This window comes from Mya arenaria, chromosome 13 (assembly GCF_026914265.1).
Source record: "Mya arenaria isolate MELC-2E11 chromosome 13, ASM2691426v1".
NCBI lineage: Eukaryota > Metazoa > Mollusca > Bivalvia > Myida > Myidae > Mya > Mya arenaria.
In genome coordinates this window covers 46,496,820-46,549,659 of record NC_069134.1, presented here as the reverse complement: position 1 = coordinate 46,549,659, position 52,840 = coordinate 46,496,820, and the positions used below count along the sequence as shown (strand labels likewise).

At 36.3% G+C, this 52,840-nt stretch overlaps 1 pseudogene; it reads right to left on the bottom strand.

Moving 5' to 3' along the window:
- Positions 1–10,188: 10,188 nt before the first annotated feature.
- Positions 10,189–39,667, bottom strand: LOC128215313 (uncharacterized; annotated as a pseudogene).
- Positions 39,668–52,840: the final 13,173 nt, after the last annotated feature.

The window sequence follows — 52,840 nt, the reverse complement described above, 5'->3', positions numbered from 1 at the left end:
ACTAGTATCACGGTACTGTACATTGGTGTATACTTGTATCACGGTACTGTACATTGGTGTACACTAGTATCACGGTACTGTACATTGGTGTACACTAGTATCTCGGTACAGTACATAAGTGTACACTAGTATCACGGTACTGTACATTGGTGTACACTAGTATCTCAGTACAGTACATTAGTGTACACTAGTATCACGGTACTGTACATTGGTGTACACTAGTATCACGGTACTGTACATTGGTGTACACTAGTATCTCAGTACAGTACATAAGTGTACATTTATTTCACGGTACTGTACATTTTTGTACACTAGTCTCACGGTACTGCACATTGGTGTACACTAGTATCACGGTGCTGCTCATTGGTGTACACTAGTTAACGGTACTCATTGGTGTACACTAGTATCACGGTACTGTACATTGGTGTACACTAGTATCACGGTACTGTACATTGGTGTATACTTGTATCACGGTACTGTACATTGGTGTACACTAGTCTCACGGTACTGTACATTGGTGTACACTAGTATCACGGTACTGTACAATGGTGTACACTAGTCTCACGGTACTGTACATTGGTGTACACTAGTCTCACGGTACTGTACATTGGTGTACACTAGTATCACGGTACTGTACATTGGTGTACACTAGTCTCACGGTACTGTACATTGGTGTACACTAGTCTCACGGTACTGTACATTGGTGTACACTAGTCTCACGGTACTGTACATTGGTGTACACTAGTCTCACGGTACTGTACATTGGTGTATACTTGCATCACGGTACTGCACATTGGTGTACACTAGTCTCACGGTACTGTACACTGGTGTACACAAGTCTCACGGTACTGTACATTGGTGTATACTTGTATCACGGTACTGCACATTGGTGTACACTAGTCTCACGGTACTGTACATTGGTGTACACTAGTATCACGGTACTGTACATTGGTGTACATTAGTATCACGGTACTGTACATTGGTGTATACTTGTATCACGGTACTGTACATTGGTGTACACTAGTCTCACGGTACTGCACATTGGTGTACACAAGTCTCACGGTACTGTACATTGGTGTACACTAGTCTCACGGTACTGTACATTGGTGTACACTAGTATCACGGTACTGTACATTGGTGTACACAAGTCTCACGGTACTGTACATTGGTGTACACTAGTCTCACGGTACTGAACATTGGTGTATACTAGTATCACGGTACTGTACATTGGTGTACACTAGTCTCACGATACTGTACATTGGTGTACCCTAGTCTCACGGTACTGTACATTGGTGTACACTAGTCTCACGGTACTGTACATTGGTGTACACTAGTCTCACGGTACTGTACATTGGTGTACACTAGTATCACGGTACTGTACATTGGTGTACACAAGTCTCACGGTACTGCACATTGGTGTACACAAGTCTCACGGTACTGTACATTGGTGTACACTAGTATCACGGTACTGTACATTGGTGTACACTAGTATCACGGTACTGTACATTGGTGTACACTAGTATCACGGTACTGTACATTGGTGTACACAAGTCTCACGGTACTGTACATTGGTGTACACAAGTCTCACGGTACTGTACATTGGTGTACACAAGTCTCACGGTACTGCACATTGGTGTACACAAGTCTCACGGTACTGTACATTGGTGTACACTAGTCTCACGGTACTGTACATTGGTGTACACTAGTATCACGGTACTGTACATTGGTGTACACAAGTCTCACGGTACTGCACATTGGTGTACACTAGTATCACGGTACTGTACATTGGTGTAGACAGTTAACGGTACTGTTCATTGGAGTACACTAGTATCGGGGTACTGTACAAAGTCTTCATTATTATCAATCTTCTGAATTAAAGAAACAATCAAAGAAACAATTATAGAAACAATCTTCGAAGCTTATAATGATATTGACATGCCGACTGATGTATTACCGAATGATAGTATCAATTTATTTCCACGAAATACGCTTTTTGTCACCAAGGCTTATATATAACGGTCACGTTGACGTCGAAATTACAAAAACTTACATCTCTGTGTAAAACTATTTGCATCGAGTCAGTTCTTTAAATGCATACACTTCCCATATGAGGCATAACGTGGCTAATTTGTCTGTCTGCTTGTGAAGAAATATCCTTTCATATCTGCCTCGAGAAGAACTCCTGACAGTATGATGGATGGTGTTTCGCGTCATCTACGAGATAGCATTGGGAGTACTTGATTAAAGCTCTGTCAAATATTGAATGCAGCAACCTTCATGCACACTGGATTAGCAAGGCCAATACAAGTGTTGTGGTTCTGGTTCCCCTGCCTGCCTTAGTCTATCTTGGTGTTTTTTACCCAAATTAATAAAATTGATCAGCTTTAGACCAAGGGTAAAACAAGAGCATTGATTTTCCCGCTTTTCATAATTAAGTATATAAATAAACGAATTAAATACACCAGAAATATGACGTTCAGGAATGGGTACTTCGTGGGATGAAGGTGGCGGAAAGGTCCTAAGTGCCATTAAGTAAAGAAGGAGATAGAACTGTTGATTAAAATTTACCCATTGACGTAAACTTTTAATGGTTCCAATTGAATGTGTTTTCTTTACCCGTTTCCATATACATGTGTACCTCATTTGCTTGGAGATGTTTACCCCTTTAGACATACATACCCTTACGTTTGGATGTATTTACATAAAAAAAACTGGATATGTTCTTGGCCTAGCAGATAGATCAAAGAACCATCAATTACAGATGCATCCTCGCGGATTTAAGAGTTTTCCTTTTTCTAATGAGAGTAGAATTAAACCTTACTGTAGAACCACTGGAGTCCATTGTCATAATTATAGTCGTTCATACTTGTCGTTAAAATTAGACGACGACAACTGCATGTTTAACGATGCAGCTACATCTTTTGCCTTAGGTAATGACTACATCGACAATGCTGGCTACGATTAAGAAGTTTCAAGCTCATCATGACTCAGTCATACAGGACCCGACCTAACAAAATAAACCATTCACTGTGCGATTTTCAAATGTCCAAAAGGCATGCAAAATATAGTTTCTTAACAAAATCGTTTGAATACTTCTTCTGTTATATTTTCAAAATAGAATCGAAGAATGAACACTAATGAAATGCTGTTTGTAAGGAGACAACATTTAAGTGGTGTGAGTCTACTACGATGCAAAGAAAACTTTAAAAGTCATTAACTTTAGTGAACGTTTATAATATCATGTTAGTACTTGAAATGTTAATTCTGATCCCGGCAACACCATTAGGTGAAAATGACAATACCCAGACTTGAGGTTAATTTAACATAGACATGGACTGGCTAAAAAGCACATAACCCTGTGATACATTCATGGTATCCACATGCTAGATTTGCCGACAAATCACCAAATCACGATTAGTCAGTGCTCGTCGTGCGCCTACATATTTTTTTATACACCTGCTTTCATTAGTTACTTGCTGACTTCATTGCAATTATGATATCTTTTGAGTGAATTTTTACCATAATCAGGCTGATCTGCTTTGTTTTCCATGTTTAATGCCCTTACGTCCATGGTTCTGGTACGTGTGCCGATTTATAATTGATTTACAGGATTTCTAACTGATCTCTATTGCCATGAAAATGATAATCCTAGCAGGATTTATACTATCGACAAGACTTACGCGGATATTTATGATCACATTTGGAAGAGATCAGTCAAACATTTTACACAAACTGTAGCAGATGCAGAAACATAAAAAACTACGCATGTTAATGGATTATGCTGAAAGACTGTGCTGAAAGACTGCTGAAAGACTGGGTCTACACAATCAGCAAACAAAAGCACTGGATTTAAGTTGTTTATGTCAGTGGCTAATTGTTGTTTTTTACTGATATGTTTTTGTTCCGAACGCAACAAATCTACGTAAAACACCAGCCATCATCTAGAATGATGCCAAAAACATCGTATTTTCTCCTGTTTGGTGATTAAGTTCAATTTATGTGACATTGACACCCTTAGGCTTATTGGCTTATCAGTTATTTGATAACGACGTTGAAATTCGTGCAGATAACAATGGTTTCTGGTAGTAATATTATCAAGCGTTCAGCTAATGAAGTATTGTGTATGGCAATGCCAGAACGAATCCGGGCTATATGCAATAGTTATCATTAATAGCGTGCAAATAAACTAGACAGAATGAATTAATTCGAATTAGGGTAATCATTTATGACTTGGTCGATTAGATAAAAAAATTATCCCAGTAGACTCCTAAAAAGTGTATCTTTTTATGTGTTTATTTATGAATTAAGACGCAAGAACTCAAGAATAAAAATGATTGTGATATACTCCAAGAGATACGGCCAAATAAATACTGAATAATCTAAAACAGAAATATTGCTTTCTCGTTGTTGTTTTAATTTAGAGCAAACTATATATAACCAGATATAGATTTCGTCACCTCAGTTGTGTAAACATGTAAAACTTTTCGTTTGGACATATCTTAAAATGTTAACACCGTTAAAAAATATATTCACGTAAAATTGTGAACATACTCATGGTACTAATGACAATTTATATGCGCATGTGTAGCAAACCCATACCTTAAGTTAGCATATTTTGTCCGAAAAGTATATAAAGCTGATCAGTGTAGTCAGCTATTCACATGAAGCTAATATCGGTGGCTTAAATAATAGCTGAGAATTCCATACATAATTTATTTCCTATATTGTATTTCGGCCTTCTTTAGTGTTTTTAAATCGGAATTAAACGAAATGCATTGAAATTTTATATGCGAAGTGCAATACAGACACAGGAAAAGAAACATGTCATCGAAGAAAGGTACATCAAACATTATTTGAATAAAAATTCCATAATATTCGTTTTTTATATCGATATACGATTACGTTACAATAGTGTTGCTTTATATTAAAAACAAAAACAAACCAACATCGAAAAAATATATTGAAAGTTGCATTCAGTGCCAAGATCAAACATAACTAAATAGTAATGGATAGAACCACCATATAAATTATGCCACACATTAAACATAATATATTCTTACAGCTGTGTGAAGTAAGCTAAACATACGACATTGGACATTGGACATTCAAAATTGAATGTTGTGCTGGCACGACATTGGACATTGGACATTCAAAATCGAATGTTGTGCTGGCATGACATTGGACATTGGACATTCAAAAGTGAAAGTCGTGCTAGCACGACATTGGACATTGGACATTCAAAAGTGAAACTCGTGCTAGCACGACATTGGACATTGGACATTCAAAATCGAATGTTGTGCTGGCACGACATTGGACATTGGACATTCAAAATCGAATGTTTTGCTGGCACGACATTGGACATTCAAAAGTGAAAGTCGTGCTAGCACGACATTGGACATTGGACATTCAAAATCGAATGTTGTGCTAGCACGACATTGGACATTGGACATTCATAATCGAATGTTGTGCTGGCACGACATTGGACATTGGACATTCAAAAGTGAAAGTCGTGCTAGCACGACATTGGACATTGGACATTCAAAATCGAATGTTGTGCTGGCACGACATTGGACATTGGACATTCAAAAGTGAAAGTCGTGCTAGCACGACATTGGACATTGGACATTCAAATCGAATGTTGTGCTGGCACGACATTGGACATTGGACATTCAAAACCGAATGTTGTGCTGGCACGACATTGGACATTGGACATTCAAAAGTGAAAGTCGTGCTAGCACGACATTGGACATTGGACATTCAAAATCGAATGTTGTGCTGGCACGATATTGGACATTGGACATTCAAAAGTGAAAGTCGTGCTGGCACGACATTGGACATTGGACACTCAAAATCGAATGTTGTGCTGGCACGACATTGGACATTGGACATTCAATATCGAATGTTGTGCTGGCACGACATTGGACATTGGACATTCAAAAGTGAAAGTCGTGCTAGCACGACATTGGACATAGGACATTCAAAATCGAATGTATTGCTGGCACGACATTGGACATTGGACATTCAAAAACGATTGTCGTTCCGGCACGATATTGGACATTGGACATTCATAACCGAACGTTGTGCTGGCACGACATTGGACATTGGACACTCAAAAGTGAAAGTCGTGCTAGCACGACATTATACATTGGACATTCAAAATCGAATGTTGTGCTGGCACGACATTGGACATTGGACATTCAAAAATGAAAGTCGTGTATCAACTTGCAGGAGTCACGATGCACAGAGAGACGCACTATTGTGCAGTACTTCAATCAGAAACCTTTGGAAACGTGTGGCATGACGGGCTGGTCGGACAGCTAGGTCCATTACCACACGACCTGCACACTTGGACACCTTCTCACGCTATTTTTTGTCAAGTGTAGAAGCATTCAAGTTTATTTATTTTCTCAAGAATCACATTATGTAGCCTATTAGTATCTTCCATGGCCGAGAGTGTAAGATGGGTTCAGCCCAACCCGAGCGTAGGGTCTTTTGCGGAAACGAGGTTTACCTGTTTCCGCAAAACACCCTATGCGAGGGTTGGTATGAACCTATCTTACACGAGCGACTATGGTAGATGTTTTTCTCTCTCACCGCAGTTAAACAAAATAATGTAAAAATGTATTTTATCGCTGGAACTTTTTGTGCGTAGTGAAAATAATGTGCGCATAGATATATGACAATTCCTGGTTGTCATAGATATTCGCGCAGTGATTCAGATTATGTTAATAGTCAAATCGTTCTTTAAATAGTTCTGGATGCAGCAAAGTGAAGGCAATAAAAAAGAGTTCCATACGGGTACTTGTTTATCTTTGCCCGTTGGGAAGATAAGAATTTCACGCATGGACGAATGTTTGAATCTACTGTTCTGAGGTGGCAGAAATATATATATATCCGAAATCTTGGACTGGTGATAAGGCTGCAATTCTAATTTGTCCATTCAAATTATTGTGTTAAATAACGACATTCAACTTGGCTTTTATTTTTTAAAATATGGTTTATAATAACGTATATCTGTCTATTCATAGTGACCAAATATTATTTAGGCATCCATTGGAAGTGGTAAATATTAAGAGAAAAAATATAATGAAACGACAACCAGTATACAAATAATAATTGTTGGACATAGGTCATTTTTACTCATTAATTATCTGTCAGGAGTACCCTTTAAAATAATACCAAAATTATATGGGATCCCCATGCATTAAAATGTAGCATTATCGCCAATGGTTTATGCATTGACAAGTTTAGCTGTGTGTATGTTACCTTAAGTCACATCCATTGTTATTGAGAGTTGAATTAAAACAATCCTTTCGATTGATATACATACATATTCCCATGTAAATGCAGACACATTCATTAATGTAATATAATTATTCTAAAGCTCTGTAGATAAACACATACTGAAGTGCACATTTGTTGGGTTTATATAATTATTTGCGCTTTGTTTCCTTTCAACCCTTTAACCATTGTCAGTTCTGCCCAAGATGCCATTTCCAATGGCTCTGGTGTCACATTTTACATGTATAAATTGTATATTCTGTAAAACATATAAGAACTTATGTTGTATGTGATGAAGACGTCATTTTGAATTCTTTAATGTCGATGCGATTGATTATAAAACGCTTTGTGTAATTCTGTCGACTTATAAATATCAAAAAGGTTTATCGAACACAATTATTTCATATAAACTTTACCAAATGAAGACGACGTAGCATGTTCGACTAACTGAGTCGATAAAAAAACAAGTCGACAGGCAGGAATAGGTTACTTTATCGACTCATTGACAATATTTTTTTGTGTTTACGTAAAACCAGATAAAAAAGATGTACGGACGATTACATTTATACTTGAAGGAATCATCAATGCATGTCTATATTTTCCATATGTCATTATATACTGTGGATATAATTATCTTCACTTCCTTTATAAATGGTACTAGATGTGTAGCAGTGGTGTGTAAACAATTAAGCTTATTAAAAATATGCCATTTTGAAAGCATTATCACTGTTTGTCTACATATAATCCACGACCATTCATAAGTATATTCATTTGAATCTTTCTCTGCATATGTGACATCTTATATATCTGAATCATGCTTAAGTTTCAAATATTTCGATGGAATCGTCATGACAATGCTCTCTTGGTGCTAATAAATTTTATAATGGTTCATTGCTTTGTGATCTCTGACCCTTTTCAAATAATTTCAAGACAATATCTCAAACAAACAAAAAATCCGAATATTGCATACCATCAAAACTAATTTAAAGTCGGTAAAAAAACATTCATTCATAAAACATGTCATACATTGATTTGAATGTGCTAACTGCTAGCACGACTTTCACTTTTGAATGTCCAATGTCCAATGTCGTGCCAGCACAACATTCGATTTTGAATGTCCAATGTCCAATGTCGTGCTAGCACGAGTTTTACTTTTGAATGTCCAATATCCAATGTCGTGCCAGCACAACATTCGATTTTGAATGTCCAATGTCGTGCTAGCACGACTTTCACTTTTGAATGTCCAATGTCCAATGTCGTGCCAGCAGAACATTCACTTTTGAATGTCCAATGTCCAATGTCGTGCCAGCACAACATTCGATTATGAATGTCCAATGTCGTGCTAGCACGACTTTCACTTTTGAATGTCCAATGTCCAATGTCGTGCCAGCACAACATTCGATTTTGAATGTCCAATGTCCAATGTCGTGCTAGCACGACTTTCACTTTTGAATGTCCAATGTCGTACCAGCACAACATTCGATTTTGAATGTCCAATGTCGTGCTAGCACGACTTGCACGACTTTCACTTTTGAATGTCCAATGTCCAATGTCGTGCTAGCACAACATTCACTTTTGAATGTCCAATGTCCAATGTCGTGCTAGCACGACTTTCACTTTTGAATGTCCAATGTCCAATGTCGTGCTAGCACAACATTCACTTTTGAATGTCCAATGTCGTGCCAGCACAACATTCGATTTTGAATGTCCAATGTCGTGCCAGCACGACTTTCACTTTTGAATGTCCAATGTCCAATGTCGTGCCAGCACAACATTCGATTTTGAATGTCCAATGTCCAATGTCGTATGTTTAGCTAACTTCACACAGCTTATTCTTACTCAGAACACGGCGGGCAGATACGTTATATGTCAACAGTTCGATACACATTACTGCCAATTCTGTATCCTTGTTTTCCTTCTGTCGGAATCTTTACGATTTCATAAATTTGAATACCTTCTTCCCATGTTGCTTTAATATTTAAAGCTGCATTTTGCCCTCTTGAATTTTGATATCACTTTATATTGCTTACACTTGTATAAACTAATCATAAAATTATAGTATTTATTTGGCAATGCTGTGTAACGCCGCATAACAGCATCGCCGCATAAACGAAATCGACCACGTTATGCGATGATTTTCAACGCATAAACAGGAGGCAAAAAGGCATACTTTCGCCGCATAAAAAACAATTAAAACACATAATTATACTAGTACAATAGTGGTGGTGTGTTCCCACTTTGCCAACCGATAATTTTTCCTATAGAAATTGTTTGTTGTGTTGGGGGATGTATTGTTTGTGGTAACAATAGAGTTGCTAAGTGCTAATTGGTGAACATGCTAGACTGGCCCCATGTTTTATTTAAAAGTTTTAAAACAGTTTAGCCATAATAGCCGCAATAGCATTTTTAAATCAGAATGCATAATAAATGAGTTTAAATCAACATGTCACAACGAGTGTTCATTTTTTATTTTTAAATAAACATTGCTCAATACATCAATACAATGGACAATTTTACATTAGTATATTATTTTATTGGTATCATTATATAAGCACATAGCACATATTGAATATTTCATTCATTAAACATTTTAATTCTTATTCTATTTTAAACATTCTGAAAAACATCACAATAATAAAACAACAGTATATATACGTATATATGTACATGTCAGTAAGGAACATATTGTCCAAGGAATTATTACTAATAGTTATGTATACTAATCCATCATCACAGTGTCTGGCGACAGGGGTATGTTATTCTCAGAAGCAAAGTCCTTGATGAGGTTGAAGAACCTGTGTATGTTCTTTCTTGTTTGTTTGGTAGGAGTCCATACACCAAGAGACACATGTACCCGTCGACCTTCGCGTGGATGCTGTAGAGCTGGCAGAAGTATGACGGTGTTGATTAGAAGGTACAGTCCATGTACCAGGTGTCTGTAGTAGATAGGAGGCGTAGGTTGTCTGTTGTGGTGAAGACGAGGATTCTCTCCACATCACCATCATTGGCCATGAGGAATGGCTCTCCAGCCGGCGTCTCGGTCCATTTTCCTTCCAAGTTGACGTCTGCCCTTTTCTTTGGTAGAACTGGCCTAGTCTTGGACCGCTGTCTGAAAACAGAAAATGCACATGCATAAGAGAGTGAATATTGTCTGCATATAGAGCAGAAATAAATATGTACTTTTAAAGAAAGTGCATTATTATTTATTTGGTTATTACTTATTTTATGGATAGTTACCTGTATAGGCTAGATTTTGACTCGTAGAATGTTGGTAGTTTAGCCATAAATTCCTGGGTGGAATCATCCCACTCCATGGATCGTGTGTCTACCAACATATCATTGAAGATAGAGGCAACAGGTTGTGCTGACCCCCTGACTTGCTTTCGGACACCACGCATGATGTCCGCAGCAACAATGGCACTGTCATCTCTGGGATGATTGTGTTCTCTAGATACTTTGGTAGGAATATAATTCCTAGTGTTTATCTTAGCGTTACAGACTCTGTCTAAACAGCGCCAATAGCTAGTCTCATTTTTCCTGGTTTTCAGCCTGTACATAAAACCATTTAAGATTAGAGTTCGACCTCCTCTGCTATTCTCAATGAACTTCACATTTACTAATGCGTTTGCCATTTTTGGCATGCCTGCTTAGGTGAAACTCCTTCTTATATATCATGTTAAACAATGACTTACAGCTAGTGAACTGTTTGTCTTAGTTTTCATGCGTAAATTATCAGGAATGTATTTATTAATTTTAATAGGGCTGATTAGTGTTGTTTGCATTGTTTTATGTTAATTAACATAACTAAACTCAATGCTATGGAATGGTAATTGTTAATTATAAACATTCCAAGTTTAAAGTGGATAATTATACAAGCTTATTAATTAAAGTTGTTGATTAATTTAGATTGATTAATGATAAAGATCATTTGGTTTATTGTATGATATTACTGTTACAATGAACAAGTCAAAATCAACATTGTTTTTTGTTGAAACTAACTTTTAAGTTTTAATACTAAAACATTTTATTATCTGATAAGGAAGGATTAGAAGTTAATTTCAACTACAAATAAATTTGGGTGCCAGTCTAATGGTGAAAATACAGATAAGTTGGAGGTGCGAGGACAAAATTGGTAGTTACTTTAATTGGAGGCAATAAACGGTTGGCAAAGTGGGAACAAACCATAGTGGTTGATAAAGTTTCATCAAGATCGGACTTAGTTTTTTGTGTCCACTTAACCAAGCTTTGAACTAGACTTTTTGAGACGTAAATTCTGACAAAGATTTATTAAGATCGGTTTAAATGTGAACCAAACCAATTGATCTTTCTGCGCAAGCGTTTGAAATGACGTTTGGCCCGACTAATGGCGGGAATATATGTTACGACAACGCACAACACCGTCATTCGGGACAATCAGAAAATTGAATCGTCGTATGGCGTAACATATTATATTCTCGCCTTTTTGTCAGACTGACTGGCATGTACACTTGACAATGCGCACTTTTAACGCCATTTCGAACGTTTCTAGAAAAGTCAATTGTTAACGACGGACAAACAACAGAAATCCAACAATCCTCACAGCTGTGCTTAGATGAGCTAAGAATTATTTCAATGTCAAGAACCACTGGTTATTGTACGATTGTGAAATTTATTCACGTCTAGGTCATCAGCGTATATTTCTGGTTACCAGGGCAACGAAAGGAAAACTTTTGAATATGATATTGTTACCAAAAATTTCAACACAACATTAGTTTTGGGCACTTGAACAAGAAGACTCAGATGACTGATATAGGGTCATGATGGACGTCTTTCTTTCATTGATTATGTTTTTATGCACTAGTCATTTGTAACCAAGAAAATGTAGATATGAACACTCCAAGGGGAGTAATAATTTATTTTCAATTTTGGCTCAACTTTAAAATATTACCTTAAATTCGACCAATTTGCCTGCCTACTTTTCCCGTATTTTCTTCAAAATGACAGTAATATGTAATCAACAACATCATCACAACCACCACCACCACCATCATCATCACCACAATCACAACCACCACCACCATCATCATCATCATCATCATCATCATCATCATCATCATGGTTTAGTTAATCCTCTTTATGTGGCAGAAAAGGCACAGTTGCACCCCATATAAGCAAATTCTGCTTTATGCGTTAAGCGTCGCCGCATAAACGTGGTTGCCCTGTTTATGCGTTGAAAATCACCGCATAAACGAAAAAAAAAAACACGTTTATGCGGCGATGCTGCTATGCGGCGTTACAGCGCTGCTTATCTTTAATTCATAATACTTAATTTCACTTGCGTTGATTTACTTATAAGTACCTTAATTTTGGAATCTATTTCAATATTGCGCGTAGGTTCGTTTGTTGAAAGCTTCTTAACACATGTATAATTCGATGTTTGCGAAAATAAATATATAAATCCATAAAAAAAATTTCAGTGCTATCAGTGATTTCTATATGCCACCCAGTTTATTCCAATTTTACAAATTTTATAAATTATTTATAATAATTTACGTTCTGGACAATCGCCACTTCAGCGCTTTCAGTGCTTTGATCGCAATATTTTTCGTTTTCCCAAATACAGAGAAGAGAACAATGGAGGTCATTGAATAGATTGGTCTTAAAACGAGAATGGTTTGTGTCACAATAATTTGAATAAATGAGAATCTGCCTGTTTATCATGTTTATAGCGGTATAGTAATTTTATGTCTGACAATCGCTCGTTAATGGGCACCCGTGATAAAGATATTGCCAATACGCCGCATGTAAATGTGTTTTTATGCCTCATCATAGTACGGTCTTGTTCCGAGGTTTTTAACTGTCTGTACACTTGGTTTCCTCTTAATATTACTGTCTGTACATGCTTCGCGGTGTATTCGACATTCTCTCTTTATGTTGATGGCTGTACATGTTTGGCGATGTATTCGACATTCTCAATTCATATTAATCTCTGTACATGTTTGGCGGTGTATTCGACATTTTATCTTCCTACTTACTCTCTGTACATATTTGGCGGTGTATTCGTCATTCACTCTTCATATTACTCTCTGTACATGTTTGGCGGAGTATTCGACACGCTCTTTTCATCTTACTCTCTGTACATGTATTGCGGTGTATTCGACATTCTCTTTTCATGTTACTCTCTGTACATGTATTGCGGTGTATTCGGCATTCTCTCATCATATTACTCTCTGTACAAGTTCGGCGAGGTATTCGACATTATCTCTTCATGTGACTCTCTGTACATGTTTGGCGTTGTATTCGACATTCTCTCTTCATGCTACTCTCTGTACATGTTTGGCGGTGTATTCGACATTCTTCATATAACTCTCTGTACATGTTTTGCGGTTATTCGGCATTCTCTCATCATATCACTCTCTGTACATGTTTAGCGGTGTATTCGACATTCTCTCTTCATTTGCCTCTCTGTGCATGTTTGGCGATGTATTCGACATTCTCTCTTCATGTTACTCTCTGTACATGTTTGGCGGTGTGTTTAGCGGTGTATTCGACATTCTCTCTTCAAATTACTCTCTGTACATGTTTGGCGGTGTATTCGACATTCTCTCATCATGTAACTGTCTGAATATGTTTGGCGGTGTATTCGACATTCTCTCTTCATGTTACTCTCTGAACATGTTTGGCTGTGTGTTTGACGGTGTATTCGACATTCTCTCTTCATATTACTGTCTGTACATGTTTGGCGGTGTATTCGGCATTCTCTCATCATATTACTCTCTGTACATGTTTGGCGTTGTATTCGACATTCTCTCTTCAAGTTATTCTCTGTACATGTTTGGCGGTGTATTCGACATTCTTCATATTACTGTCTGTACATGTTTGGCGGTGTATTTGGCATTCTCTCATCATATTTCTCTCGGTACATGTTGGGCGGTGTATTCGACATTCTCTCTTCAAGTTATTGTCTGTACATGTTTGGCGGTGTATTCGACATTCTTCATATTACTGTCTGTACATGTTTTGCGGTGTATTTGGCATTCTCTCTTCATATGACTCTCTGTACATGTTTGGCGGTGTATTCGACATTCTTCATATTACTGTCTGTACATGTTTGGCGGTGTATTTGACATTCTCTCATCATATTACTCTCTGTACATGTTTGGTGGTGTATTCGACATTCTCTCTTCATATGACTCTCTGTGCATGTTTGGCGGTGTATTCGACATTCTCTCATCATGTTACTCTCTGTACATGTTTGACGGTGTATTTGACATTCTCTCTTCATGTTACTCTCTGTACATGTTTGGCGGTGTATTCGACATTCTCTCATCATGTTACTATCTGTACATGTTTGGCGGTGTATTCCACATTCTCTCTTCATATCACTCTCTGTGCATGTTTGGCGCTGTATTCGACATTCTCTCTTCATGTTACTATCTGTACATGTTTGGCGATGTATTCGACATTCTCTCATCATATTACTCTCTGTACATGTTTGGCGGTGTGTTTGGCGGTGTATTCGACATTATCTCTTCATATTACTGCCTTTACATGTTTGGCGGTGTATTCGACATTCTCTCATCATGTTACTCTCTGTACATGTTTGGCGGTGTATTCGACATTCACTTTTTATGTTACTCTCTGTACATGTTTGGCGGTGTATTTGACATTCACTCATCATGTTACTGTCTGTACATGTTTGGCGGTGTATTCGACATTCTCTCTTTATGTTACCCTCTGTACATGTTTGGCGGTGTATTTGACATTCTCTCATCATATTACTCTCTGTACATGTTTCGCGGTGCATTCGACATTCTCTCTTCATATGACTCTATGTGCATGTTTGGCGGTGTATTTGACATTCTCTCATCATGTTTCTCTCTGTACATGTTTGGCGGTGTATTCGACAATCTCTCTTCATGTTACTCTCTGTACATGTTTGGCGGTGTATTCGATATTCTCTCTTTATATTACTCTCTGTACATGTTTGGCGGTGTATTCGGCATTCTCTCATCATATTACTCTCTGTACATGTTTGGCGGTGTATTCGACACTCTCTTTTCATGTTACTCTTTGTACATGTTTGGCGGTGTATTCGACATTCTCTCTTCATGTTACTCTCTGTACATGTTTGGCGGTGTATTCGGCATTCTCTCATCATATTACTCTCTGTACATGTTTAGCGGTGCATTCGACATTCTCTTTTCATGTTACTCTCTGTACATGTTTGGCAGTGTGTTTGGCGGTGTATTCGGCATTCTATTTTTATTACTCTCTGTTCATGTTTGGCGGTGTATTCGACATTCTCTCATCATTTTACTCTCTATACATGTTTGGCGGTGTATTCGACATTCTCTAATCATGTTACTCTTTGTACATGTTTTGCGGTGTATTCGACATTCTCTCTTTATGTTACTCTCTGTACATGTTTGGCTGTGTGTTCGGAATTCTCTCATCATATTACTCTCTGTACATGTTTGACGGTGTATTCGACATTCTCTCTTCATATGACTCTCTGTGCATGTTTGGCGGTGTATTCGACATTCTCTCATCATAATACTGTATGTACATGTTTGCCGGTGTATTCGACTTTCTCTCTTCATGTTACTCTCTGTACATGTTTGGCAATGTATTTGACATTCTCTCATCATGTTACTGTCTGTACATGTCTGGCGGTGTATTCGACATTCTCTCTTCATATAAATCTCTGTACATGGTTGGCGGTGTATTTGATATTCTTCATGTTACTGTCTGTACATGTTTGGCGGTGTATTCGACATTCTCTCATCATATTACTCTCTGTACATGTTTGGCGGTGTATTCGACCTTCTCTCTATATATGACTCTCTGTACATGTTTGGCGGTGTATTCGACATTCTCTCTTCATGTTACTCTCTGTACATGTTTGGCGATGTATTCGACATTCTCTCTTCATATGATTCTCTGTGCATGTTTGGCGCTGTATTCGACATTTTCTCTTCATGTTACTCTCTGTACATGTTTGGCGGTGAATTCGACATTCCCTCTTCATGTTACTCTCTGTACATGTTTGGCGGTGTGTTTGGCGGTGTATTCGACACTATCTCTTCAAATTACTATCTGTACCTATTTACCGGTGTATTCGACATTATCTCATCATGTTACTGTCTGTACATGTTTGGCGGTGTATTCGACATTCTTTATATTACTCTCTGTTCATGTTTGGCGGTGTATTCGGCATTCTCTCATCATCTTAATTTCTTTACATGTTAGGCGGTGCATTCGACATTCTCATTTCATGTTACTCTCTGTACATGTTTGGCGGTGTGTTTGGCGGTGTATTCGATATTATCTCTTCATATTACTGTCTGTACATGTTTGGCGGTGTATTAGACATTCTCTCATCATGTTACTGTCTGTACATGTTTGATGGTGTGTTTGGCGGTGTATTCGGCATTCTCTCATCATGTTACTCTCTGTACATGTTTGATGGTGTGTTTGGTGGTGTATTCGGCATTATCTATATTACTCTCTGTGCATGTTTGGCGGTGTATTCGACATTCTCTCTTCATATGACTCTCTGTACATTTTTGACGGTGTATTCGACATTCTCTCTTCATTTGACTCTCTGTGCATATTTGGCGATGTATTCGACATTCTCTCTTCATGTTACTCTCTGTACATGTTTGGCGGTGTGTTTAGCGGTGTATTCGACATTCTCTCTTTATGTTACTCTCTGTAAATGTTTGGCGGTGTATTCGACATTCTCTCATCATATTACTCTCTGTACATGTTTGGCGGTGTATTCGACATTCTCTCTTTATGTTTCCCTCTGTACATGTTTGGCGGTGTTTTCGGCATTCTCTCATCATATAACTGTCTGTACATGTTTGGCGGGGTATATGTTTTGCGGTGTATTCGACATTCTCTCTTCATATGACTCTCTGTACATGTTTGGCGGTGTATTCGACATTCTCTCTTCATGCTACTCTCTGTTCATTTTTGGCGGTGTATTCGACATTCTTCATATTACTCTCAGTTCATGTTTGGCGGTGTATTCGGCATTCTCTCATCATATTACTCTCTGTACATGTTTGGCGGTGCATTCGATATTCTTTCTTCATATGACTCTATGTGCATGTTTGGCGGTGTATTTGACATTCTCTCATCATGTTACTCTCTGTATATGTTTGGCGGTGTATTTGACACTATCTCTTCATGTTACTCTCTGTACATGTTTGGCGGTGTATTCGACATTCTCTCTTCATATTACTCTCTGTACATGTTTGGCGGTGTATTCGGCATTCTCTCATCATATTACTCTCTGTACATGTTTTGCGGTGCATTCGACATTCTCTTTTCATGTTACTCTCTGTACATGTTTGGCGGTGTGTTTGGCGGTGTATTCGGCATTCTCTCTTCTTATGACTCTCTGTACATGTTTGGTGGTATATTCGACATTCTCTTATCATTTTACTCTCTGTACATGATTGGCGGTGTATTCGACATTCTCTCTTTATGTTACTCTGTACATGTTTGGCTGTGTATTCGACATTCTTCATATTACTCTCTGTACATGTTTGGCTGTGTGTTCGGAATTCTCTCATCATATTACTCTCTGTACATGTTTGGCGGTGTATTCGACATTCTCTCTCTGTGTTACTCTCTTTACATGTTTTGCGGGGTATTCGACATTCTCTCTTCATGTTACTCTCTTTATATCTTTGGCGCTGTATTCGACATTCTCTCTTCATGTTACTCTCTGTACATGTTTGGGGGTGTATTCGACATTCTCTCATCATGTTACTCTCTGTACATGTTTGGCGGTGTATTCGACATTCTCTCTTCGTGTTTCTCTCTGTACATGTTTGGCGGTGTATTCGAAATAATCTCATCATCTTACTCTATGTACATGTTTGGTGGTGTATTCGACATTCTCTCTTCGTGTTACTCTCTGTAAATGTTTGGTGGTGAATTCGACATTCTCTCATCATATTTCTCTCTGTACATGTTTGGCGGTGTATTCGACATTCTCTTTTCAAGTTACTCTCTGTACATGTTTGGCGGTGTGTTTGGCGGTGTATTCGGCATACTCTTCGGATTTCTCTCTGTACATGTTTGGCGGTGTATTCGGCATTCTCTCATCATATTACTCTCTGAACATGTTTGGCGGTGCATTCGACATTCTCTTTTCATGTTGCTCTCTGTACATGTTTGGCGGTGTATTCGGCATTCTCTTCATATTACTCTCTGTACATGTTTGACGGTGTTTTCGACATTCTCTCTTCATATGACTCTCTGTGCATGTTTGGCGGTGTATTCGGCATTCTCTCATCATATTACTCTCTGTACATGTTTGGCGGTGCATTCGACATTCTTTCTTCATATGACTCTATGTGCATGTTTAGCGGTGTATTTGACATTCTCTCATCATGTTACTCTCTGTACATGTTTGGCGGTGTATTCGACACTATCTCTTCATGTTACTCTCTGTACATGTTTGGCGGTGTATTCGACATTCTCTCTTCATATTACTCTCTGTACATGTTTTGCGGTGTATTCGGCATTCTCTCATGATATTACTCTCTGCACATGTTTTGCGGTGCATTCGACATTCTCTTTTCATGTTACTCTCTGTACATGTTTGACGGTGTGTTTGGCGGTGTATTCGGCATTCTCCTCTTATTACTCTCTGTACATGTTTAGCGGTGTATTCGACATTCTCTCATCAATTTACTCTCTGTACATGTTTAGATGTGTGTTTGGCGGTAAATTCGACATTCTCTTATCATTTTACTCTCTGTACATGATTGGCGGTGTATTCGACATTCTCTCTTTATGTTACTCTGTACATGTTTGGCTGTGTATTCGACATTCTTCATATTACTCTCTGTACATGTGTGGCTGTGTGTTCGGAATTCTCTCATCATATTACTCTCTGTACATGTTTGGCGGTGTATTCGACATTCTCTCTTCATGTTACTCTTTGTACATGTTTGGCGGTGTATTTGACATTCACTCATCATTTTACTGTCTGTACATGTTTGGCGGTGTATTCGACCTTCTCTCTTTATGTTACTCTCTGTACATGTTTGGCGGTGTATTTGACATTTTTTCATATTACTGTCTATACATGTTTTGCGGTGTATTCGGCATTCTCTCATCATATGACTCTCTGTACATGTTTGGCGTTGTATTCGACATTCTCTCTTCATGTTACTCTCTGTACATGTTTGGCGGTGTATTCGACATTCCTTCTTCATTTTACTCTCTGTACATGTTTGACGATGTATTCAATATACTCTCTTCATGTTACTCCTGTACATGTTTGGCGGTGTGTTTGGCGGTGTATTCGACATTCTTCTTATTACTCTCTGTACTGGTTTGGCGGTGTATTCGAAATAATCTGATCATCTTACTATGTGTACATGTTTGGTGGTGTATTCGACATTCTCTCTTTGTGTTACTCTCTGTACATGTTTTGCGGGGTATTCATTCGACATTCTCTCTTCATGTTACTCTCTGTACATGTTTGGCGTTGTATTCGACATTCTTCTTATTACTATCTGTACTTGTTTGGCGGTGTATTCGACATTTTTTATATTACTCTCTGTTCATGTTTGGCGGTGTATTCGACATTCTCTCATTATGTTACTTTCTGTACATGTTTGGCGGTGTATTCGAAATTCTCTCTTCATATGATTCTCTGTGCATGTTTGGCGCTGTATTCGACAATCTCTCTTCATGTTACTCTCTGTACATGTTTGGCGCTGTATTCGACATTCCCTCTTCATATTACTCTCTGTACATGTTTGGCGATGTATTCAACATTCTCTCTTCATGTTACTCTCTGTACATGTTTGGCGGTGTGTTTGGCGGTGTATTCGACATTCTTCATATTACTCTCTGTACTTGTTTGGCGGTGTATTCGAAATAATCTCATCATATTACTCTATGTACATGTTTGGCGGTGTATTCGACATTCTCTCTTTGTGTTACTCTCTGTACATGTTTTGCAAGGTATTCGACATTCTCTCTCCATGTTACTCTCTTTATATGTTTGGCGGTGTATTCGACATTCTCTCTTCATGTTACTCTCTGTACATGTTTGGCGGTGTATTCGACATTCTCTCATCATGTTACTCTCTGTACATGTTTGGCGGTGTATTCCACATTTTCTCATCATATTTCTCTCTGTACATGTTGGTGGTGTATTCGACATTCTCTTTTCATGTTACTCTCGGTACATGTTTGCGGTGTGTTTGGCGGTGTATTCGGCATTCTCTCTTCATATTACTCTCTGTACATGTTTGGCGGTGTATTCGACATTCTCTCTGCATGACTCTCTGTACATGTTTTGCGGTGTATTCGACATTCTCTCATTATGTTACTCTCTGTACTTGTTTGGTGGTGTAATCCACATTCTCTCTTCGTGTTACTCTCTGTACATGTTTGGCGGTGTATTCGACATTCTCTCTTCATGTTACTCTCTGTACATGTTTGGCGGTGTATTCGACATTCTCTTATCATGTGCTTTGCCCGTTTCATGTGTTTCAAACAGTGTTTTTGTGTTTCCGACGCCAACGACGACACCTTATTTTATTTAAAAATGAGGCGAGCTGAAATAAGATAAGAGTGTTATTGTCTAACTCCGTACACATAAAGGTTTGATCTGTACCCACTCACAGCCGCCGTCAATATACCAAAATGACTGCTTTCTCTAAGACAGTTGTCAGTTAATAACAACCATCACAAATCTGAACTAGTTTCTAGCGCTTTATGACATGTTTGACAAACTATAATTAGTACACTCGTTTCGTCTCCAGTCGTCAACGTACAGCGTATTGATTTGGAAGGACACTGTCCACTTACGGCAGATAATTTCAATGCTCAGGAAGCATCCGAAGAAACCTTACTAATTGTGATATTGAGCACGAGATCAGTTGTTTTTTTATTTGGAAGCACTGCTCCGAGAAAATGATAGATGCCTTAATGGAGACTGAGCATTTACGGCATACCGTTCGTTTTTGTATAGCAACAGCAAACGATAATACTATATTTACTTATACACCACAGTTTCTTAAGGAATGAATGTTTGCTTGGCAATATTTAACCGACAAAGCCGAACTCGTATTGAAAGCAATCTCAAAATAAACCTTTGGGCCCTGCTGTTGTTGCTTTCTTAACTGTTTGTGAGATTTCCTTGTTTTAATTAGTAAAAGAAAATCAGAATTAACATCAACATTCATTCATGTTGGTGAAGTTTTACTTGCACCACTGATTTTACACCTAAGTTAATAGAGTTATTTATTACTGACGATAGTAACATATGCCTTGCTCAACTAGATGATTAATTATTTGCAATTTAACTGGTAAAAAGGTGTAGTTTTTGTAAGCCTGGGAAAGATATTGAAACTTCCATGCAGTGCAATGATCAGAGAAATACGAATTACCAGACGCTTTTATAATTAGTATAAATTGTGTTTCATGTTTAAGACATTTAAGGCATGAGCACTTGTTAAACTCCTGAATGTGGTTGCAGTTGTCAAACAACAATAAACTATGGTCGTCTTTATTTGGCAATTAGAACAGGTGTATCTTTAAATGCTCGCGTTTATAAACCTTTATATTTGCATATCACAAACAACGCTGGCATTTTAACAGGATTGTCCATATCTGGGTTTCGTGTCGTTTCTTTCTTCAGAGACACGTCGATAGAACGTAGGAGAAAATGAAAGCACTGGCTTTGTTCCTCCGCCAGGACGTTTGTTAGAACACCTCTGATGCGTTGCTTTAGTCGTGGCCTCGTTGAATTTTGCCATCTTAAATTGTGCGAGCCTTTTGTCTAGCTTTCTCCTTCCAGTACTCCTGGAATGGAATTCTTCGGAGTCCTTACTTTTGTCGCAGTACCAGAGAACTTTGTCATCTTGAATTTTGCATGTTTTTTGTCGGCGCCTCTTCCCCCTCTCTCCTCTTTTGAGTATTCTCCAACCGTCGAAACATCTGTTAACTTTGCTAGAGCACGTTCATCCTCAACAACAACATTTATCTCGCCGCTCCGTTGTTTGTCATCGTTTACGTCTTCCACTTTAGATATTTCAGCCTAAGTATCCACTTCTTTCTCTTCCCAGCTAATCACCCATTCACTTTTAATAGCGTTTTCTTTCAAATTATCGAGAATTGCTAGAGTCCATTGCATTAACCTTTCTCTGATCAAATATACACGGCGGATCACTCTCGCATTGGACGGGATGATGCCATCGCCGACACCAACGTTTTAAAGGTCGAACACAGTAGAAGATCCTCTCTCGAATTCAATGATATGGTCGTCAACACCGAGCGTCTTTTCCATGACAACTCCAGTTTTAGATGTTGTTTTAAGCACAATCGATTACACATAACCCATTAATTTCAAGGTCAACATTCTGCATATATGTTCTGCATTTGGTTGTTGCTTGAAATATAATTAGTGTACTAGTTCCTCTACTAGGCATATGATGTACTAAATAAAATTAAATGAATTTTCATCGATATGTTTTCTGAAAAAACGGTATGAAAAATGATTAAAGCCATATTGGAACGACAGCTTGAAATCAGAGCATAAATACATGAGATCCGTGCGTGTTGTTTGGTGTTTGCGGAGATTGACGCGAATGCTTTCTGTAAACTTGTGAATCGAAACGTGGGCAACATGGGGCGAGCATTTACTTCGATGAATCCGTTATCCGGGATCCAGTTGGCATTACTCGTTATTGGCGCCGCACTGAAGTGCGCGCCTATTATGGAATGGGAATTTATTTTAGTTAGTGGTAGGAGCGGTTTTTAAGTTGGTTGACAGTTGGGTTTTACTGTTATTTTACAATGATTAAAAAATGCAAATGGGTGGCGATTGCATGGGTGTTAAAATGCTTTTTGTGGTTGAATAGATAGTCTTCAATTTATCTTCAAAACATTATTTCGGAAGAACGAAAAATAAGTTTAATAACTGTTCCCGATTCGTTTACGTTTACCGATTGGTTACTTGAAATATCTGAAATATCATGTGCCGGAAATGTAAAATGTGTGGACCGGTAATTATGTGAATGGGAATAAGTATGTTTTATGTTGTTTTGTTATGTTTACTGCATTGATAAACCATGACGTAATCTTTTTTCTTTAATCTAATCGATATTGGAATTAAATGTTCACCTAACTTTTTTTGTTAATGTGTTGAAGGTGACATTGAAAATTTTATTACGATTGTCCCCGAGTTGTAACACATACCGGATGTTGCTATTTTTAGAACCAGAAGGTATTTCCCCGCTATTCATAGGTCAATAATGGGATTTCTACATCGTAGTAGTTCGAAACTCGGGTGATGATTTCATAATGAATATACGTTTAAAATAAGTAAACACTTAAAGTGCACACTGACAGTTGATTACGATACACCTAACAATTTGAGTCATTACAGTAAAACATGGATTATAAGTGAATTATACGCGTGAGAAAAGATTTTCTGTTGAAAAAACGAATGTCAACAATCGGCATGGAACTGGGATATTCGTATCAAAGGGCTATGTATGTAAGTATCTTTGAGTAGTTTTGTACGTTGATGTGTTCAAAAATGTTTGTTTTTCAATTTATCTTTGGAATTCTTAAATCATTTTTATTTGCTAAATGTTAAGACAGCGTGTTAATATTTTTACATACATGTACTATAATTATATATTATTATAAATATAAATGTTACACAGATCTACTTATGCACCAGTCAATTGTAACCACGCCCCCCCCACAGGTCGGGGGTATACCGGGGGGAAAGGACCGTGTTTTTACCTTCGAGGTGTCCGCGGTGTGTCGGGTGAATGCGGTGGTGGGGCGTGGTTACAATTGACTGGTCAATTGTAACCACGCCCCCCCCCCCCCCAGGTCAGGGGAATAGCCGGGACTTTGACTTTCGGTCCAGCCAACCCAAGGTAAAATCCTCGTCCTGCGAGGACGAACTGATGGTCAAATTCCTGCCATATGCCCCCGCACCCAATGAGAGCCTAGGGGCATATTCCCCGCTATATTTTGCTCGAAGACAAAACCACCGCATTCACCCGGCACTGCAGGGCCACCTGAAAGGTAAAAACACAGCCCGTTTCCACGGCTATCCCCGGCATAACCCCGGACCTGGGGGGCCATGGTTACAATTGACTGGTGCATTATGTCCATGTTTCATATTTTTAAATGTACTTATGCACATTATTTATGTATATGATATGAGTATGTATTCTTTTATTTGATTGTTTTATCTTAGAAAAATATTAGACTTAGAATTTTGTTTAAAAAATGATGTGTTTTGGTATGTGACCTATTTTTAACATACCATAATACATGAACATACCCATTATTTGTTTACAAACTGCATATTTTCAAAATAAACCTGTGAGAAAAGACGTACATGGTTTCGGGCTTGAAGCCACGACAGCTTTGACACTAGCGACATTCATTTGCTTGGTGTAGGTCTCGTTAAAACCCCGTACTGTTGTGAATTATTATCAACCATATGCACAACAACTACACATTTGTGCTTACCAACTTACTCTTGGCTAAAACGGATATTAGTGCAGAATGTATAATTGATACATGTGCTTTTGTCTTTCACAGTTGTAGTTTCTGCCGGTTGATAATCAGAAGTCTAATTTCTTTCAGGTAGGAAAATGACTGAATATTACTAAGTCAACAAATTGGGGTTATGAAGAATTCTAGCCTGCATTAAATACTATGTTGGATCATTGAGACAGATTTGACATCCATGTCATCCACAAGGCAGTCACATCTGATAGAGATGATGTGAGTATTTCATATAAAACATATTTGAGTTGGTGTTTGTTGTTTTATAAACTCACTGTATTCAATAATCAAGTGGTTGTGGTGGTTGTGGTGGTGGTGATGATGATGATGATGATGATGATGTTGATGATGAATTTTATTGATAAATTTAGTATTTTTCTATATATATATATATATATATATATATATATATATATATATATATATATATTATCTACATGTATGTATCAGCTAGTTTTTTTTTTTAAATAATGTCGAAAAATATTAAACTGGTTATATTTTATTTTGTATATGTACTGTATGGCAGTATTATTATCTACACTAATTAGTTGGAAAGGCTTTTAAAGTACATTTTTTTTCCTTTACAGCACTAAACATTCTAGATGGGTAAAGAACCTAAAGGGGCATGAAAACCAAATCAGCATTGACTCAGCATTGAGTAATTGTCATCTGTGCACACACTACAAGTACAAACGCATGGGAACAGACCAAACTTCAAATGTTGAAAAGTGAAGACTTCTTGTGAAAAATTCTAAATGTAAGAATACCATTGACAAAATAAAACAAATAGACATTGATTACCTACAGAGACTGTTTACATGTTATAATCATAAAAAGACAAATTAGTTGAGAACTTTCACTATGATATTTTTGGAGGGGCATTACAGCCTACATGTACATAGTGTTCGTGTTTCTTCACATATTTTAATTTGAAAGTACATTCATTGTTTTTAAATCTGAATTCTGAGTTATTATCATACGAAAATTCATTTATTTGAATGATTACATTTTATGAATAAGTCCAATAAAGCTTTATCAATTTTTACAAGAAAAGGGTTGATTTTTAAGCATTTTATTAGCTATAAAAATGTATGGTTACATGACATTATGTATATTTTCTTCAAAATTGAACGGTAAACTATCATAAATTGTCTTTTAAATTGTTCATTAGACATCATAGAAAATATTTAAAATGATTTCAGCAGGTTGTCTTATTGTTAATTATTTTTTATGAATTTATAAAACTGCTTTATATTTTCAAACATCAAAATACTGCTCTGTTCAGAAGACTCACAAGATCAATCAAAATAATTTTCAGTCAATTTGATGTGTGTTATAAATACAATTATATGCAGGGCTTCCATAAAAGGAAGTTTGGAAGTATATTACTCCTTAGAAATGGGTTAAAACTTTCAAAATTGATTTCTAGGAAGTACAAAAACTTCCATAATTTTGAAGAAAACCACCAAAGTAGAAAGCTTGGAAGTTCAAAATATTCAAACCTTGTGTCAATATTACTTTTATGGTCACAATTTCAATCAGTCTTAAGATAAAATGATTTATTATAATATAAGTCTTTGAATTTGGCAAGTGAAAGTTACAAATTACTTGATTTTTAACATTCTAATTGAAAAATAGTGGAAAAAGATATTATATTCGGGAGATTTTAACTTCCACATTTCAGTGTAAAACTTCCAAAATTGATGGACAGGAAGTTGATACTTCCAGTTTCAAATTCTTAATGGAAGCCCTGTTATATGTATTGATTTCAAATAAGAGTTTCACTTTAAAGATGCTCATTTAAAGATAATGAACAGACACACAAAAACTAGACACATATGATACTAATTGTATGAATGATTATTGTTTAGGTGACCTCTGATTTGTTTGGGAGATATTCATAAATGGGTGTTATTCTTTGTTGTCTTCAGTTTCTTATACATTCAAGGATTTTTATAATTGCTTTTCTGGTATATATTAATTTAATGCAAGTGAAAACACACTTTAAAGTAGACACATTTGATACTAATTATATAAATGATTATTGTTTACATGTACTCTGATTTGTTATGAAGATATTCATAAAGGGGTGTTCGTCATGTTTTTATACATTTTGGACTTGATTTAGTATTGCTTTTCTGGTATATATTCATTTAATGCACAAAGAAATTATTTTAAGTGTTCAGTATCACTTTCACACATTGTTTACCATTATTTTGTGCATATTTGGCCTATTTATGCTTATATGTCCATTGTTGTATTTCAAAACCTTGGTGAAAAATAGAAACAGTATTATTTCTTTCATGCATAGTCTGATACATATTCAGTTTGTATGCATTACTTTTATCATATTTGAAAAATTTGCCATAGTCCTATAAGACACATGCTATTTTTGTGTTAATTTCATTATCAACTAAAAACATCCATTTTCAACTCTTCTTTACCATGTAAATGGAGAAGTTAACATTATAACTCCATTGACCAGTTTTTTTATGCAATTTGTCCAATTTCATACATTTTAGTATTATTAAACAGCTAAAAACAAGGCATGTTATGTTATAAATGCATTTCATCTAGTAAACAATGTTATCTTTTTATATAACAGTTCAATAAGTATGTTCTATTTATGTTTGTAACTTTCATATGAAATGATAATGTTTATTAAAGTACTACAAAAATTGTTATTTCATGTCACTTCTTCATGATGAATTCCCCATATAATCAGGAAACTTATTCTTCCCTTTAAGTTGTCATTCCAGCATGGTGACTTTGCCCCCTCCCCCTAAATGATTAGAACTGCAGTGTACAAGAACAATAACTTTATTTCAGCGAATTGCAAGAGTTATTCCCTTTGTTCCTTTTCCTGTCCGTAGCATAACAAGAAAACTACTTTTTGGAATTTCATTAAACATTATTCAATGGTAAAGTATAACAAGAGGAAGTGCAGTGCACAATGACTATAGCTGTATTTCAGCTAATTACAGAATTATTGCCCTTTGCCTCTTTTTCTTGACCAGAGCATTACTTTCAAAATACTCATGGTATTGAAATAAAACTTGGTATATGGATAGGTGGCAATGACAAAAAGTACAGTGCACAAGCACCCTAATTCTGTCGTGTTCATTAATGTACCACACCCCTAATGAAATGTTCAACTTGAAACTCTTCAATTTCAATGCCTTAGCCTATGTTGTTAAGCAGAATACTACAAATATTTTGAGAATTTCATGGATGCGGTTCGATGCATTGTAATATGCTTGTTGGCCTTGACATTCCTTGTTTTTCAACATATAACAAATGCATAAACTATTAAACGGCGCCCTTTGATGCTTTGCATCAATGGTCTTTCTTGTTGGTATAACTATATTCAGACACTGTATGAACCAATCATTACGGGAAATCCATACGAATGCAAAATGAATCAGACGCAGTTCATAACACTAAAAAAGTATACAATGTAATCAAAATATTACGGTTTCACATGAAAATGAGAAAATTTCAATAGATAGTATTCCGACAGGAAAGCCGGTGGTGAGGATAACTTTTTTCAATATTCAATATTCATTTATTTGTAATATGAGGCCTCCAGCCCAAAATACATTCAAACAAGATTTTTCTATAAAAGGGATGCTATACAAAATGTTAAACAATAATATACACAAAATGAGAATATTAATACAAATGCAAACATAAAAATTATTATTTTATAGTTGATCATTTGTAACATAACCTACAATCTTTTTCTATAAATGTGAAGCTATACGATAAATATATTGTTGAATAATGCATTAAATAAGGATAATAACACAAATCCAAAATTAATAATTATTATATAGTTGATCAGTTACAACATGGTACATAACTTAATGCTATTCACAAAATACAAAATGAAAATATTAATACAAGTGCAAACAATAATTCGTATATAGATCTAGATCATCAGTTGCAACATAATACATATAAACTACACTCGCAATTTAGGTAGCATTAGCTCGACACGTACGTATATGCATGTATACATTGGGATAGTAAATTAAAACTTATGCATTTATAACAAGATACACATAACAATGAATTAAGAATTAAGAATTTTTTCTTAATTCGAATCCCAGTTTTATAAATTTTGCTAAATTAAAGATGCTCTCTTTTCTTGTGTCCGCCATTATAGTTCTAAACCTTTCACAGCTATTTACAACTGTATTAACTTCATCGAGATTCAAATAATTGTCTCTTAGTTCACAATACTTAGGACAGTCAATTAAAAAGTGAACTTCGTTTTCAATCACGTATACGTTACGTTCGAGACAAAAAGTACAGAATCTAAATTCTCGGTCGATATTAGAATGTCTTCCAGTCTCTATTTTTAAATCGTGACTACTGCACCGAAAGTTTGCAAGGGCACGTTTACACATATATGGTAAATTTAATGACAAGTAACACTCGGGAGCCACAGTTGTTTTATAAATGCTATAACACAATGCCTTCGGAGAACTGCTAATATCTGATAGTATCTTCTGTCTAGAACAGTCTGAAACTCTAGTTTTGAACAGTGTTAGGAAACCGTCGGGGTTGCCTACACCATTAGCGGTCCATGCATAGCCAAAGCCAAAACGAAACAACAGGCGTTTTACATGCGTTGCCCACGTTGTACGTCCCTGCTCATCCAAGTTTCTAAGCATTGCGTAACACTGCTTCGGTAAACGTTCTTCCGACATAACTGTTAGTTTGAGCCAATAGTTTACACAGCGTGTCATGTAGCTGACGTTTAGAGGGAGACGTCCACATTCACTGAGGGCGAAAAAGTCAGCTACGTTGCGATTTAAACACGATATCCTTTTACAAAATAACGTGTGCACTTTTTCAATCTGATTACATGTTTCATAGCCCCAGATTTCAGCGGAATACACGAGAATGGGTTTTACCATGGCGTCAAATAATTTGAATGCATCTGAAAGACTAAAATAGCCAAACTGCCTTCAATAACCTTCAATATGAACATTTGAAATGTGGAAAGGAATGTTTGTCCAACATTTTGGATATTATTTTCACACATATGCTTCGATTAGGATACATCCCGGGAGCCCTCAAGCCCAGAGTCATTGTAACGCTTCATAAAAGCGGGAAAAAGCGAACTGATGACCCTGATCATTACCGCGCCATTATCCTTAGCTCTGTTATTTTCAAATTGTATGAAACAATTGTTTTGCAGCTTTCAAAATTGAAATCCGCAATTATATCAGCCCTCTTCAAGAAGGCTTCCAAGACAGTCGTGATGTTTGATGACGTCATTTGTACTGCGCGAATGCATTTCTTTGCACGCGAACATACTTCTAAAGACTGCATTGCATTTTCAAACTATCGCAAGACATTCGATATAGTTTGGCATGATGGTCTTATGTACAAATAATTGAAAAATGTGACTTTGATCCCACCATCATCATTGCATACGCTGATAAGTACATGGTAATGTCGAGTTGTGTGAAATACCGGAAAACACATCCGATTAGTTCCTAGTCCTTCAAAGGAACAGACAGGGGGCTCGTGTTCTCCGATAATGTATTTACTCAACATAAATGGACTTGTTCGTACCTTGGAAAATAGTGGACATGGTGTGTGTATGTACAACTTTAGCATGGCCTTACCGACAGTAGCTGGTGATATGAAATTAATCTCGTTCTCTGCAAAAGTTTCGAATGAAATGTTGGATATTATTTATTTGCAATAATTATGCCATCAAATGAAAATTCATATAGCAATTCAAATGTTCTGTATTAGCATTTAATGACACCCACCAAAATTAATTTTTATTTCGGGGAGAGTATTATTACAGAAACGAAAGACTTCATTTATCTAGGCATCAATGTAATGCTTACTTTAGCAACTCAGTGAATGTGGATGAGGCGTGTGTAAAACTTAGACGGACATTCCATAATATCGTTAACAGTAGAATTCATTCAGATACTCTTAATCTTCCGACATCAAAGACGATATATAGTACAATTGCCATACCACGATGTTTGTACGGATGTGAGTTTTGGACTATCATATCGCATACGGAAATTTTGAAACTGAAAACTAGCCATCGTTTTGCTTTAAAATGAATACACATTTTCTCGAAACTAATACACTGACTTTGTCTTTCATTCATCATTGGATAGTGTTTCCATTGAAACGATGATTGATTGTAAGAAATTACATGCCAAATATGCAGACTTCCGAATATATTTTAGCCAAAAAAGTGTTCAATCATAGACTTACAAGATACTAGATTGCAATTAAACAGCTGGGTTGATACCAGAAATTCACAGACTAGTTGTAAAGCATAATCTAAACGATATTATTGGAAATTAACTACGGACTGGATGTTTTCATCAGCATGAATGTGGACAAATATTCTTGAACTGTACTGAACGTCTTTCGCCCATCAACAATTACAAAAATGACAGCAACTGTGTAAGGGAAAGCAACGCGGCAACCATATGATCAGCTGCAGTAGCACACAGTTAACTCCCTTGTGTTAAATTGTTTTGTCCGCCATCAGCAGCATTCTATTTAAAAAAACAACAACACTTTACAAGACGCTGTTATCTGTTTGAAAGCATTACCGAGGATTTGACAGTACACCGCATTTGTTGTTTTTGTACAGCTTAAACATAGCTCGAATGCGCATATGGGATATTTTTCACAAAGTTGGAGTTTGATTCACCTCTTGAGCAGATACCACTAATTCCAAAGGATTACACACTGAAAGTACTGTGCCTATCGGTCACTGTCAGTGAAAACAGATTTAAGTATGGTGTTTCATTTCGGGTGTTTCACTTCTTAGAACTATATGCTATTACTGTTATCTTTATTTCGGTGTATGCCTTTCTATAAATAGTATATTTGGCCACATAGTTATTTGTAGCGTTTTCAGTGTCTTCCAGTTCGTTTCCCCTTATATACAACATCTGCTTAGCCTTTTGTGATTATTGTTAAACAATACTTATGTGCCTTGTATTTTATTTCGAGAAGGCCGTATTTATTGTTTATACGCGCAAAATCTCAACCTTACTTGAACGTTGGTTATAATGCTTGATTGTTTTGAAATACAATACTGTTGATCTTGGTGAAAATCTTTGTTTGTATTTGTTTATATATATACACGTACACATGCACTGTTATTTCTGAAGTATTCCCGTAATTAACACTACCAAAAAACAAAATGGCGTCTTAGAAAATTGAACTTGTTTGTTAGTAAAACAATTCCAATATGATCATAATATTACGAACTATTGACCTATTACAAACGATGCGGATACATAAGCGCAAGTAAAATATTAGATATGAATAGTTTAATACCATAATATTAACGAGTTATTCTGATGTCCATGAAAAGTTATGAACTTGCTGGTTGTCCAGTTGACTGACACTTTCATTTTCACCAAAAATATTACATTATTTATTCATTTCGTATGTACAAATGATATGACTCTGCTGCAGCATTGATACTCTGTAAGGCCTGCTTGGAAAGAATTATTGGAATGAACAGTTTGATAAAAACACCGGATTATGAAACGTAAATACAAAATCGTATTGTGTGTGGGTAAGAACCAGCCGCCCGGTAAGCTCAGTTGTGTAGAGCGTCGTGCTAGCGTTCCGGCGGTCGTGGGTTCGAGCCTCGCCCCGGCATACTTAACCTCGCAGGTTACTTTAATATTGTAAATTATTGTAGATCATCATAGTTGATGTGTGAACCAGGCCTGGCGGAGACCAAGTGTTTATTTCGCCAATATATTGTAATAATAATGTAAATGATAATAATTTATGACAGTCATAGATGAATACTATTGAATAAATGAGCTGAATTTTATTAATAACCATGTAATTTTATTTTTTTACAGTTTAAATATGAATCTTTGAGTTCTCTTCCCCAACCGGATATCCTACAATACAGATATCATAAAAGATTTGAAACCAGATGACCCCCATCCAGGATACAAGCAGAGTTTATTGGTATGTACTAGCAGTTGTAGATTAATTTAAAAATTCCTTAGATTGAAGCTTGTACACTGTCATTTCATAGAGTTTGAAACAAATATGATGTGAGCTATCTTCCCTGGTTGAGTTAACATTTGAATATTTTTATAATGTTTAGATTATTTTAACAGTTGTTGTGATCACATGACTACCACGTGATCACAGAATGAGAGGGCGCTGCAAGCAGTGCCCTGATTGGCTGGCTAGAGAAAAACTGTGGGTTACAACATACAGAACCTGACAGAACAGACGTATATCTTAGCAGTTACTGTATCAGGTATCATGGATGGTAAGTGCTGCTTAACCTGTGTGTAACTGTTCATTGTATTTGTACTTTAATAAATGCAATACAGTACTCTCCAAGTGTATTTAATCTTGTCCCATTGATGAATGTTACTGATGTACTTGTCCACAATAATACATTCTTAAAAAATAGACCTACACTGATATTAAAACAAGTAATTATAATTGCACTGCTTATTTAAAGAATACATTTTGATGTACATGTTCTTGTGTGCAGAATAAGTTACTAACTAATGTTACATTGACATGAAGTGAAATGAATGTGTGTTTTTGACAACTTATTGCTTTTAGTTGAACAATTCAGGAAGTCCAGCTGTCTGAAAGTCTGAGAAGAAGGTGTTCCTGTATGTACCATATCCATATGGTAATCCTTAGACACAAACAGAACAGGTGAATACATATTCAATTAAAATTTTCATCAAACCTTTTTTAAAGTTTATTTAAGGAATAGTAAATAGGTAGATATAATACTTCTTGAAGTTACTGATTAAAGCATCTTTGGATTCCATGTGTTTGCAATATTTGTGTAAAGATAAAAAAAGCTTTTTTGTAAAAATTTGAATGATATTACATTTCGAGTCTGGAAATATACTTGTTAAGTATTATTCTTTCACTCTGTCAAAGAGGGAAATCAGTGAAGAAATTTAAAGTAAATCATATTAGATGACTTAACATTTTTTATTACTTAGAATCCAAAACACAACACTGTTGTAGCTAAGCATTTATCAAGAATTTGTTTATTCAACTATTCTTTCAATTCATTTTTAAGGTACACTATGGAAGTGCAGAACAACTGGGACTCTGGCTGCCTCATAACAGCAACCATTATGTAAACCAATATGTTAAGAAAATAGAAAACAGGAGTCAAAATATTTGAAGTTCACATTAAACATGATCAGCTATGATGAATTTGATCATTTATACAGATCAGTGACATTCACTTCATTAGCTATATATACTGCACATGAATACAGTTTGTCACCAATCATAACTATTGTATTTGTTAATTGTTGTTTAAATGTGTCTCTGTATGTTATGTTTAAGTTATGGTTAAAGTTTATTAGTTTGAATTTACCAAAATAATATGTCTTAATGTGACAGACACACCATTTAGCAGCTTAGTGTTTGAGATGATATTTTGTCAACTGACCCAGCTTCTGTTCAAACCTACTGATTCACTTCATTAAATCAATAACTACTGAATGCTGATTTACCTTAATAAATGTATACCAGATTTGAAAAGTACTGCCATCCCAATGGACAAAATATAGTTTTGAACACTAAGGCTACATCGGGTATCTATTTTATTTAATAAACTGCTTCCAGAATACGATGATCTCATTTATTTTTCCTGTATATTTGAAGTATAATTAATCAAATCACCGAGTTAGATACAGACGTTTGAGAATAATTAAGTCACTTCATCCTCCCTCTATTTTGGCTGAAAGAGAATCTAGGTTTTCTTTACAGATTGTTCCATTACATGTATAAACTATAAAAGAAATCGAAATATGATAGAAGTTTCTCTTAAGTGAAATATAATGCCTCAATTAATTTAGAAAAACAAGTTTAGGTGTTGAAAGCATCTAAACACCCAACTGTTGACTGCTTTTAACCAGTTTATCAGATGTGTACAAAAGAAGGTTGTTGTTTTTTGTAACAAAAGAAGGTTGTTGTTTTTTGTAAAAAAACTTTTCCCACTGCTATGTGCGCTCAGTATTTTATCAATATCGCGAGAATACTCCGCTCGAATGATGTGATTAGTGAATATGATGATGAAGTAGATTTTAAAATCTTCCAATTTATCAGCCGAAACACTTCCCAAATATCAAAACCTAATGTCGGGTTGGCAAAGGTGAAACCAATTATGTCCAATGTAATTATTAATATTTGAATGATAATCATAAACAATAACACCCTAATTCACATTTCTAAGTATAACTTAAATGAAATACCCCACAAAATATTCATATTATTCACCTGATTCAGTCTTTATTCTTAAATCAAAATATTTTTTGGGCATTCTCTCTGAAAAATAGAAGATTTTTTTACTCCAATGCAGAGGGTCCCAGCCTCCTGGGTTTTTCATATTATCTTAAAACCTTTTGATGATACATCCTTCTCCTAATAAAGATAATATAAAAAAATGCACTCTACGGACATTCTACTGTCAGATTATTAACATGTCCGCGCATAAATCTGCCATATTTACATCACAGTGTGTTTGAAACAATATGACCCAAAGATTGAAGTCATTACCGCAACGCCAATATAATCAAAGATAATATCTTTAAAATGTACACTAATACAAATCAGGCTTTACAAATGGTCTTTATGCCTATGAATTAGACCAGATTCATTTGTTTTATTTGATAGTTCGTTATATTTAATAAACAGACAATGCTTATTTTACGGAAGTCATTACCGCAACAAGATTGTTAACAAATTGTGTTTTTTTTTAAACTATCATCTATGCTAGTGCTATTAGGTTTATCATTACTAATGTCATTTTCCTTGTTTAACAAGAATACTTAATTGTAAGGTGAGCGATCGAATTGTTTGCAATATAATTATCAAAAAACAGCATCGTTGTGGTAATGACATACTGTTTCGGTAATGACAGGTAAGTGGCATAATTTTTAATTAGAAATCTTTATGGCAATAAACATGAGATTATGGGAAGATTTAAACTTGTGTTCACTTTTTATTTTGCATAAATTTGAACATTAAAGAACAAAAAAATAACAAATAAACAATGCTCAACTTCCCATTTCAATAACGATTTCACACAACATATGTATATACAATTAAACTCATGTCTTAATATAATGGGATTTATCAATGTAGGTAGACGCAGCATTCTCTTGGCATTAATGTAAGTCTGTGACATTGACGATTTAAACACATTAACTCTGAACACAAACGATTAAATGCCATGAACTGTTTAAAACCAAAAATAACCGCTTCTATGTGAGCGGGAAACTCGTATTCAAAACTACATTGTACGTATAACATATACATGTATTAAAGTTCCATTTTTTCACTATTGCTTCCCAAACAGTCTTGTCAATAGCACGGTGCCTTGTGGTTACAAGGCTTGGTTCATTATTGAGCAAGGTGACCACTTTAACTCCCTCATACCAAATAACATCTGGGGTAAGAGGCCAAAAAAATATGTTGTCACCAATACAATGCATAGCGGAAACTTCAATATTGTTGTCATCGACATCGACGATTTTCCCTGGATATGGACGGCCGTCATAATCCACAACACAAAAACGGTCGATGAGAGATTCGTCCAAAGACATAGGAACGACCAGCACACTATCCTGTTTATAAATGATTGAAAATTTAAGTTATTCAATGAAAATAATATAAATCTTATATCTATACCCTTAATGTATGCCATTATCAAATGCGCATTAATTGGTGGTGATAGGTTTTCAATAAAAATTATATTGAATTTTTATTAAACATGTAGTGTGCTGGGTATGCTATTTTAAGTACCGGACTCGCGAGAATATATGTATGTGAACTTCATATTGATAAGGTACCTTATTCGACACTGACTCCGGAAGCATGGACACTGTTGTACCCTCTGTCATTGAACTTTCATGCATCTGCAAGGTAGTAACTGTACCATATACATTTAGCTTGATAATTTTACTAACAAGGTATTATTAGCACAATTTCATGACAGACCAACATTTGCATCTTTAAACAATACATGTTTTTTAAATAAGTAGTCGCTGTATAAAGTTAACAAAGATATTTTTGTGATTACATTGACATCAAATCTTGTAGTGACAGGATCGTAACAGGAACAATTCTCTGAACAGAAACAGCTCAGGACCCTGGATGATACAACTCCTTTCTCTTTGCAAGTAATCTGTAAACATGCATGCTCGTGTTTTTATAATAATATGTTATTTTAAACTAACTTGTAGGCAAATTTTAACATGCGATAAAATCATAATATGATTGTGTTATATTTTATCATTTATATTTTACAAATATATTATAAAGACCTAGAAATACATAAAAGTGTATATGCATGAATGTAAGTTAAGTACTTAGTTTTAATACTGGTGTAGCTTCATAGTTTGTGGAACTGGGCTGACAGCTAACGGAATGGTTTGCTCTTGTAATATTACATCGTTTTCTTTCACTTCGACTGCAAGAATGGTACTTTTTTGCAGCTGTAATCCTATAATACAGACAAATACATTGTAGTTAACGCAACAACTGTGCATACAATGCATATATCTTAAGACTTAAGAATAATATGATTATTATTCATCTTAGCACAATATTTAACTGAAACGTCAAGTAATTGAAAAGAAGATTTAAAGTAATACATTAAATAATTCTTACCCATTAACAATAAGGTTTTTAAATCATAGTTATTTTTCAATTCATTTTGTTCATAATATTTAATATTCGTTTTAGTTAATGTTTACTACAACAATAGTAATTGTATTGGTATGGATATATAATTATATGTGAATTAGAATAAATTGTCATTAAAAGTGAACATTTAAATTAAAGAACTTAATGGACGTCTTAATGACAGTGCAGGTCGTTCGTTTATTTATTATAAGTATTGCAGTTTACCATCGACGAGGTCAGCTGCGCAGATGACGTCACGGTTATGTGTGTTGACAAGCGCGTCCGCGTTTCTTTTCAGTGCAGCCCCCACACCATCCGGGGCCCCTTTACCGTGCCCCGCCTCCATGAAGTTCCAGGAACCACCTTCCGAGAAGCCAAGGTCAAAGAGTTTTGTTGCAAACAGATAAAAATTGTTTTACAGCGATACTGAGTGGTTGGTCCGTCCGAAATCATGTGTAATTTCTTAAGCCTTGGATATGTGTCTTTCAAATTCAAAATGATTGGTTGAAGGTGGGCCCATATTGCGGGAGGGGCATGACTAAGTGTGTCTGAAATCGTGGCAAACGAAATAGTTTTGTTGTGGACATATGCAACTCCTGTGTGTATAGAAATTTGCCGTTTTGACCCGCCAAAATGCATGCTTTGGATTTCTTCTGTTAATTTTGATTGATAGTTTTCTGAGAAATCTACGTGCATTATTAACTCGTCATCTTTGCATGTTTCTTTCAATTTCTTTAGTGTGATATACTGGTGTGCAATATTAAATTCATGCCTTGCTAAACGTTCAATGTCTGTTTGCAATTCGTCAACCAATGTTGAAATCGTTCCAGTTTCTGGTTCTCTAACTGTAATGTTCGTCTTTGAGATTCCTGTATCATTTTTTGGATCCTTTCTCTCGATTCGTCTTGACTTCCAGACCTTCCAAGTTACTATTTTTCCAGAGTTAATGTTGGCGTTGTCAGTGCATGTCTTGATTTTGTTGTCTTTGCATCTATCGCAGGTTCGGTACATACATGATTTTTGCCGATCATTACAAGTTATGTCCTTTATAAGTTTTCTCAGATCCCTGTGTTCAATAGCTTTTTCAAAGTTGAGCTTGTTTAATTTCATTAAAGGGTTTTCATGGACTTTACAAAGACACGTTTGTCGATCTTTTTCGCTTGCTTGAATAACCCAAAACGGTTTCAAGCGTGCAAATAGGCTGTAACTAATTTTTGATTTATTTTCAAAAAGGTATTTTTGGTGAAGGTTGGCAATAGTGTCATTGAGTAATCTTACTTGCATTTTTCTCTTTCTTTTTGTTCTAGTGGACTTTTTACCTGCCTTAAATCTGGAGTTGTCATCTCTTGTAAAGAAACTTTCAATAGTTCTCCTTATATATATTTGCTTGAGTCTGAAATTGCTTCTCTTGTTCTTGTTTCTCTCATAGAAATCCCTGTTGCTTTGCCCGTATAACTTTTCAGTTTATATTTCCTCAGCATAGACTCTCTAAATACAAGACTTTTCAGTATTTGTTTTGTTTTGCGGTTGGATGAAGCATATTTTGTTCGCAAGTTATTGACAAGGAGACAGTAAAGTGTCAATGTTGATTTCATTGTTTTCTGAGATGACATGATATTTTTAACAGTTTCTTCTACGTCATCCTCTTTCTGGGACCTAATCAGCCTATAGTATCTAGTTTTATACTTATTTTTCAAGCGTCGCTCTTTGTTTAGTTCTATTTTCAACCTGAACTGTGCTCTATACGCTCTAGATCGATTCAAATTCTTCTTTCGTCGCCCCCTAACTTTATTACATTGTTGCTGTTGTTGTTGCTGTTGTTGTTGTTGTGGAATTGGTTGCAACCCTTCGGGTGAGTTTGGTGGCGTGCAGATAGATGCTAAGGCAGTTTTAATACTTTTTTCTTTATCTCTTTTGTTCTTGGCGTGTGTTTTCCAATTCCGACGCTTTTGACGTTTTTCTCTTTCTGTTAGATCTTTAATTGGTTTTAGTTGCCCGAGCGCTTTTTTTTTTTGTATCTTTCCCTTTCTTTCCTTTTGTACTCCTCGTGTTTGGTCTCGTTTTCCCTTTGCCTCTTACGCCACAGCGCTGATCGTTCTCCAGAAGTAAGAGCCATTGTTCAATCTGTCGCATAAACAAATCACGTTGCTCTTTCTTTGCTTCGACCGTACTTTTTAAGGATTCAAGTTCCTCTCTTACGGTGACCGAGTCACTTATTTGCACTTGGTTAATGAGCCTTTCGGTGCGGGCGATTTGATTATCTAGACTGGTGATTAAATTTCTTACACTGTCAATACGTTCCTGTGTTTCTGGAAGAACAAAGCGCAATACTTCTAATTTTCGTCATTACCGAAACGTTACAAACATGTTTTAATTCTTTGTTAGTATGTGTACATTGCACCAATTTACAAAAGCTAAGTATTTAATTGCTTTGTGTAATAATGTTTAAATGCATTGACACCTCATATTCAATGCATTATATTTTTAAGACCATATTTATTAAGAATGTTTACAAACTTATCAAAGTTGTAGTATTTTTTGCAAAGAAAGTTAAACTAATGGGAGTTCAGTTTCCGCAATGTTCAAAATCACGTTATGAAAACCTTAAAGTTTAAAAGTTAAGTTTTATGATTGCAATTGATTTATTTGTCTAATATATAAATAAAGTTAATAATCTTATATTTAAAGAAGTTGTTAAACACTTAATTGTCATTTCCGAAACGCCCTTGTCATTACCGCAACGTTTTATACGTTGTGGTAATGAACGTTTCGGTAATGATGTTTTAATAATATTTTTCATAAAGCGTCTACATGAACTAGAGTGTGCACTGTAAACATTGTTGAATATGATGATTAACTCACATGATTTCAATACAAAAAGCTTAATATATAGTAAAGGCCATTTTGCATTTGTAATATGACGTTCGGTAATGATGCTTTAAAAACATACGGTTGCAAAAATGTAAACTTACCGACGATCTGGAACTGTTCGGCCATTTCATTTAAACTTCACCCCGCGCCAAAACTTTTCGCGCCAATCACAGGTATTGATGACGTAGGCAAAACATGTGAAATGCTGCCTATCATGAATTTTCATTTAAAAATATTGGTCTGTTGCGGTAATGACAGTTTTTTTAGTTACAACACAAGTTCATAATTTTCTTAAAATGTATTGGTTCTTTGGGTTGTATACGCATTTTTATTTTAATGATTTAAACATTACAATGGTATATAGTAGAAAAATAAATGCATTTATGCGACAATTTATTGTATTATTTGTTCCGGAGTCAAAGTACCCCCTTTGAGTGACACGCATATTTTGGCATAGCTGCATAGATGAAGTTGTAAAAACAGCAGAACAAACTTAGATATTTAGTATTTCTATTGTGGTTATCTTTAAAGGGTTTATAACCATATATGAAGGTTACCACATATTGGCATATTTCTTTTTCTTTCATTTAATTCTCAGATTCGATGTCGAGTGACAGCGTTTCGGTAATTTTTATAGAATTGCCCCCACATACTTTACTTAGGTGTTTACATATAACATTAACAATGTATCAATATGAACACTTGTAAGCATAGATATGTGCAAATAATGACTAACTTTCAGCATTTAACTGGTCAATCACCGTGATTAACGTCTGAGAACGAAGTTCAGGTCCAGGAATCTAGACAATGATGTTGCTCGTGCTCGCGAATTTGTATTACATTGTCAAATTCAAAACATCACATCAGGTTTGCAGTGGTGTATCATCTATGGGTGTAATTAATAATGTTATTTATCCATTTACACGATATGCTCTCGTTTAAAAGCATTACTGTATATAACTTTCTATAATCCAGTTAAGTTTATATTGTCGTTTTCCGATTCAACTGAACTGTCATCCTTGACCTTGTTATTTATTTCACGCTTCGTTAATTTATCAAAGGCTAACAGTCACTGATTTTCGGAAAGAAATTGTGAAAGCGGACAGGGAGATCCCGGGTCAGCATCGTCACCAACGACGCCATTTAAAGTTTCAACCAAACCTGCTACGTTACGAACGTTATCATTGGGCATGATTTCGTGCACATGCTTATGAATATGCAAGTTATAAAGGTTAAGTTGAGGTGACCTCTAACGTCATGTTCTCAGATCGTACATAACGTAATGAAATGAAGTGAACGTCACGATATGATTTTAATGAGATTGATCTTCGTGAAACGATTTGGTACCATACCAGTACACGTTCTATAATGAAAATTGGCGTTTCAAATAAGATTTCCAGTTTAATTGTTGACTTTATAACAATATCTAATAAGATATAACAAGATGGGAGAAGTAATATTCATGTGCATTTTCAACTTTATCTTTTTAATGAATTGTCATATTCAGTAAATATAATTATTTACTGAATTTGCTTTTTATGGTAGCCTCATTGGACGCCGTCTTGGATTTCTTGGTCCGCACCGCGTGTTGGCAATACATGCCACCAGCCCCAACTACTGTTATGTTCATGGAATCATGTTGTCTGGAGCCTGCAAAATAATCATTTCTGTTTTATTGAAAGTTATAAAGAATTTGACCATTTACCGTAAAAACGGATTTTGCCATTATCGTTATTATTTCTTGAGGATCATTTCGTATTTAATACTAATGTTATGGTTTTAGTATTAAATGTCTAAATTAATTAATAAATTAATACGAAATAAGTTGTATTCTTAATAGTTTTCTATTTTTTCGCAAGTTTGATAAACTTTACACCCCTACTCTGTAACGTAAGTTATATATAATGGTTTCGCCCATAGGGTTTGTTAAAATGGACCATTCCATTTTGGTTACGTGATGTTAGGGTATATAAGAAGCGAAATGCTTAGAAATAGTTAGTTCGTGTCTCAACGCCGATGTGAGAACATCAAGTTAATATAGGGAAGCTTTGAAGTATCTTTTTTATCACATGCTTACCCTTGTTTTCCGTGTAGTATACCCATTACGAATATTTTTATCTTACACATAACAAGTCAGACATTTCTATTGGCTAGACTAATCACACGCGACCTAGATATCCCTCCGCATTGTTTGTAAACAAAATGGTTTAAACGCCAACAAATACTTACCTCAATAATGAAGCTGTAGGACTTCCGGGAGACAAATGGCTAACGAATCATAGTGCCAGAAAGCATCTTGTTCGAAAACTTTCTGATAACAATGTTCCGCCAACCAGATAATGCAGATTACTAGTCACAGAAATATCCAGTCAGTCAACAAATACAGCCACATCTGTGACATTAGTGACAAACAACACGAGAACATTTCAAACATCTCCATCTTAACAGGCAATATGCGACCAATGCCATAAAATTTGCTTGCCAGTTTAATCAGCTGTCGGTTACCAAAACACAAATACGAATTCCGCAGCACAGGTTTCTCATCACACGTACGTCACAAGACGGCTAGAACAGCTTGTCTCTGGAAACATTCTTGATGGAACTTGTTCAACATCAACATCCATGCAGTGCAGAGTAGGCTTCGTCGTATTCATCTGCATGTTGTGAAAATCCATGTACACTAAGAAAACGCTTCAAAGTCATCGTAGAAAGCGACAGCGAATAACTTTTAAATCCGTGCTCACAGTAAAACTTGACAGACCGATATAGGTCACATAAACCGCGTATTAGCGCATCAATTAGCCATTTGCAAGAGCCAACAAGTAGCCAAAGTAACTTTTCATACAGTTTGAAGGTTTTAGGTGAGCCCTGTAGGACCTTATTATTCCAGATCATATTTCACAGGTCTGGGAAAAATAGGATCCTATTCTTCACAGTTTCAAACTGTGACATATATGATTGACCAAAATGGTGGTAAGCAAGAGAATCATATTCTTCACAGTTTTTGTCGATGACATTGCTGTTGATATTAAAAATGTAATAATAAAAAGAAATAAAAAATAATAAAAATAAAATCATATAAATAATAATAATAGCATGATAAAAGTAAAATAATAATAAATCATCCATTATATACATATATTTTTGTAAATGGAATGGAATAACGATAAATTTTGTATAGGACTGTTCGTAATCATGAACCCTGTAATCAGAAGTAAGCATATATTTTGTAACAAAAAGAGATGTTTGGCAAACTTATGTCCCACGAAGCGCCACCATCAGGACCATTTGAATGAGTGTGTATGCTCACCGATTGGCCGACATAAGTCATTTCACATTATAAGTCTGTGCGGGAATTTCAGGTCACGTGAAAGTCATTACCAACCTCCCTATCACGTTTGAATACCCCAGACGCAAGCATTCACTAGTTATCATCATACAAACTTTAACTGTATACGGTCGGTGTGGCATTGACCTTTGACCTGGTGACCCAAAACATGCCAAGTTTGAGCATCATAAGCCCAAGCGTTCTTTAGTTATCAATCGGACAAGCTTTGGCATACCGACTGACCGACCGACGGGACGACCTACCGACCGACTGATATGTACAAAACAATATAAAACTACATGTACTTCTTTGAAAGAGGCACACTTAATGTAATGAGTTATTTGGTTTAACGAAAGGCTTAGATTTGTTATACGTTAAATTTTGGCAAGCTTCGAAGTTTATATAATATGTCCCCCAACGCCGACCACCTATAATAACCACTTCTACGCCACTGAAACAAAAAAAAACAACAACAACAACACATATTCTTAAAACTACGCCTTATACAAAACAATAAAAACACATTCTTACAACAACAACAATAACAACAACAACACCACCAATTCTTAAAACTAAAATTTTCTCTATATTTATCTTGGTCGGATTGTGTCCCCGAGAGTGAATTGTTACACTATCGTGCCATCTACCTTTACTAGGCATACACCAACTATTACGGTGCCAACAAGGATCAATACTATTCCTTCTTATACCACTAATACCCGTACAGTAACAAGTTAAAAAAAAAAATAAACAACTATCTCTACAACAACCTTCACTACGCCTACAACTGCAGCCAACTAATAGCAACAACAACAAGAGAAACGACAACAATATAATCAACGATTCTTTATGACTAGAATATATACGCATACAAGTATATCAACAAAATATATATGCAATACTGGAAATAGCAATCTGTGACAAATGTGACTCAGTTGTAAATTTACTTTGTTTGTTAAAAACATGATGCAATTTTTGACCTGTGAGGAATGTGATTTCATGGTACATAAAACAACAGCTTCTATCAAAATTTCCCAGGAGCTGTGACATATTTGTTCGAAATGTGAGACAAATGAGCTCTTATTATTCCCAACTGTGAAGAATAGGATTCTATTTTTCCCAGGTGGGAAGAATATGATCTGGGAAAAAATAAGGTCTTACAGAGCTCATATACAACACAGTATTACCAAACCAACTGTCACTAGTGTCAGTACATCAATACCACAACTAACTGTCACTAGTGTCAGTACATCAATACCACAACTAACTGTCACTAGTGTCAGTACATCAATACCACAACTAACTGTCACTAGTGTCAGTACATCAATACCACAACTAACTGTCACTAGTGTCAGTACATCAATACCACAACTAACTGTCACTAGTGTCTGTACATCAATACCACAACTAACTGTCAGTACATCAATACCACAACTAACTGTCACTAGTGTCAGTACATCAATACCACAACTAACTGTCACTAGTGTCTGTACATCAATAGCACAACTAACTGTCACTAGTGTCAGTACATCAATACCACAACTAACTGTCACTAGTGTCAGTACATCAATACCACAACTAACTGTCACTAGTGTCAGTACATCAATAGCACAACTAACTGTCACTAGTGTCTGTACATCAATACCACAACTAACTGTCACTAGTGTCTGTACATCAATAGCACAACTAACTGTCACTAGTGTCAGTACATCAATACCACAACTAACTGTCACTAGTGTCAGTACATCAATAGCACAACTAACTGTCACTAGTGTCAGTACATCAATACCACAACTAACTGTCACTAGTGTCTGTACATCAATACCACAACTAACTGTCAGTACATCAATACCACAACTAACTGTCACTAGTGTCAGTACATCAATACCACAACTAACTGTCACTAGTGTCAGTACATCAATACCACAACTAACTGTCACTAGTGTCAGTACATCAATACACAACTAACTGTCACTAGTGTCAGTACATCAATACCACAACTAACTGTCACTAGTGTCAGTACATCAATACCACAACTAACTGCCACTAGTGTCAGTACATCAATACCACAACTAACTGTCACTAGTGTCAGTACATCAATACCACAACTAACTGTCACTAGTGTCAGTACATCAATACCACAACTAACTGTCACTAGTGTCAGTACATCAATACCACAACTAACTGTCACTAGTGTCAGTACATCAATACCACAACTAACTGTCACTAGTGTCAGTACATCAATAGCACAACTAACTGTCACTAGTGTCAGTACATCAATACCACAACTAACTGTCACTAGTGTCAGTACATCAATACCACAACTAACTGGCACTAGTGTCAGTACATCAATACCACAACTAACTGCCACTAGTTCAGTACATCAATACCACAACTAACTGTCACAAGTGTCAGTACATCAATACCACAACTAACTGTCACTAGTGTCAGTACATCAATACCACAACTAACTGTCACTAGTGTCTGTACATCAATACCACAACTAACTGTCACTAGTGTCAGTACATCAATACCACAACTAACTGTCACTAGTGTCAGTACATCAATACCACAACTAACGTCACTAGTGTCGTACATCAATACCACAACTAACTGTCACTAGTGTCAGTACATCAATACCACAACTAACTGTCACTAGTGTCAGTACATCAATACCACAACTAACTGTCACTAGTGTCAGTACATCAATACCACAACTAACTGTCAATAGTGTCAGTACATCAATACCACAACTAACTGTCACTAGTGTCAGTACATCAATACCACAACTAACTGTCACTAGGTCAGTACATCAATACCACAACTAACTGTCACTAGTGTCAGTACATCAATACCACAACTAACTGTCAGTACATCAATACCACAACTAACTGTCACTAGTGTCAGTACATCAATACCACAACTAACTGTCACTAGTGTCAGTACATCAATACCACAACTAACTGTCACTAGTGTCAGTACATCAATACCACAACTAACTGTCACTAGTGTCAGTACATCAATACCACAACTAACTGTCAAAAGTGTCTGTACATCAATACCAAACTAACTGTCACTAGTGTCAGTACATCAATACCACAACTAACTGTCACTAGTGTCAGTACATCAATAGCACAACTAACTGTCACTAGTGTCAGTACATCAATACCACAACTAACTGTCAGTACATCAATACCACAACTAATGTCACTAGTGTCAGTACATCAATACCACAACTAACTGTCACTAGTGTCAGTACATCAATACCACAACTAACTGTCACTAGTGTCAGTACATCATACCACAACTAACTGTCACTAGTGTCAGTACATCAATACCACAACTAACTGTCACTAGTGTCTGTACATCAATACCACAACTAACTGTCACTAGTGTCAGTACATCAATAGCACAACTAACTGTCATAGTGTCTGTACATCAATAGCACAACTAACTGTCACTAGTGTCAGTACATCAATACCACAACTAACTGTCACTAGTGTCTGTACATCAATACACAACTAACTGTCAATAGTGTCAGTACATCAATACCACACTAACTGTCACTAGTGTCTGTACATCAATACCACAACTAACTGTCACTAGTGTCAGTACATCAATACCACAACTAACTGTCACTAGTGTCGTACATCAATACCACAACTAACTGTCACTAGTGTCATTACATCAATACCACAACTAACTGTCAATAGTGTCTGTACATCAATACCACAACTAACTGTCACTAGTGTCAGTACATCAATACCACAACTAACTGCCACTAGTGTCAGTACATCAATAGCACAACTAACTGTCACTAGTGTCAGTACATCAATACCACAACTAACTGTCACTAGTGTCAGTACATCAATACCACAACTAACTGTCACTAGTGTCTGTACATCAATACCACAACTAACTGTCACTAGTGTCAGTACATCAATACCACAACTAACTGCCACTAGTGTCAGTACATCAATACCACAACTAACTGCCACTAGTGTCAGTACATCAATACCACAACTTAACTGTCACTAGTGTCTGTACATCAATACACAACTAACTGTCACTAGTGTCAATACATCAAACATAGCACAACTAACTGTCACTAGTGTCCGTACATCAATAGCACAACTAACTGTCACTAGTGTCAGTACATCAATACCACAAACTAACTGCCACTAGTGTCAGTACATCAATACCACAACTAACTGCACTAGTGTCAGTACAAATACCACAACTAACTGTCACTAGTGTCAGTACATCAATAGCACAACTAACTGTCAATAGTGTCAGTACTCAATACCACAACTAACTGTCACTAGTGTCAGTACATCAATAGCACAACTAACTGTCATTAGTGTCTGTACATCAATAGCACAACTAACTGTCACTAGTGTCTCGTACATCAATACCACAAACTAACTGCCACTAGTGTCAGTACATCAATACCACAATAACTGCCACTAGTGTCAGTACATCAATACCACAACTTACTGTCACTAGTGTCAGTACATCAATCCACAACTAACTGTCAGTACATCAATACCACAACTAAGTGTCACTAGTGTCTGTACATCAATACCACAACTACTGTCAACTAGTGTCAGTACATCAATACCACAACTAACTGTCACTAGTGTCTGTACATCAATACCACAACTAACTGTACTAGTGTCAGTACATCAATACCACAACTAACTGTCACTAGTGTCAGTACATCAATACCACAACTAACTGTCACTAGTGTCAGTACATCAATACCACAACTACTGACACTAGTGTCAGTACATCAATACCACAACTAACTGTCACTAGTGTCAGTACATCAATACCACAACTAACTGTCACTAGTGTCTGTACATCAATACCACAACTAACTGTCAATAGTGTCAGTACATCAATACCACAACTAACTGTCACTAGTGTCAGTACATCAATACCACAACTTACTGTCACTAGTGTCAGTACATCAATAGCACAACTAACTGTCACTAGTGTCAGTACATCAATACCACAACTAACTGTCACTAGTGTCAGTACATCAATACCACAACTAACTGTCACTAGTGTCTGTACATCAATACCACAACAAACTGTCACTAGTGTCTGTACATCAATACCACAACTAACTGTCACTAGTGTCAGTACATCAATACCACAACTAACTGCCACTAGTGTCAGTACATCAATAGCACAACTAACTGTCACTAGTGTCTGTACATCAATAGCACAACTAACTGTCACTACTGTCACTAGTGTCAGTACATCAATACACACTAACTGTCACTAGTGTCAGTACATCAATACCACAACTAACTGCACTAGTGTCAGTACATCAATACACAACTAACTGTCACTAGTGTCAGTACATCAATACCACAACTAACTGTCACTAGTGTCAGTACATCAATACCACAACTAACTGTCACTAGTGTCAGTACATCAATACCACAACTAACTGCACTAGTGTCAGTACATCAATACCACAACTAACTGTCATAGTGTCAATACATCAATACCACAACTAACTGTCACTAGTGTCAGTACATCAATACCACAACTAACTGTCACTAGTGTCAGTACATCAATACACAACTAACTGTCACTAGTGTCAGTACATCAATACCACAACTAACTGTCACTAGTGTCAGTACATCAATACCACAACTAACTGTCATAGTGTCTGTACATCAATACCACAAACTAACTGTCACTAGTGTCAGTACATCAATACCACAACTAACTGTCACTAGTGTCAGTACATCAATACCACAACTAACTGTCACTAGTGTCAGTACATCAATACCACAACTAACTGTCACTAGTGTCAGTACATCAATACCACAACTAACTGTCACTAGTGTCAGTACATCAATACCACAACTAACTGTCACTAGTGTCAGTACATCAATACCACAACTAACTGTCACTAGTGTCAGTACATCAATACCACAACTAACTGTCACTAGTGTCAGTACATCAATACCACAACTAACTGCCACTAGTGTCAGTACATCAATACCACAACTAACTGTCACTAGTGTCATACATCAATAGCACAACTAACTGTCACTAGTGTCAGTACATCAATACCACAACTAACTGTCACTAGTGTCAGTACATCAATACCACAACTAACTGTCACTAGTGTCAGTACATCAATACACAACTAACTGTCACTAGTGTCTGTACATCAATACCACAACTAACTGTCACTAGTGTCAGTACATCAATACCACAACAACTGTCACTAGTGTCTGTACATCAATACCACAACTAACTGTCACTAGTGTCAGTACATCAATACCACAACTAACTGTGTCAGTACATCAATACCACAACTAACTGCCACTAGTGTCAGTACATCAATACCACAACTAACTGTCACTAGTGTCAGTACATCAATACCACAACTAACTGTCACTAGTGTCAGTACATCAATACCACAACTAACTGTCACTAGTGTCAGTACATCAATACCACAACTAACTGTCACTAGTGTCAGTACATCAATACCACAACTAACTGTCACTAGTGTCAGTACATCAATACCACAACTAACTGTCACTAGTTCAGTACATCAATACCACAACTAACTGTCACTAGTGTCAGTACATCAATACCACAACTAACTGTCACTAGTGTCAGTACATCAATACCACAACTAACTGTCACTAGTGTCTGTACATCAATAGCACAACTAACTGTCACTAGTGTCTGTACATCAATACCACAACTAACTGCCACTAGTGTCAGTACATCAATACCACAACTAACTGCCACTAGTGTCAGTACATCAATACCACAACTAACTGCCACTAGTGTCAGTACATCAATACCACAACTAACTGTCACTAGTGTCAGTACATCAATACCACAACTAACTGTCACTAGTGTCAGTACATCAATACCACAACTAACTGTCACTAGTGTCTGTACATCAATACCACAACTAACTGTCACTAGTGTCAGTACATCAATACCACAACTAACTGTCACTAGTGTCAGTACATCAATACCACAACTAACTGTCAGTACATCAATACCACAACTAACTGTCACTAGTGTCTGTACATCAATACCAAACTTACTGTCATAGTGTCAGTACATCAATACCACAACTAACTGTCACTAGTGTCTGTACATCAATACCACAACTTACTGTCACTAGTGTCAGTACATCAATACCACAACTTACTGTCACTAGTGTCAGTACATCAATACCACTACAACTGCCACTAGTGTCAGTACATCAATACCACAACTAACTGTCACTAGTGTAGTACATCAATAGCACAACTAACTGTCAACTAGTGTCAGTACATCAATACCACAACTAACTGTCACTAGTGTCAGTACATCAACGCACAACTAACTGTCACTAGTGTCTGTACATCAATAGCACAACTAACTGTCACTAGTGTCTGTACATCAATACCACAACTAACTGCCACTAGTGTCAGTACATCAATACCACAACTAACTGCCACTAGTGTCAGTACATCATAGCACAACTAACTGCCACTAGTGTCAGTACATCAATACCACAACTAACTGTCACTAGTGTCAGTACATCAATACCACAACTAACTGCACTAGTGTCAGTACATCAATACCACAACTAACTGTCACTAGTGTCTGTACATCAATACCACAACTAACTGTCACTAGTGTCAGTACATCAATACCACAACTAACTGTCACTAGTGTCAGTACATCAATACCACAACTAACTGTCAGTACATCAATACCACAACTAACTGTCACTAGTGTCAGTACATCAATACCACAACTAACTGTCAGTACATCAATACCACAACTAACTGTCAATAGTGTTGTACATCAATACCATAACTACTGTCACTAGTGTCAGTACATCAATACCACAACTAACTGTCACTAGTGTCAGTACATCAATACCAACTAACTGTCACTAGTGTCAGTACATCAATACCAACAATTACTGTCACTAGTGTCAGACATCAATACCACAACTAACTGTCACTAGTGTCCAGTACATCAATACCACAACTAACTGTCACTAGTGTCTGTACATCATACCACAACTACTGTCACTAGTGTCGTACATCAATACCACAACGAACTGCACTAGTGTCTGTACATTCAATACCACAACTAACTGTCACTAGTGTCAGTACATCAATACCACAACTAACTGCCACTAGTGTCAGTACATCAATAGCACAACTAACTGTCACTAGTGTCAGTACATCAATACCACAACTAACTGTCACTAGTTCAGTATCAGTACATCAATACCACAACTAACTGTCACTAGTGTCAGTACATCAATACCACAACTAACTGTCAGTACATCAATAGCACAACTAACTGTCACTAGTGTCTGTACATCAATACCACAACTAACTGTCACTAGTGTCAGTACATCAATACCACAACTAACTGTCAGTACATCAATACCACAACTAACTGTCACTAGTGTCAGTACATCAATACCACAACTAACTGTCACTAGTGTCAGTACATCAATACCACAACTAACTGTCACTAGTGTCAGTACATCAATACCACAACTAACTGTCACTAGTGTCAGTACATCAATACCACAACTAACTGTCACTAGTGTGTACATCAATACCACAACTAACTGTCACTAGTGTCAGTACATCAATACACAACTAACTGTCACTAGTGTCAGTACATCAATACCACAACTAACTGTCACTAGTGTCAGTACATCAATACCACAACTAACTGTCACTAGTGTCAGTACATCAATACCACAACTAACTGTCACTAGTGTCAGTACATCAATACCACAACTAACTGTCACTAGTGTCAGTACATCAATACCACAACTAACTGTCACTAGTGTCAGTACATCAATACCACAACTAACTGCACTAGTGTCAGTACATCAATACCACAACTAACTGTCACTAGTGTCAGTACATCAATACCACAACTACTGTCACTTAGTGTCAGTACATCAATACCACAACTAACTGTCACTAGTGTCAGTAAACAATCAATACCACAACTAACGTGTCATCAATACACAACTAACTGTCACTAGTGTTGTACATCAATACCAAATTACTGTCA